Source organism: Lepisma saccharinum, chromosome 4 (genome assembly GCF_977018435.1).
Source record: "Lepisma saccharinum chromosome 4, izLepSacc3.1, whole genome shotgun sequence".
NCBI lineage: Eukaryota > Metazoa > Arthropoda > Insecta > Zygentoma > Lepismatidae > Lepisma > Lepisma saccharinum.
In genome coordinates this window covers 70,599,521-70,671,609 of record NC_139232.1, presented here as the reverse complement: position 1 = coordinate 70,671,609, position 72,089 = coordinate 70,599,521, and the positions used below count along the sequence as shown (strand labels likewise).

Here is a 72,089-nt window from a genome sequence, read left to right as displayed (position 1 = left end):
TACATATTTAATTAATATCTTAATTTAATTAAATATAATTAATCTAATTATTATTGTTATTATTGCGACACTTGGTTGGACCCCCCGAAATGTATTTCTAGATACGTGCCTGCCCACAAGAGATGCAAGCGGAACGGTTGACCCCTCATCCCCATCTACAATACAAGCATCACTCAGACACTGGCACACACAGCTTTGCGAAGATGTATCAACAGCTAATCAACTAATGCCACTCCTGATGTTGTCCCTGTCGCGTGGGAACTCATTTCTTTTACAATGTTGCTAATTGGTGTGAAGGTGGTTTTCCCAATATTCGCAACAAGAATAAATTCCAGTTTTTTTGGAATGTCCTTACCACACTTTGGGGATGTAGGTTACTTCTGACACAAAGTACATAAGAAACACAAGAGGCAAACTTGAAAAGCACCATTGCATTAAAATTATTTCTAATATATGCAATTATGTGCGTGTTAAGCTCAAATATGCCTGAACGTCACAAATATGCATTTACGAGTATTACAATATAAAATTTCACCAGAGTCAGGGGTTTCTATAAAATTCTCCAAATTGGGAGAATCGTTTTAGGCAGTGCTAGAAGTAGGATGGATTATATGAACAGGTAAAAGGATGACATACAAATGGCGATATACTATTTTCATTATCCAGCTTACGTCTAATTACTATCACGAAAATTTGTTTAAACAGCTGTCCTTCCAAAAAAATATTAATGCCAAATATTTTCAAATGGATTATTTATTGAATACCAACAACGATTGTTAGGTCTAGCTGAGGAAAAGTCAAGTATTTAATCAATATCTTACGCTCTTATTATTATTATTAGTAGTAGTAGTCATACACCTAAATGTTCGCAGGCACTGTCAACGCAAAGCTGTATAATCACACACTAGTCATTTTCTTTATGTAAGTTCTGCGAAAATAAATCAACTTCATATTATACAACAGTAAACAATAATTTTGCTTATTTAATTTTGGAATTTTCAGTCTTTCGGCGGGGTCAAGACTCTCTGGAACCCCTCTAAATACGTCCTTGCGCGGTGGGTATTTCAAGTGAAACTTTTGCGGCTGCGTTGCGACCGGTGCTTGTTACATGTCTCATCACACGCTGTACGGGAGATCGAACGATGTACGATCCTGATCCGGCTCTGAAAAGTGTGGTTCCATCTTATATGTTCTGAGCTATTTAGTGAAGGTTCGTTGCGTAAAAGGACATTGTTATCCAGAACAGCAACATTCGCTGGACGGAATCCTAAAGCGCTTGTCTTGATCCTGTCCCTTCTATTCCGTAGCAAGGTTGTGGTATTCGACGAATTTCCGTTGACAGATTTGCAAGTGTTGTGCTGCGTGAAAGGCAAAAAGTCACTCTGTAAAACATCAGCGTCGTTACACCAATGACACACTTAGGAAATACGAACAATAGAAATGCAAAAAACCAGCCTCCGTGGCAGAGTTGTCAACGTATGACGCGCTGTGTTTTGTACTTGCGTTTTTGTTACTTAACGTCGCTTTTTTGCCACTTTTGGCTAATCAAGGCGACGAGGGTGAGTGATGATTAGCTGAAACTGATGAACGAAGAGATACAAGGAACACGCCAGGAATCGAACCTGGACATTTCGGAAGTGAGATCGAGAGTCGACCATGTAAAGCTCGGCTGGACATTGGCAGACGACAGGGCAGCTATTTTTGAAATTTCCATCCACTCTTTTCGAAATTCCAAAATCTGAAAAGTTACATATTCTTAGAATTCCTTGTAGAGCATTCACGTGAACCTTCATGTGGTTTGCTTTGACTGTTGTCTTGATATTATCAATAAAGGTTCACGTAGCCTCGTAACTATTGAGTCGTGCAGCCTTCCAGATAAAAATCTCATTTTTCAAATTTTGAAAACTCATCGAAGTATTTATTCCTTTCATGCATTTTACGGTAAATGTTTCCATCTTCTAATTCTTATTTTTTCGTCGGCTAATGGAGTACAAATTAGCTGAAATCAAGCTTTTTGCTTTTCTTCTAATTTGAAGTGGGCGATTGCAATTTCTGACCGGGTCGTCTCCGAGATGACCATGTATATGCATCAATATTAGTAGTGCCGTACAGGATTACTTTCATATCTTGATAACAGTACGTTTCCTCATTGCGTTATATGTATAACCTTCTAGCTTAAGTTCGTCATTCTGATGGTAAGCAGATTCATGCTGTCTCCAGGTTCTTCTACGCCTAGCATCCTTCGGGTTGCTCTCTTCTGGGTCTGGCGCGAGACACACTCAGCTTGCAATAAACGCCAAAATTAATGCTAAGAACTCTAAACCTGGCTTTCCTAACCTAACCGCATATGCATTATTAGACATGCCAACAACAGGAATTGTTGTTGTTGACTTCGCTTTTCTGCCAATTTTGGCTAATCGGGAAGATGAGGATGAATGGTTATAAAATAAAAGATGTGAAGGGACAATCACAAGCACGCATGGACAACACAGAACAAAGCCACATAACTGATTATGCTGCCCATTGGGTGCAGGCGCCAGAGCCTCGTTAGTCCAAGGTGCACTGCGCGGAAGTGAGGTTGCATTTGGGTGTCTTCGAAGAACTCACTAATCAGTCCCTTTTTTCTTCTTTTACTTTCAAAATGTGTCTTGAATTCTATCGTCGGGACACCTTAACGAAAAACGTATTTTACGGAACGTAAAGTAACCTTTTTTCTTAATTCCTATTCCTTTTTAGAACATAGAACTCAATACAATCTTATTTTTTATTGTATGTGAAAGTAATTTTGGCGGAAATTTCGGACTTCGAAATTTCATAAACTTCAAAATAACCGTACGACATTTTGGACATTGTCGTTTTTGAGGGGATAATACCCTCCTTTAGGAGAATTGTACTAGAAGTTCCTAATGAATATGCTAACGACACACACGCACACATACGAATTGGAGAATCGTGTGTACTTTCAGCAATATGTTTCTTGTTGAAGACGCGAAGGAGTGACGTCAAGGGATCTGGAATTCTAATTGCATACTTTCATTTCCCCGAAAACATTTTCGTCATCAAGTATTCATGCTATGTAACCTTATCAAGATACACAGTCTAAAGGATTAGAGAAACATCTGCATTTTGGATGCATTCCGGAGCACCAGACGGGAACAGAGGTGGGTAAATGTCCACCGCTTCCTGCAGAGACCCAACAGTCCTAAGCGTTTGCACGTCCTTGAACCTTGGTGTGTATAACATTGATGTTAATGAGGCAATGTGGTCAGGAAAGTCACAAGCGTCGGACATGCCAGTTCTTCTACTTTGTCAGTATTTTATTTTCCCAACTTTTTCTATACTCAATGTTTGTTCATTAGAATATCAGAGACAGCTTGAAGATAGAATGAATGCACCACAACAGTGACATACCTAATTTCAGTATTCTGTAGTGTAGAGTGAGATCAGTTATGTGGGGTTTAACTCCTATCAACTCTTGCTCTGAAAAAGCCGCCATTTGACCTTTGTGAAAGCGATTTTGTCCACTCCAGTCACCTACGTCCATCCTTTTTAGACAACTTAACGGAAAATATGCCTGTGGAATCCTACTTCTCAAATTACTGTCATCAAATTTCTACGTATGATTTACGTTTACAGCATGAAATTTATGTCCTGCAAGATCTCCACATGTGTACCGCAGTGTTTTCAGACATAAAAATAACATCTATCATCCGTAGCAATGGACAAGTTTAAATCATGGACAGACAATGATTCATGTTTGCTCTTCCATTTACTTTCAATTCATTATCTCCTTGATAGGGATATTCTGTCAGTGATATTGTGCTATCTTTACTACTATACTCAAATAATTATCTACCTGGTTCTGTGTCTGAGATTGCATGTAATTTTATGACACAATAACGGCATATTTACAAAATGATAAGCGGTTAAAAGAGGAGAGTTGCAACTTCACGCTTCTTTGGAATCGTTGCATTTCCTGCAATTACTCAATATCCGTTGTGAAAAGAACTAATAGACGTTTTAGTAGTTTAGCAAGATATATAATTTTCATACGTTTCACAAATTCCATCATTAGCAAAAATATAATCGATGCTTTGGTTGCTTTACTAAAGACGCACTATAATAATAACTGTACATGAGGCTATTTGCCTGTTTATTGTTTTTCTGTGGACTTGGATGTCAATAACAGTATTTATGAACATGATATGCTTTAAATTGCTCAGTTCTCATTACACGTGTATGCTTCCGTAATGACCGACTTTCTAAGTTCATGAAGTTACAAAGTCTACAATCATCGTATCACTATGTAATTCTTGCACGTGCACTGCAATTACTGTAATCCAATAAATTGGTTGATAATGCTAAAACCATCCGTTCATTTTATATACCTAACCGTATGTACATATTTTTCATTAGTTTTTTTTGCTTTAAAGCCAGTTATCTGAAGCTGTCAATTTCTGAAAAAAAATCAGAAATAAAGAGAAATACGTGTCCACTGGTGCATAATGGATTCAACATTTACTGAAAAATATCAAATCAATATCTGTTATTGACATTTTATGCTCATATTTACTCATGAGCTGCCTCCCCGATGGCGCAGTGGTAGCGTCGTTGCCTTGTAATCAAGGGGTCCCGGGTTCGTTACCCGGTGGAGGCACATAGTGGTTCGGATCCCACTTTAAACTGTAGGTCCAGTCCCGATTAGCCTTACTGTGCATAAAGTGGACTTAAAACACCAAATCAAACCAAACCAAAACTCATGAGCTATATTGAAGTCGCATTTTATGTAATATTTATAAGAATTTAAACACACATTATATCAATTAAATATAATTTAAATTAAATAAAAATTAGTAGGTATACGTACTCCAATAGTATCAGGGCCTCCACTATGAGGTAGTGGCAGTAGGCTATCTCTATTTTCTATTTCTGAGAAAGTGCTCTCTATTACTCACATTGAAATTAGAGTACATGCTCACACAGCAATGTTTGGAAGTAGTGTACTAGTTAGAAGTAACTAAGTTACAAGTAACAGTTATTTTTTGAGAAAATGTAACTGTAACTAGTTACTTTTAAAAGTGAGTAACTGTAACTGTAACTGAGTTACTTTTTTACGATAGAAGTAACGTTTTAACAGTTACTTTGCGACACTTAAATTGCTTTGAATGTGTCATAAATTATTGACGATTTAGGACTCAAAGCGAGCTGGAATTTAGTTTCTGCTGTGATATAAAAGCCCATCCTTTGATACATTAATTCTTGCAAAGAATAGATGAAGAGGAAAATAGAAAGTAGTTGTACTAAATTTGTCTCCTCGCGGTGGTCAGTCGGTAGGCTCCAGCCAGGTGCCAGGAATTTCAAGGTTTATCGTACGAGGTTTCATCTTTCGTTTGGTAGACCTGAATTCCAAAGCGATATACACACCTCCGAAGAGGGGTGGATTTCCCAGAAGCGGGAAGATAAGCTTCTACTCCTTCCTATTGCTGACAGTTTGCCATTGTCAGTTGTGTGCTGTGAAGTGTCTCTTGTTTCTGTAGTTTGTTCCTCAGTGACCTTATAACTTCTTCCTTCTGTAAGCAGCATTCGATAGTTTCTTCCTTTGTTATAATATCGGATTAAGCTGAAAAGGGACGTACTGCAATATTTCAGTGTTTTCATTAAATAATTCAACAATACTGGTAGTATGAACGAAACTGAAGAAGACAAGAGCTAGCAATTGCGCATATGAATGGAAAACAATCCAATTGTTTCCACGTGATTTCATTCAACTCAGTTCCTGATAATTTAAAAATTAAAGTGAAAATATTTTAAGTTAGAATTCACTTATTTACGATTATTCAGAATTTCTGGACATTTTGAAAAAACTAATATATTTTGATAAGTGCTATTCGTTTAAGATTTGTTCGATCCCTGGTGGAGGCGCATAGTTGTTCGTATCCCACTTTAAACTGTAGGTCCAGTCCCGATTAGCCTTCCTCTGCATAAAGTGGACTTAAAACACCAACTCAATCAATCAATCGTTTAAGATTTAAATGAGAACCCATTTTCTTGAAATAACAGATACGACAGATCTCACCATTAATTGATACAACAGTGAATTACAACACTCAAGTGGCAAACTAAGGAATCAGGAAGACCCTAGCCATCATTCTTCCTTGTTTATGTAATCCTCTCAGAGAGAACTGAAGAGGTAAGTTTAAAATGCCATTTTCACCTTGATTGATAGCGCACAATTAAAGGCTACTACATTATAATTTTTATCATTTTCTGGTAAATAAACACTTGACACACCCTTTACGCGAAACAGACCTCCCTTCTTAGAATATATTCTACGTGATTGATATCTCGCTCTCTCTTTCTATACAGTTTATAGAATCCCCCCACTCCAATGGACATTCCTTAACATCAACAATGATAATAAATACAAATGTTTAAGTCGCAGTAGCTCAGGTCAACCTCCGTGGCGGAGTGGTTAGCACAACGCACTATATGCCAGGGGTTCCGGATTGTAGTTCGTTTCGGACATGGATGCTTGTGTTTGTTCCAATGAGAAAACAGAAAATTGACATACGTAAAAATTGAGAAGACGTGAATAACAGGGGATACTACCGCCTAGGGTAATTCTTACAAAAAAAATTCGTTTGGGTGCCTGACTACCATGCGAGAGACCCCTGGTTCGATCCTTGGTGGGGGAGAATCAAGATATTTTCCACCTGTTGAAGCGGCTCCAGCGCCCACCCAGCGTCGTATAAAGTGGGTATCTGGAGGAAATTCTGGAAGGGGGGGGGGTGTTAAAGGATGCCAGGGACATGGTGCTGATCACATCAGCCCCACCTTCGACCATGATCAAAAAGGTGTGGTGCTCTAACTCGACACCTCATTATGCCTTCATGGCGTCGGGCAAAGCACACTTAATTTTGTAATAAATATAAATATACGAAGACTTATATTATGTACCAGTAACATAAGTAAAAGGCATGTTAGTCTTCACAAAATATGTTATTACAATTAATGATCGATTTGTGTAATTTGGTTGCAAGAAAACTTTCAGCAGAAAGTAACTGTAAAAGTAACTTACAGTTACTTTTGAAGTACATGTAACTGTAACTGAGTTACTTTTTAAAATGAGTAACTGTAACTGTTACTTTTTTAAGCAAGTAACTGTAACTAGTTACCTTTTTAAAAGTAACTTTCCGAATACTGTCACAGTTATATATGCGAAATGAAACATGTGCCCCATAAATTTTCAGAAATTTTCTCTTTCCCTTATCACTCACAGAATTGATGTAAATCTGGATGGATTTTTTTTCTAAGAACAGGGCACAATTATGATTTATGATTTTTTATGCCATTGTAAGGCCAGTACTTGAGTGCATATTGCCTGCGTCTGCTGATAAAGTTCCGGACGGCTATTGTTGCTTCCAAGAAGCCACCAAAATGTCTTTTTCTATATACTTAGCGCAATAAGTCCATTTTCTGCGGACAACAGACCAATGACGTTGCCAAAATTCCTCGTGGCTACACTATCTCTAGGAGAAGCTACAATACAAGGGAAGCGGATTGGCTGTCGTAGCCACGTGACTATCCCCTGTGTACGCGCATACGAATTGGTCGCCCATCGTATATGACGAGCTGTATAGGGTTGCGCGACTTTTGAAACACCCTGTATTATCTACGAAAACAGTGGTTCGCTGCGTTTTGAAAACAGTTGATCTGCATTTATCAGATAAATGCATGCATATTAGAATATTGAAGAATATTTCAGCTTTGCATGTAGTTTAAATATCAAGGACGCTCTTGTACGAGTAACGCGTATTAACGACAACAAGGCCTTCATTACAACACCCGTTGCTTTTCGATTCTCACCGTGTGAGCGGCCACCTCTGTTCTTCTTCGTAGCTCTTGGTAGTGTTTCAATCCGCTAGATGGCCTGAAGACGACGAAGACAGCGATAGAAGCGATATCCTTAAGAAATACCACCAGCTCTTCTTACTGTGCCTACGGAAAGAAGCCTTGTCTATCCTCATTTGTTTGAGTTTACTTTTTAAGCCCACTCTGTGCACAGAAACGCTAATCGGGAGTGAGCCTACAGTTTAAAGTAGGACCGAACTATCTGACTCCACCGTGTATCAAACCCGGAACCCTTTGATTACAAGGCGGCGATGTTACCACTACTCCACCGTACAGACCCTTGTCTATCCGAAACGTTTCATTGTAGCATGAAGTGAGGGACCTTCCGTCGCTTTTCTACTTATGTAGGTTAATCGCGACGATGTGGACGAATGTTGATTTTATGAACTAGATGAAGGAACCCAGATACAGGAACTACGGCCATCCATAATAGTGTTCCAAGTAACGCTGTCGCTTTGTAATCAAGGTATCCCGGGTTCGAATCCCGATGGAGGCACATTGTGCAGTGATTCAGTTCCACTGTTAATTGTAGGTCAGGTCTGGATAACATTCCGTTTAAAAAAAAGGCTTTAGAAGTTAGGGCCAAATTTTACTCATAAAGTTTATATATTCTGTGACCTCTCACAAAGAAAACTATAAATTTTGAGAGCTGTGGATCCATTTATCCTTTATATTAAATGGTAGAATTAAAAAATATAACCTGGTACTCAGGATTTTATTTTCGAAGTGTGTGAAAGCCAGTTCTAACATCCAATCTTCTTCGTTGCGTAGGAGGAACGAGATATCTGCCAAAGTAATCGGCAAGCCGAATAGCTCATTTGCAATCAGATCTTGCCTGATCGTAACGCGCCAGACGATGCACATGTTTTTATAAAAGTCGCAGAGGAATTCGGAGAAAGCGAACATAAGATTTGGCCGCTTAGTAGGCCGGCCCATCAATTTTGAAAGAGGGACAGTTTTACTTATTTCCAATATATGGGGACGGGGAAGGTGTCTGTGACGCGCACACATCGTACCTTATGTTGAATCTCGCAAGTAATGTTCTAGGTTCGAGTCCGGGCTTAGGAACGAGTGTTCCTTTGTGTATGTGTGTGTTCCATCATAATTGTATTCAGTCATCCTCGTCTCCAAAATTTGCCTAAGAAGCAGAAAAGAGCCAAATAACATGCATAGGCACGTAGCCAGGGGGCCCGAAATCCTACAATATCTAATTTAAATAGTGTTAGTGGTAATTAATTTTACTTCCTTAGCAGGATTATACATATTGTATAATAAGTTGTAATGTACTGAGATATTCATCTTCATAGCTTCTATCCCCCGAACTTTCTCGGCTTTAGATGGCGGCTGCTGATAAGGGATGAGTCCGTCCCGAAATAAAATTCTGGATACTGGCCTGCACATGCAATATAATAGATAATTAAGGGAAAACATTACATTGAAGTGAAAAATTAACACACTAGCAGTACAAAGGTAAAGGCAGCAATAACACATGCTTTAAGAAACAATTTCGCTTTGTTGATTCATTTCTTGAGATGAAATTGTCTGCCTCCTGCTGTATTTTTATTCTGATCAATTTCCTATTCTATTGCTAGAAATATAACCCCATTGAGCGTATCTAATAAACGAATAGGTTTCTCTCGATGAATTTAAATACAAAGTTGGACACCCACTGGGCAGAAGCTAAGCGGTAGATGTAGCGGAAGTATCAGTGACAAAAATGCACGTAGTCAAGTGCAAATTAGTACACTCTTTCTCTTCACCGCGCATCTGCCCAAGTACGCAAGCTTGCACTTGATTATATGCATTTTTCTCAATGACGCTTCCACTGCGTCTACTACTTCGCATCGCTTCCGCTTCAGCGGGCGCCCTGCTGAAATTATTACCTGAAAGCGCATATTCTGGGGGGGGGGGGGGGGGGAGATGGTACTTTCTTCTCTTGTGGAATTTCGGAGATTAAAAAGTGCCTTTCTCACAAGCTGACGCCTTCGAATAGGAGTTCCAATGTGAAGGAGAAATTTGACATTTTTTATCATCCAGTAATTTTTTTTTCTTTCAGAAAAGCTGAACCAGAGGCAAATAGCGCCCGACAGCACGCCTTTGGCACAGCGCTCATGTTTCTCAACAGGTATCAAAGTTAACACTATATTATTGAAATAAACTCCGCATAAACTTGTACCTCACTGCACATTGAAAGCTTGTATGCACGTATTAGATAATGTAATAAGAATAGCACATATTTGATTTGGAAGATGTACTCAATTTAATATAAATTTCCGGAACAGCGCAAGCACACATTCATAGTGTCAGTTAAGAATTTGAATAGCTTAGTAGCATTCCTATTGTAAAATAGCAAGGTGGCATAATTTCTTGCATAGGCCCAGTTTGCTATTCATGTAATCTTGTAGATTTGTCAGGTAAGCATCTTTCAAATACCCGGAAACTTTCTATCAGTTGGGAAGAATGCTTGAAATAAAAACTATCTTCACTTTCTACCTTTTCGTTGACAACAATTTATTCTTTGGGAAATAAATGGGCAATATTAGTAGAATATATGTTTGCATTTTTCTTCTTTAGTTGTTTATTTTATTTATTTAGCACAGTTACAAAAAGAGTACAAAAAGAGTACTTGACCATTTGATATTGCATTGTAATAAAACAATTTACTCTTTGGGAAATAAATGGGCAATATTAGTAGAATATATGTTTGCATTTTTCTTCTTTAGTTGTTTATCTTATTTATTTAGCACAGTTACAAAAACAGTACTTGACCATTTCATATTGCATTGTAATAATAGGAAATAACACAAAACAACATAAATTATGTACGAAAAGTGTAAAATGTCCATATTGCCTCGAAGATAGTTCAACTTCAATTTGAAGAACAGGGGATGTTGGATGAGGGGAATAATCTGGATTTCGGATAGGTATCTATGCGAAACGTTGAGTACTTCGGATAGTTCAGAACAGCTACTCGAAAGTGGATTTCATTAAGTATAGGAGCTCCTTGAAGAGAAATATGAAACCTGCAAGTTTGTGTTTTTACTCTAGAGTTTGAATGTTTGCATTTTCATAAGTAGGCTATGATAATGCTAAACAAACACGCTTTGCCTCCCCATTCTTTCTTTTCTATGGCTCTTTTAGCATCTCCAGTCATTATACTGAATTGTCAGAGCTTTACATATACACTCTGAAGTCAGACGTTTTAAGTTTGATTTCATTATGAGTAGGCCTACAATGCGGAAGTTTCTGACATAGTGTGTTATTTGAAAAATTCAGTGCGGGGGGGGGGGGGGGGGCTATTCCAGTAACTAAGTTTGAAGCACCATGATATTATATAGTTATAATATTCGTGACCAAATGCAAAAAATTAGCAACCAGGTTGGACACAGTAACCAGAGAGAGGATTTTCCCTCACTCCCCTTCAAATACAACCCTGTTTCTACTTATTCGTTTCTTGTGCATTGTGTGGAAGGCAGTGGCAAACAGCCACTGGTTCACCAGTGTCTGGCTACCTACCACTCTGCCGAATGTTAAATAAACGAAGAAGGCCGAACACAAATATTCACCCCTTGGGATTCAAACCCAGACCCGCTACAAAGCCATGAGCTTTGGTATCGAATCCCAGGCAAGGCACTGTTATTTTTTTGAGTCCCTCCATCATATCATTAAGCACTCATCCAGATCGCCACGATTAACCCAGGGTTGAAAAACAACGTTAAGTAACCAAAAAAATCAATTAAAAACAGTCAGCCCCTGAGGTGGCTTAATGTCCTGGCGACCGGAGCACCTCCCTTGAGAAGCGCCAAAACCTTATTTTTGATTACATAAGCTTGGCTATTTGTTTATAAAAGAGGTGAATTTTTGTAGATTAGAAGTTACTATTGCATATCATGACAAGTAGTATTGCAATATCATAGCAATATTTTAAGCTAAGTTACTACGTTATTTTGCTATAATTATGTAGATATTAAATAAACCCTACAATAAACGAGTTCTACAACAGTAACATTTAAGTATTTTAAAAATTAGGCTATTATTTTTCGTAATTAAAGCCGTAAATATATAACATGGTCATATTATTATTTGATGAAGGTGGAAAGTATCGGGGAGCAGGATAGAAAGTTCGGGGGGCAGAGTGGACAGTAGGGGATGTGCCAAAAATCCATCTTGCCCGGGTGAAAATATTATCTTGAGCCGGTCCTGATCAGTCCTCCCATTTCTGTGTGAAGATAAGTCGAAATCGTAGATCAATTCTAGCCCCAAATTCCTATGACGCAGCACGCATCTGAGCGCCTCTGACCTGGTGAAGTAGATGAAACATCGGTGTTTGACACAGGATTGGAACTAAGAACCTCTAGCCTCGTAGGCGTACCACTTGGATCCAAGTGGAAAATTGAGCAAAATAAGTTGTACGTACATCTATAGGCAGTATGTGCGTGGGGTGGGTTCCTTCGTAGGACGTTAACCTTGGAACGTAAACAAATTATCAACTTGCAGGAAGGAAGTAAGAAGATCCGTTTCAACTTAATCTGCGAGATATCTCCAAACTGTGTGAAGAAAATGGACGTATGCTTTATGCTTTACGACAAAAAAATTAGAATAAAGACTGAAATGATATAACCAAGTTGATAACGCCAAAGTGACCACGATGATGGGAATGCATGTATAATGAAGTTGGCAATAGAAGTCATACATCTATGTACCCTGTCTTTCACTGGTTCCTACGTTCATTGGCGGAAATATTGGGGACACAGGGGCATGTGCCCCACCAAAATCGATGACTTAAGTTTATGAAAAGGTGTGATACTGTTATATCCCAAGGAACGTAAAAACTTCGAGAAGCATTAAATAGAATCTTTCGATAATATTCTTTCCCAGACTGCTAAAGATTCCAAAGGAAAAGTTTAGCGCAGATAGGCAGATCCATTTGAAAATCGAATCTGGGTTCCATTGATTACTAGGAGACAGGGTTGGCAGTAGGCCATCGGGAAAGCCCGAAATTCATGTTCTCTACACCCTGTGAAAGTGTATCGTAATGAATGGCATCGACATCCGTGGCGAAGTGGTTAGCACAGCGCTACGACGCCAAGAGTCCCGGGTACGAACTCTGGCCTGACCATGTGTGTTCTCCGTGAGTGTGCCTTCATCAGTTTCATCACATCATCACTCATCCAATCGCCTCTCTCCCACTAGTAAAACATTGTTAGTGTCCACTCTTTTGTTTCAATCGTTCCTTCTCAGTCCAGTTTTCGAAGTGAGGAGGATACTATCCCCCAGCAGTGGCGGCGCCAGGATTATTCATTATGGGGTCTGAGGGGGTGCGTAAAGAAATTTAGGGGGTGCGATTCTGAAAATAAGGAAGACATGAAAAACGGATGCAACCTTTCAAAACTGGGGAGGGGGGCAAGGATAGTTTACTTTCCCTTGGTAGATAAGGTTTAGCATAGTGTTGGGCAAAAATAGAAAAAGCGGTGGGCAAATGCATCCCTAATCGCCGCCACTGATTGGCATAAATTACTGACTGAAATTAAAATATATGTGTGAAATATATAACTTTAGATTGACATTCATTTTCCAGGGACGCTGTACTCGCCCCCCCCCATCTTGCCCTCCCCCTGGACTTCCATGATGATATGTATTAGGCTAAGCCTTATACGAGTACTCCAAGAAAGTTGTCATACAGTGTAAACATTCAGATACACGTTGCAGTATTATTGAACTATGTAGTGAAATACAAAATAAAATAATCCTGCCCTTAAAAATACAATTTTTGAACCTTTTCAATTTAACCAATGGAGGTACAAAATACATAGTACATTATACCTTCCGTCTGCCACAAGACAAAACGCGAAGAGCACAGCAACTGTGTCATCTTTAAAATCTCTTCTGCCGCACTATCGCCAACAACGAACTTTAAAATTTCTTCGTGAACATTGGGCCTCTTCCTAACAGTTTTTGAAAAAGCTTGAAATAGTACTTTTCTAGACGTTACGTGGAACAAACACATACAACGTAGCATTAACAAGAAAACTACCCTTCATGTTACAACTTTCAATAAATAATTTCCCGAGTACGATCTGGTGATACCTTGAAAGCAGCTGAAATTCTTGCTCCAGTGCGAGGAAGAACAAGCAGGCGGAAAATAAACCGTTTATTAACAATGCAAAAACAAAAAAAAAACATAACCCACATGAAGCTGTAGGCAATTATCAACAATCACGGACAGATCACTTTAAGAAACAAGAGAAGAAAAAATCATAACAACAATGCTGAGGTAAGGAAAAAAAACGGTCACTGATCTTTATAGAGGTTACCGCCAGTGCAGAAAAGTATCTTCACCTTTTTCAGTGCTTGCCTGTTGCATGCAGTAATAACGGTCTTACTTGAGTACCTAACATTCGGCGCTCAATATGACGACATGACATAATATTACATATTTGTTAGTGTTTTCATTTGAAAGTAGGAGATTGCACACCCTCGCGCCGCCTCTGTCCCCCAGATAGCAAAATTTTCACAAAGCATCCCCCAGCTGCCTCATTGTTCACCATATAGACCCCCCCCCCTTTCCCAGTTCACATTTTCCATGTCAAGCGTTGTCTAAGTCTTCTATCAGGTACAGATACGCAAATCACAACTGAACCAAGAATTTATCCGATCCACTGAGTGTTTTCCTCCCAGTAGAAGATTTTTGTTTCTAAGAGAGAAATTAGATTCATTTGAAATCTAAATCAATTTATCTCTGACACAGTTATCTTCTTCACCTTATAAATTGGAAGAATTCCACTCTGAATATTCCAAATTTGTCATATTATCACTCTTCATTTTTCAAAATACAATTTTGTATGCCTTTCTCTCCAACCCGGGACAGGAAAGATCGATCATCCCAGCGTTCTCCTGAAAAAAATCCGGAATAGAAGACTGAAGTAAGGAGTTCGTAACCATCCTAGCTGGCAGAAAGATTTTTCATTGGATTAGTTTATAACCCACTCCATATTTTTTTTTTATTGAATTTGAACAATCGCATGTCTGATCCTAGTTTTCTGTAGAACTTTGAGGAATCAAGAGATCCTGACGAGTTCGTACGTTGTGGCAGAAAACATTGGTTTAGATCCCACTTTAAACTGCAGATCCAGTCCCAATTAGCCTTTCTGTGCATAAAGTGAACTAAAGAAGCTCGCAGAGTTCTTCAGAAGCATATCCCTTGTTTATCATGTGATTAATTTCTGTGCTTTTTTATAAGTTTGTTAATTGTTGGGAGTTTATTCAGAACGTTTTATCTGCGGGGGTACAAGTTCATTTTTAGGAGGTCAATTGGCAAATTTTAACCAAAAGTACCCTAGACGGCCCTGTGCGAAAATAAATTAGAAGTGATTTTAAAAAATGTGTCGATTCATTGATTGATTAGTGTTTTTTCCTGTCACTTTAGCTAATCGTGTGGGAAACATTGTGGGGAAGGTGTTAGGGGTAATTAGGTTTGATTATTTTGAGTTCCTTCAGAGTCGGGTATAAGATATAATCTTGACAATATGTAGGTGTGCGGCGCAAGTTATCAGAGAGCGCATAAATGTCATTTATTTATAAAATTACTCTTACTATATTGTAAGCTTCAGGGTTTTAGCAACTTGTCTAGATGTTAGGATGGCACACTACTTTTCCCCAGTGTCTAAAGCAAATTCTAAAGCATTTGGGATGTAAATATTTACTTTCAGTTTTTTTTTTATGTATGCTGGAGACTTGACAACTTGCGCCATCTGTTGATGACGAAACAATCCTGCGGCCAGGTTTGCAGACGTAGTGACTGCTGCTACCTCAAAACACTACGGAATGCATGTTCATCGAATGAACTAGCGTAACTTCTAATGAGTGGATTATTTGAAGCCCAAGTATTGCAAATACTGTCAATGAAGATATTTCGACGAAGTGAGGAGCGTGATATTATTTTAAGTGTTTGCTCTGTGAGGGACCAGGACGTAGTTCACTCATCCCCCACCCACCAAGTCAGCCATATTGGTAGTCGGAATTGTGGAGATAGCATAAATGCGTGTGAATTGTGTGTAGTGTTCTGGTAGACAGAAACCATTCTCTTTAATCATGTCCTGAGTTGCAATGCAGAACGCATCAATGTAAATATACATCCATTGTCGGGAAATTTACGGTGAAAATGTAAGTATTGTGTATTTTATCAATGTTTTCAATACAAACTAATTTGGTTCTTTGGTACTCCTTCCCCTACATTATCGGTCATCATTTAGCTGTGAAAAAGGAGGACAACGTATATAACAAAACAAGTATGTACACAGAAGTGAATAATTAAGCATGGAAAAGGAATTAACTGTTTGACGTTGGAAGAAAATCTAGACCGCTAGTTGGAATGGGTCGGTAGCCCACCGTGAACTGTTTTTTCCTGTAGGTGGCTTTAAGCTACCAATTAACAACAGAATTAACTGGTCTCAGGTTATATATAAACGTAAAAGTCTTTTGTATTTTTTTAAAAATTGTGTGAAGAGAAAGATTCAACGCTGTCTGATTCCAGTTTACGTTGAACGATATATTGTTTCTACTCGTGGAGAACAAATAACCAGGCCATGTAAATAATGTCTATTATTTACATGGCCTGTTTACTTGTAATATTATTCATATTTCCTTTTTCTGGTGTTTAATAGTTACATTCCTATCTGATTTTGGTACAAGTGATTGTGGTGAAAATGCTTATTGGGATGGAAAGTAGGTAACACTGCAGTTAAGAGTTAAGTGATGGATGCTGGAATTCGTGGAGGAATATTGAAAATTGTATGAGAATTTGCTCTGCATTACTTTCCGAAATACGGTCATTCAGTTTGGAATTAAGTGACACGTTGAGGTTTGACCCATAAACTTCTGCTTTCATTTTTATTGATTGTGCATTTTTTTAAATTAAAATCTTAGGTAACAGTATGGTATAGTGAAAACACATTTCGGCTCGGGTACCCTTTTCTACACCCTCAATTTTTCGCACATTTCAAATATTCTCGTTACAAAAATTAGTTCTTCATAATAAACGATGTTTCTAAATAGCGCGGAAAGTAATTTTTTAGATCTACGTGCTACGAAACTTTTTATGAAATTAAAATTCCTTGCGTAACGTCAAAAAGGTTTTTCACAACTTTATGATGGCGAATGATGCATTCATGTCACAGGCGCAAGTTTGAAGATTTCGGATCATCGATTTATGTCACAGGCGCACGTCTGATTTTTTTATTTTTCTTCTTATGATTGACTTGTGCAATAGGAACATTTGCGATTGCAATATGTTCTCTGTGCGATATATTGGTAGATTGGACATTTCAGACATTCGATTTCATTTATGCGACTTCAGAAATTGGAAATAATAATTTTTTTTTCGCAACTGCATGCCGTAAAGGGGAGGGTTGTTTTTTCTAAATGACTTGTGGGATGGGATAATTTGCGACTTCTAGTTTTTATGATGGGAAGTGAGTGGAGGTTGGTATTCTGTGGAAAAGGCCAACAAGGACTTTCAACGTAGGTGTTACTTCATTTTTGGACTTACAAATTGAAATTCGACCCACAATTCAATACCTGGCCTTGGTAAAAAGAGGTAAGTTACCTTTTTTGGTTTAATTTTAGCCTTCATTACAGGGAGATGGTCTGCTGCCCCACGAACCATTGGCGCTAGCCCCACGAACCATTGGCGCTAGCCCCATGAACCATTGGCGCTAGCCTCACGAACCATTGGCGCTAGCCCCACAAACCATTGGCGCTAGCCCCACGAACCATTGACGCTAGCCCCACGAACCATTGACGCTAGCCCCACGAACCATTGGCGCTAGCCCCACGAACCATTGACGCTAGCCCCACGAACCATTGGCGCTAGCCCCACGAACCATTGGCGCTAGCCCCACGAACCATTGGCGCGTGGATAGGTTAGTTCAGTTAGGTTGAGATCGATAGTTAAAATTTGGTGTCGTGTTAGTATCACGATCTAGAAATTGGAAATAATTGCGAACCATTTCAAACGACAAAATTTCAACTTTAAACGGCTGTACAGTCGTAAATACTTCTTTCCACGCTCCAATTTTTTTTATTCACAAATAGGATCAAATAATGTTCATAATGAAAAAAAAAATAATTCAAAATTCGAGGGTGTAGAATAGGGTACCCGACCCCACATTTCACTCGTATATTTCTTAATTATCACATTTGTACTCGCCTGTTGTGCATAGGGGAACATTTTTGAACGTGGGATTACGCTTTTTCTGGTGGGAAAAGCGTAATTTTTCACATTACAAGTATGTTTGCATAATGGAAAAATCTAGCATAATTTGCTAACTTGCTCCTTGGGGAGGGAGAAATTCGTTTCAAAGAACGATATTTTGAGAAATTAAAAATAAAATGACATGCCTTTCCAACCACACCCTCTCCATCGTTTCGTTATTCTCCTGTTTACCTTGCAAGGAACATTTCGGGGCAAGAATTGGTAGATAGTTGTGGGGCACAAAAAAAAAAAGAAAAAAAAAGTAAGAATAATCTCAATGTTGAACTCATCTTGGAAAATAGATGCATAACTTAAAATTACAATCATCCTAAAAATAATCATAATAATAAATTACTGTTACTAATTATCAACAATAATAATTATTGTTATTATTTCGATCCTAGCACAGTTTATCAGCATTTAGCATCATTTCACAGACTAAACCGCTTTTTCTTTTCGGGAGGTTGACAACACAGGGCGAGCCATCAGGCTTTCGTGCATTTCCTCCAAAGTCATGGCTAGAACACCCGATTGTGTTAATGCATGTGAAAATGTGCTGTCGCTGAAACTATCCCTACATAAGAACGGTACATGTGCAAACATGCTTACTGCTTGTTTCCTTGACACTGGGTGTTCACTTCTATGTAATTCTGTACTTTTTGTGTAGCTACAATGCATAGTTTTTGAGATATAATTTTTTAATCTGAATTTTTGCTGCTATTTTCCAAGATGGCGGATTTTCAATGTATTATTCGCTATACCATTCCGGACAATCTGGCACAAAAAAACATTTGTGTTGCATTCTGGGTTATGCCACTTTTTCCCATTAGTTTCCTCTGCTATGTAGGTCCATTCCTGATTAGCCTTCCAGTGCATAAAGTGGATTTAAAACAACATACAAAAATCATTTGTTGAAGTACAAGATGAAATATTCACTAAAAATGTGCTGCATCTTGGAAAGACTAAAACTTTTATTTTATCACAGGTAGTATCTACAGTACTGTAGTAGTAGTGGCCGCGGTGGCTCAGTCGGTAATGCATCTGACTACCATGCTAAAGGTCCCGGGTTCGATCCTCAGCCGGTTCAAATCCGGGAACTTTTCTAACATTGGAAGTGGTCCTGGCGCCCACCCAGCATCGAATAACATGGGTACCTGGGGAAAACCCTGGGGGGTAAAGGTGGTCAGGGGCGTGATGCTGATCACATCACCCCCACTCATGACCGGATCAAGAAAGTGTGGGGCGTTACCCCCACACCCCCTATATGCCTTCATGGTGTGGTGCTAAGCACAGGGGAGCACTTTAGAATCTACACAGGGCGATATCAACTAGACGTTATATCATCACGGCCAGCGATATATATCATCATGATATTTTGGTGATGTATATTGTGTTGGCAATGTGTATTGTCTCCACGATGTATATCGCATCGGCGATATATGGGTATTCACACCCAATTGAAAGATAAAATGTTGCTCCATAGTCATGGATTTGCTTCATATTTTTTTTTACTGGTAGATACAAATATTTTGAAAGTTACGAATTTTTGAAAATGTGAAGGTTTTCAGAATTTGGGTGGACCAACGAATGCACCATGTGACACAGAACATGTAATTTGATTTTTTTGATTTGATTTAGTTTATTTTACTTCGCGTTTTGTGCCTCTTGGCTAATTTGCGAAGATGGGGATGATTGATGAAATGATGAAATTGATGAATGGACATTCACAAACAACCAAGCCCGACCAGGATTCGAACCCGGGACCCTTGGTGTCGCAGCGCGATGTGCTAACCACTTGGCCACAGGGTCGGGCACAGAACATGTAATATCTCGGAAACTATGTGGAGTATTTTGATGACTAGGTATTGTTGGAGAGGAGAGGAGATGGACAGTCCTAACAGAAAATGACTATATTACCACTCTATACTACGCAGAAAGAAGAAAAATATTTAAATAAAGTAATATGTTGTAATGAAAGAAACACTCCTCTTCAGGGAAATGTTTGATAGGGAGTCCCAGGTTTTACCGCAATGAAAATTGTTACACAGCATAATCAATACATGCCAAACATAATATTATAAGAATCAGAAAATATAAGAGCCATGTTGTTGTTTTTTAGATTGAACGTATGCATCCAAGTTTTGGCAGAAAATATTTGAGCTCTACTACTGGTTTCTCCTTCAAGGTCTTTGAAAATGCTTGATTTTCTAAAAAAAATTTCAGCCCCTATATCTCTGATGGAGAAACAAAAAAAAATTGATATTTGCAGCGTAAAGTCTACTCTTGAGAAGTAACTGTAAAAAAATCGAGATTGATGTTCATTGGAAAACAACAGGGGGAAATTCATCAAACTCCATCAGATTTATGTTATTAGTAACAAAGAAATATTTACTTATCAGTAATTATAATTACTGTATTTATTAATTACATAATGGGAATAGCATTGTAAGTCTGTTAGTAGCTATTATGAATGAAAGATTTGTAAGGCATAGGTTTGTCTGAAGAGGTTAGGACATGCAAACAGAGACCATTAGTGGAAAGCTGCAACTTCTCCAGTAGCCAGTCTTAATCCATTGATTGATCTGAATTGTTCCAAGTGCAGTGAATTTCCAAATTAATGTTTTTGGCAGGACTGGCAAAAAAAAAAAAAAAAAAAAATAGGATTTCATGAAAACATAAAATCTAATATCTGACTTTTCACAAGATATCTTTGTGATTGTGTGAACACACATATCCTTAGAAAATAAAAAGAACATTTAATGTCAAGAGAATTAAACCCCTTTATGTCATTATCCGAAGTCCAAATATAATTCTTTAGCATACCACTTGATTTACATCATAATTCAAAATGTTGATGCCATGCAGCTTGGGAAATAAGCAACACACCCACATCTGTGTAGTATTTCTATTTGTAAAAGAAAGGAATTCTTTCTTCAATTGTAAGAACTGCTTGTTTTAATACTTAATGGCATCATTTTATAAGGCAAAAAAAATTAATAATCAAATTTCATTTTTCTTTAAATGTAACTTTTTTAATGTAAGAAGGTAAATATTTATAAGAGAGAGAGGATGTTAGCACAAGAGGGAGGGAATGAAGCACTAATGGTATTACGCATGCAAGTCAATTTGTTCAGACAAACCTCTGCCTAACACATCTTTCCATTCATAATAGCTAATAATGGACTTATTATGCCATTTGCATGATGTGATTAATAAATACAATAATTTTCATGGCATGATAGTTCATTAAAGGCAAATATTTATGTGTAACCAATAACATAAATTTACCTTTTTTGCTCAATTTCCACATTATCCATGGAATATCAATTTTGATTTTTTTTTACAGGTAAGGTAAAGGCACCAATTCTCGTCATGTTAAGGTAGATATTGCATAAAAATAAATCTGTTCATGAAGATGTTGCAAAGATCAAGTTTCTTTTTTTGTTTTTTGAAATGTCAATGCTCAAGGAATAACATGATGGCATTAATTTGTTTCGGTAACACTTCCGTATAGTGGAGACAGATTTCTTACTTTTTTGCAGACGAAAGTACTAACAAAAATCATTTTCTGTAGCGTTGTTGAGGTTCGGGAATGTAGTTTTTATCCTTTTCAATGCCAATTCATGTTTTCTTATGGGAAAATATCTCTCAGACACGGAATTGCTGTTGCTGCCATTTGCTTTCTGCACGTGAACATGATGTTCACGTGTTGTACATGATGCAACCCCCAATAAGTGTTGCAAACCACGCCGTGTTTTCGCAAGATGATGATGTGTCTAGGATGCGTCGTGAAGTTTTTTAACTGTTTGCCTAACCTAAACTTACCAGAAATGGTTTGTGGGGCTAACAAGGTATTGGCATAATTTCCAATCCTGCCACGAAATTAGGCATTTTTCGGTGAATAAGGTTGAAACACTGCATTCACACTCCAAATCGACAAACACTGCCTCATCGTGCAATGAACAAGTACGCTATCGCCATAATGTGTGTTACAGAATTGAAATAACGAGTAACAGTAAGTACTCATAAATGTAAGATATAGACATTATTTCCGTTAGAAATTCATTATTACACCTAAAGGAATCTTCTGCAATGCAGAATTGTACGTTAGCAATGTAAATAAGTGCGAAATAAATGATTTCTAGGTGTCTCCACTATACGGAAGTAGTACCTTTGTTTCAATGTTCGAATTATGATGAAAAAAAATACAAATAAGAACAACCCTTAGTTTGCCCCATAAGTCGTCACCGAAATTTTGACGTGTCTTCAAAGTTGCCACTTGAATGTACCTATGTAACTGCTGGAATATTTCTTCATAACAACATATAACTTATTTCCTTAGCTTTCTTGATTTAATTTTATTGAGAATCTTTTATGTCATTCATGTAAAATGCCATCTGACTTTGTAATCTAAGCCAAGCGTCAAGTCAACTTTGCAGCAGGTTTTCGCATACGTAGATCCAAACGTACACGCAGAATATAGTTCCACTAAGACTGATTCTATTCTGACACAACTGCATACTTGCAAGAAAACAGTTATTTAATTTGTAAAATACAGACAAAATAATACATCCATTAGCAGGTATGTACTTGATTGGTTGAAATCACTGTGCAGACAAACTAGGATTCTCAGGTTCGCCAACTGGAGTTTGTATTGTGCTGAAGAATCACTGAAGATGAAGAGCAAGTCGAGCAAGACTGAATACGTTGCAGAGCGCGTGGGATCCGTGATACCAGTGTTGCACATCCCACTATTTTAACCCTATGTTTATTGTGATGTGATTTATTAATAATGGTGCTATACAGCGGCGAGAATAGCTGAATCGTCTCGTGTTTGGCACGATTTTACCCAAATGTTATTTTGGGCTTCATCCGAAGGGAAAGCTTTTCAAATCAAGCAAGTTGTTTTAAATGCATAATCCTCCTTACGACAACATGATCAAAGTAAAACAGGGCGTGAGGTGATTTGCCGTCAATGTGTGCACAAACTATATCACGGGTGCTGAATGATTTGCGGTTTAAGTTTAGGAAGAGGACACGATTGTTTGTTGTTTGACGACAAAAGAATCTCCATGGTATTATCGCCGTGATAAGAAACATGTATATTATTTGGACGAGAGGTGCTTTAACTCCGAGGGGGTGTGGGGCATACATCGAATCAAATATTGAAGGTCACCACCGTACAAAACCACCATCAGGGCTGAAGAAACCGACTAGAAAAGAAGAGGGGAACGGGGAGGCTTATTGTTTCACCCACTGGCGGCAATGAAGTCGTTGTTGAAGGCGCATATTTACTGTTCCGTGCAAAGTAGGGGTGATTATCAGCAAGAAATGGACAGACCTGGTTTAGTGAAGTGATTCCTAAATTGAAACCAGAGTAATAACAGCAGACAATGCACCTGATTGTCACCAATAACAAATCATGCTCTTTTTTTTTTGCTGGTATAACTTGAAGTGCGTGTGTCTTACAGCAACGGATGTATTGCGAACGAAGCATACAAGTTTTTCATAAATGTATTTCTTTCTAAACCAAAAACAATAATTTGTCATTAAATTCAAGAGGGGCCTATCGTTGTTTCCTTATTGAAAATCTCAATCCACTACTCAAAAACGTCAGCGGCACCACTGAAAACATACTGATCAACACTGTCCCCTTTTATTTTAGGGCTTGGTAAAATTCCCTTGATTTGTGACATATTCACATAAAACACTTTACCACCAACAGGAACAAAAATTTTCTTAGTCCCATCACACGATTTCATTTTTAAAACACGCACATTATTTTCCTCTAGTGATTTCTGCAAGAGCAAAGGAGCGAGGCTTACAATTATCTTCAATAATTTCTTCAAGTTCGACATCATTTTGATCACTTAATTCAAGGTCAGAAGAATCAGCTGGTATGAAGACATCATCTTCATCTGTTGATGATGAGCTTTTAGACAATATTCTTGTTTTCTTCGAGCATATGCCAGCGGACTTTTCCTTCTCTGCTTTTATTTTCATTCTCAAGGCTGCTCTTTCTTGTCTTGTAGTGCCAACTTGAGCTTGTCTTTACATGAAAAATATTCTTGACAGTCCTTTGAGCTAGCCACTGAAGGTACTCTTTCCTTTGGTACCCTCTTGCTAATCTTCGCTGGACGTGGGCCTGGCCAAAACAAAGCATGCTTGAAAGGGGAGGGAACACTCAGGTGATTCTATTCTTTCGTCACCGTTTTCTGAAAAATCACGAAATTGACTTATAGTAGAGCTAGTAGGAATTTGTTTCCAGGACTTAAGTCTTCACATGTTGGCTCAGTGAGCTGCTGCGGAGAACTTTTGTCTCAGAGGCCGATATCTCTGATTGTTTCAAATGTTTCCAGAACCCGAACAATGATGAATCTTTTTCATCTCCAAGCCATGCATCTCCAGCTTCATTTCCAATAAATTTCTCAAGTGTTAACAAAGCAGCACATCTATTCTTGGAACAGCTATGGATGTGGTTTGGGGATGGAGTAGGAGGAGCTGTGGAAGGCGTAGAAACGATATTCTGAAATTCTACTTCCAAGGGAAAATGCCACTCTTTTTAAATGCATGCCTCAAAATATCTTCATTATTATTAACGCTTCGACTAAGAGCAAGGTTCAGCAGCATAGCAAAGTCTTTTTTGGTGATGTTTGGACTTTTCTTCTCGGATACTTGTTTAATACGCCATTCATGTACATGCATTTTTTAGTGGTTAAACACACCTACATCCATAGGCTGTAAGATGTGAGTAGAGTTTGGAAGGAGAGCCGTGATCTTCACAGAAACTACTAGAGTGCATTGTCAAAGTCATCCACCAATTTGACGATTTGCCAATACCCCAGCCAGGAGGAACTCTGTTGATACATCCTGTGGAAGACGCTCGTATTTAAAACAAATCAACGGAAGACATAATTTTCCAGCAGCATTTCCTGTTATCAACATAGTCAAACATTCCTTTTCATCAGATCCTACCTGTTGATAAATATTTTTTGCTCCTTTTGGAGCCAACACTTCGTTACTTTTCGGGTTGAGAAAGAACACAGTTTCATCTGCGTTAAAAATGTGTGATGGATCTTGAAGAATTGTATCTAAGTTGTTATCTTTCAGGTAAGTAAAAACCTCCGCAAACCAATGCTTGATGTGCTCTTCGGAGACAGCAGCTCGACTTGCTGTCAAATTTTGAGGCGTCCTTAATGTCAATTCAGGGTTTCGCTTGAGAAATGAGTCTACCCATTTTCTTCCTGGTCTACCATCTTTGAATGGAAAATCTCTCTTCAGTTCCCTTGAGACTAGTTGAACACTTTTTTTCAAAACGTCTTTTGTTAGAGGAAATCCTGCTTTACCAACTGACACTACCCAATCCGCTAGCAATTTTTCTCCTTCTGTTATATAAGAGCATGGGCCCATTTTTCTTTTATTTGGCATCTTTCCTTTCCATTTATCGCTAAGACTTGTTCGAGGCACAGAAAATTTCTCTGCAGTCTTTTTAACACTCACACCACCTTCCACTTCTTTTAGCGCAGCTTCCATCTGGCTCTCCTCATATTGAAGAAGTTTACCTCTTGACAAGAAAAAAAATATTGTAATTCAACAGTCCTGAACATTTAAATTATCTACATGAAAGTTTGGTGAATATTGTATTTATCTCTTGCCCTATGTATCTAAAGAAAAGAAGAAAAATATGAGTTTATTCTCCAGCATCTACTGCATACCGGCAGTAATTTATTTCCAATTCAGCCACTGTATAAATGTATGATCAGTGTGAAATTCACCTTCATTAACAGCAAATAAATATTCAATACACAAAATCCTGTATATTTGTCGTCCTAAATCAAAGGGCATCCAAGATTAATCTAAATAATTTGTTCAGACAATTTTTAAAAAGCCTTTTGAACATAACATGATTTGATTTCTCACCCTAGTACCAATAAATCATCCTTTTGAAGGCAGAGACATCCCAGAGAAACTGAAAATTGTAATGGCGAGAAAAGCAATTTAAATAAGAACATGAGTTGGTTTTTAATTTGCAATAGTTAAACAATGGTAAATCAAATAAATATGGAGCATAATGTAAATATGTATTTATGCAATTTGTGTTCTATCCAAAAGACAATTTTTGACCAAATCGACGAAGAATTACATAATTATTATAGTAACTCCATGCCTCCATTGCATTTTTCCACTCTGAAGCTGATACGTCAGAAACCGCTGTTCGGAATGCATCAACAGCTGCTTCAGGCGACACAAATTGCTCACCATGCATCTTATTCTTTATGTGTGGGAACAAAAAGAAGTCATTAGGTGATAAATCAGGTGAGTACGGACAATGAGTCATTAATTCGATGTTTTTACTGGACAAAAAATCAACAGTTTGGTGTGCTGAATGGGAACTGGCATTGTCGTGGTGCAGAATAATGTGGCAATTTGGGTTTGTTTTACGCAATTCATTGATGACCTCTGGCAAACAAATTGTTGTATAGCACTCAGCATTTACAGACCTTCGATCTTCTAAAGCTTTTGTTGCCACATGTCCGGTATAACCAAAGAAACAAGCAATCATTTGCTTTGCAGCACTCCTCGAATGAACAACTTTTGTTGGTTTCGGCTCACTTTGAAATACCCAAACAGTGGATTTCTGTTTAGTTTCGGTTACGTATGAATAGATGCAAGTTTCGTCCCCTGTAACGATGTAGTACACCAAATTTGACTTGCCTCGGTTGAATTTTTTGAGCATTTCTTTACACCAATTTACACCAGCCTGTTTTCGAGCTTCGATCAAGTTGTGTGGGATCCAACGGCTTGAAAGTTTTCGTACCTTCAGATGACCATGCAAAATGGCATGTATTGCTTTCATGTCAATGTTCAAGGATGCCTGAATCTCACGGTATGTCACATGCCGATCTCTCTCAATCAATTCACACACAGCTTCAACATTACTGGCAACAACAGACATGGATGGATGAACTTCACGAAATTCATCACTGAGAAATGTGCGATCACGCTGGAATTCGGAAAACCAATTTTATTGGATGGTGCTTCATCCCCAAAAGCCAAATGAAGTCGCTCGATGCTTTGTTTCGGTGTTAAACTACATTGGAAATCATAGAAAATCATTGCCCGAAAGTGTTCACGGGAAATTTCCATTTCTCACACGAAACTACTACTTCAAACTGCTGTTTATTTTACACAAACAAACAATCAGAGATAATTTAAACATGAGAAAAAGGTATATTCTTCCTATTTTTATAATAGTGGAACACTGACGCCACTGTTCATCCCCAAAACCCAAATGAAGTCGCTCGATGCATTGTTTCGGTGTTAAACTACATTTGAAATCATAAAAAATCATTACCCGAAAGTGTTCACGAGAAATTTCCATTTCTCACATGAAACTACTTCTTCAAACTGCTGTTTATTTTACACAAACAAACAAAAAAAAAACACTAAGTTGCTGACCAAGGCAGTTTATTAAGATAAAAATCACTTAACGGTAAGATTTCAACCCTGTATGTTTAAATTATCGCTGATTGTTTGTTTGTAATATAATTAAGCCTTGCTTCTATATTAAAAACACTTAAGTTGCTGACCAAGGCAGTTTATTAAGATAAAAAACACTTAACGGGTAATGTTTCAACCCTGTATCAGGGTCTTCCTCAGACGAAGAACTCTTGGTAATGCAACTTAGTGTTTTTAATATGGAAGCAAGGCTTAATTATATTACAAACAAACAAACAGAGATAATTTAAACATAAAAAAAAGGTATATTCTTCCTATTTTTATAATAGTGGAACACTAGCGCCACTGTTGGTGGTAGTTTGGTCAACGTTACCTTTGGTTAGAGTCAGTGCTTGAATTTCACCAATTTCGTTAATCACTAAGTGCAACTTGAAGCCAAAAAACCAACCAGCAACCCTCGTATCAATGGGAAAAGGACACTTTGAAGGGACACTTGATTAGCCGTAACTTGAAGTTAAGTTGTTCTTTTTTTCTTGCATAAGGAATACATGGAATTCTGTAAATTCTTATACATCATATTTTTGAAACATCGTGGCTAGCTTAATAATCAACTTGAAAAACTGTTTCCACTTGCCACATTGGGAGAGATTCATGCTCTCTGGCATAAGAGAAGCTTTTTTAATAGCAGTGCCCATTCTGACGATATTGAAATAAATGCACAACTGGTGCGTAATTGTCCCTCATCGCCTTAAATGTGCTGAAACTATTTCTCCCCAGCATTTCCACTTTATTTATATTTATCAAAGAAATAGGATTTTCTTTTTATTTCCCAGTAAAAACATGATGATTACATTACACTTTGCGACCAATGTCTGAGCTACACTTTGGACTCCTTTGCTTGCTTGTGTGTAAATATGAAATGTGATTGTGGTACTTATCTGATCTTAGTAACACTTTTCTTGTAAACAGCTTTATCTTGCAGAGATAACATACACTTTTTAATTACGTCATGATATATTTAATTATTGCAAGATAACATTCCTAGCTGGAAACTTGTCCTATAGTTTTTTTCTGCAAGATATTCAGATGTGAAATGATATAATTATCAGAAATTATTAGTGTTGTTGTGCCACAGTTTCCATATTGTTACATGATCTTTTTTGTGTAGATGCCTCTGAATACTTACATTCTGTGATTTGTTTAATTGGGTAGGATATGAACTATTCTTCACTTTTCACTAATGTTACATATTATGGATAATTTCATAATTACATAGACATGTTGTTATAACGGAGTGGTGAGTGATTGAACTTTGGTTGCTTAAGTATTTCAATTTTTTCTCTTCCTATGATGTGTGCACTCTTAAATTCTCCTTTATTTTGCATTTGTTTATTGCACTTACATCTTCAGATTAACAAAGATGTCAAATTACATTCAACAATCTCTGCAGTTCTGGGTTTTGTGACTTCGGTGCAGTCATACGGTACTTTTTAGTACATCAGTGCTTGCACATTTCGGAGTCATGTGACTCCCATACTCTCTATATTTGTGCGTCAGATCAAATTTTTGGAGTCAGAATTTTTGTATTTTTTGAAATCTCACTTTGTTCCCAAATTCAAACTTTCTCCACCGGTTATCTCCTACCATTTCCACTGTTTTCCTGCAGTTTTTCATTTCTATTTATTTAAAACTTGCTTCTCATGAAATAAAAAGATGTATTTGTACGTGCTTGTGTTCCTGCAGTCAACATCAAATGAAACTTAAAGTGACACTTCTAAGAATCCAATGCTTCTTTAACTGCTGTCCCACTCACTCCCGTGTAAAATGTCTATAACATATTCCTTGTACTCAGTTGACCAACTTATTTGTTTTCAAAATATAAGTGTCAAATCACCAATTAAAATCTCCAAGCCTAGATCGCTTTCATATGCATTCCTTTTCTACTGACAGAGTAATCAACCCCCTTTCATATGCATTCCTTTTCTACTTACAGAGTAATCAACCCTGAGTAAACCCACAGCAAGAGGGCTAGGAACGGTATAGTGTTAGTTCACAACAAAAATGAAATAATTTTGATGCAAGAGCAATTCATTTTGGGACCAATTAGTGATTTCTGAAAATTAAACCTGAGTTTGTGTTTTTTTTGTTTTTTGTTTAATGAAGGAGAAGTTTGGTAGTATGGGGGAGAGCCCCCCACTAAACTGGGCATGGCACTGTTTTTGTATATGTACATGGAATATTAGAATTGCAATTTATGAAACACTGTCATTCCTAGAAGCTTGCCAACATATGAAAGTTAACCATGGTGGTCCAGTCAGCAGAACAGAACATCTGGGTGCTACGTGGAGACCCAAGTTTGATACTCAGGGTGGTGATTTCAGGTGGGAACCTTCCCCGCAATGCCCTTGCATTGAACGGCTCTGGGGTTCACCCAGCTTCTAATAAAGAGTATATGGTGGCAAGGTAAAGGCAGCTGGAGCATGGTGCTGATCACTTCACCTTCACAAGTGGCCAAGATTGTGAATGTGTGTGTCCTTAGCTCTACATCTTTCCCCACATGCCTTCATAGTATGTTGCAGTGTATGCAGGGGAAGGGGGTAGCTTTACCTTCAGCTATATATGAAATGCGATATTAAATTATGTGACTGTGTAAAGAGAAGCTAGGTGTAGAAGTTTGTGATGTAATGGGATCTGATCCAAGTGCCTCTTGTCCGTATAAGAATCTTTGTTACAAAACCTGAATTGAAATTGCAATTGGCAGGTACTTTCCTCTGAGATTATTGCTTAATAAATTTTATTAGGCCTAGCATTTGAGTTAAAAGAGTCCGTTGTACCAGTGTTTCACATGACCAATGAGAATTTGTGGCTAGACTGTTATCAAACTACAGGTGAAGTTTCTGTATCCTTAGAAGGTAGAATCAGTTCAGAAGACGACTCTAGACAGGGTGGAGTCAGTCGTTGTGAAAGTTTGTCAGTGCGGCTACTTGATATGGAAGAGTCTTGGGTGTGTGGAAAAGATAGTGGGAGGAACTGGTTTGTCATTGTTTTGACCAAGACTTCTAGCAGAGGAGATTCTGCAGCTTGCTTACAAGTTTTTTTATTCAAGGTGAAAGATTTCACTTGTGTTCATTATTATTATTATTATTAGTTAATGAGGAATTCTATTTGTACAAATAATGCAAAATATATTAAAATTTACCAATTTTTTTCTTTAATGGCAACAGAGCTGCATTAATGTAACTTGTATTAAGTTCTTGACATTGTGAGTTAGATGTCAAAGATTTCTGGATTAGATGCTTGGGATGGGGGCCACAAACTTCTGTAATTTGAATCCCATGTAACTGTATTAATAACCCTCCGTGTGTGATTTGTTAGTTTGTACTGTGTGAGGTACAGATTGGGGGTCACATTTTCCAGATCCAAAGTTTTGGGTTCACTGCTCAAGTACAACATGGGTATTTGTGACAATCATTTTAGCAACTTCCACATGCAATTGTACAATCCTACTATACATCACCATTATTGATATTTTCACTTCATCCAAACATAATCAATATTCAAATAGATTCAGAATATATATATATATATGTATGATTTCCAGTTTCTTTTATAATTTATATCCTCTTTAGAGATTAACTGAGAACCAGGGTCCCTTTGTCACAACATTTTAAGTGCACTGCCTCACAAATACAGACATAATTTTTTTCATGGGCTGACTGCAGCTGTGTATTTTTAATAAATTGGTTAAATGTTGATACTTTGCGACATATTATGAAACATATTTGTCAAATAATAAATCAATTTTTCACTTAATTGATTTTCTTACATGTATTTGTTTCATACACATTGTCTTGATTGTTCTGATTAGGACTAGAACAGTTGAAATATTGTGTGTTAAACATATGCGTGCCTGCAAAATCAATCAAACAAAGTAAGTGAAAATTCATTTATAAAATAAAATATGTTGGCACAATACATAGTCCTGCTGTAACATATTTGCCAGTTTTGATTATATGTTTTTCTTTCCTTGTTTTCAGAGAAAAGGGTAGGCCTAATTAGGCCAATATGCCTTTTCCACCGCCTCCCCCTCCTGGGCCACCCCCGCCTCCTACTTTTAGTTTGGCTGTAACAGAGTCACCTCAGTTGTCGAAGTCTGAGGTTCAAGGCCGGGATCTCCTGCTGCAATCCATTCGGCAGGGAGCAAGGCTGAAGAAAACTGTCACTAATGATAGGAGTTCCCCATTGGTGAATGGTAAGTTGTTTTGGACAAATAAGGAATTTGCAGCTAGGAGACAATAAGTTATTGTTTCCACCAGCAGTGGCATATTCTGAAAATTTGACCTGATCAACCTCAACAATTTTTAATTATTGTATATATTTATTATATATTAATTAGATATAATAGAAATAAAATACCAGTGTAGGCATGCAGTTAAGCCAGTGCAAGTCAAACAAAAACAGAAGTCCGACAACTTCAAATTTTCTGGCAATTTATGTATGCATGGTAGGTCTGGATCTTTTTTATGTATACTCCTGTTCACATAAAGTGGCCCATTTTTTAATGTTGGACTGTTGAAGTATGTGCCATTTTTGCTGAACAAGCGTGTACATACCGCATTTTCATTCCAACTAAACTTTTTTGAGCATTAATTAATAATTTTTCACCATATAAATGTTGCCAAATGTCAGTTATTCTGTTGCATTTAATTGGCGTTCCTTCATATTTTAAAATACATAGTCAAAGTGAAATTTTATCTAATATGTGATATTTTGATGTTGATGCCTGTGCATGAGAAACTCATTAGGTTAATACCAAGAGAAGTGAAGCCAAGAATTGTGACGGGAGTTACAATCCATAAAAATAAATGTGTGTTTAATAGTCATGCTCTCCCCCACTAACACTAACTATAACGGCAGACAAAAAAGAGTGGAATGTGCATATTTTTAGTGAAAAATCTATTGGGTTGGCCCATAAGTTCTGGTGTTTTTTTTTTTAAGTGAAAATTTTGCGTGAAAAATAAAATATGTTGGCAATGCATTTTATGTTATTCGATAGAGAATTATGTGCTCTACAAAATAGTGTGTTTAGTTTTTTATGCTGATATACTTTTTGTTCTTTTCAGGTCATTAAAATTGAGTGTCAATTTGACAAAAAAGAGCATTTTCGACACCTTCTGCTTTTTGCATTTAATCGAGGTGCCAAAGCTGCTCGAGAGATTTGTGAAGTGTAGGCGAAGAAGCGATGCCTCGCCGGTAACAATTCGGTAGAGGAATCGCTGCTTGTGCCCATGAGTTGACCGATAACAAGCAAGCAAACCGGCAGAGATCGTGGCTCGTTAATTTTTAATGTTGTTGTTCAAAGCATGCAGAACCCATGCGCCCAACTTTTGAACCTCTCCCATCGAGTGAAGGTGACGCTCTATGGTACTGTGGGAGCATTCCATTATCTCTGCCAATTCCCTCGTTGTTTGGCGTGGATCTTCGTGAATAAGCTGATTCAGTTGCTTCTCATCAAACTGAACAGAGCGTCCGGTGCGATGCATGTCTTTGAGGTCGAAATTGCCATCTTTGAATCGCTTAAACCAATTTTGAGCCATCCTAAGAGGCATCACTTCTTCGCCATACACTTCACAAATCTCTCGAGCAGTTTATGTGGCTTTGGCACCTCGATTAAACGCAAAAAACAGAAGGCGTCGAAAATGCTGTTTTTTGTCGACTTGACACTTCATTTTAATGACCTGAAAAGAACAAAAAGTATATCAGCATAAAAAAACTAAACACACTATTTTGTAGAGCACATAATTCTCTATCGAATAACATAAAACGCATTGCCAACACATTTTATTTTTCATGCAAAATTTTCACTTAAAAAAGAATGCCAGAACTTATGGGCCAACCCAATAGTCCAATTCAATCATGAACATGGAACCTGTATTTATATTTATTTGTACTTCAAGTAGCTGCTTTATGGATTTAAAAGTCCCATACAAAGATTCTGCATTTCATTTTACTTCTCTGATTATATCATGTTCAAGGGATTTAAGATATTCTAAATTTGGTTGGAAGTGCTTAATTTATTCTGAATCGGTAGCATTCTGTTGTTGTTTGTTATTGGCTCACACCACTTATACTTTATGGTTTCTAGCCATCGTTACTGTTGCTTTAGATCTTAGTTCCTCACTTGTGCAATGCACTTTCACTCATAATTTGCACTGTGGGAGTTTTATCGTAGTGGGTATGTTACAATTGTTTGCTCCATCTTTGTGTTTGTTGGAGCGAATCTGTATAGTGTCCAGATGATGGATGTTCAGAGATTGCTTATCAGGGTTGTGATCGGTTTTGTAGTATGATCCCGGATGGTCTTGTTGTAAGGGGCATTTGTGTTTTCATTGCTATGGTTAATCAATAATACTCTGAAACAATGTAAAACATTAGAAGTGCATATAAAATAAGAATTTAGTGATCGTAGTAACAGAAAATGAAAAGTTGAATAGAATGGAGTATAAATGTGTTAGGTGTTGTCATAAGTACAAAATTAAAACTAACTTGGACACTTTGGGTACTAGTCATCAGTTAAACTAACACTAATTCCAAATGTACAGTCAGAATAAAATTGCAATTGGTAGGGAATTATTGGAAACCACATAGAAATTCCTAGAGCTTGCACCCTATGTTGAAATACATACTTGACCCATTTATTACATCTTGGCCTTGGTAGTTTTCATCTGACTCTGCAAGAATCTCTTAAGTACAGTTATATTGTAAAACTAAATATCTGAATTTGTCCCAGACACTGGAACAACTTCAGACACAAACAATCCATATCACCATATATTGCAAACTAATCAACTATTGTAAATCAAAATGAAATAAAACAAATAAAGAATACAAGAAAAACGGGGCCCATGGACGTCTGGAATAGGAAGGGGGGGGGGGGCATGGCCTTGATGCCTACATCCTCAGAATTGTGGTGGCCCGTTTTTCTTGTGTTTTTTATTTAATTTATGCTCCCGCCTCTAGAAAATGAATGTCCACAAAAAAGTATATATTTTACACATTTCATTTCAATCTTAGTAATTTATGTTCATTATTATAAGGGCATTGAAGAAACGTGGTAATTTCAGGCTGAAGCAATGTTTTTTTTTGAGGGGCATCATTATTATGGGAGAAAATATGCCTCCTTAGCCTCCCCTGGGAAAAAAAAAACACCTTGCTTGCCCCTCACTGGAAGAAATCCTGCAAACGTCCATGACCAGGGCAATAACCATACCCCTGAATGTATGCGGGTGGAGGTTGGTAATCTTTCGGGGGTTACCCCCTTTTTAATTTTAAAATGTACAAGAATCAAATCAGGATATTTCATTTGTTTCATTATATTTCTAATTTTAACAAAGTTTGTAAGATAGGACCCATCCACTTTGCTCTTCATAGGTCTTTATATTTGAATGTCAAACACTAGTATATGTGCTTAGATTTCATGATTGTTAGCAAAGTATTTCTTTAGTATGACTTTGCTAGTGCCCAAAATTACAATCTGATGCAGTGTTTTAATTCAGCATGGTCTGGTTCATCTAATTATTATTACGATTTTAAAATTAGGTGTGTGTGTCCCTTTTCTTGAATATCCTTTCACAAGAAATCCTAGTAGTATTGCCTTATCTTATAATGTTTCATTAATTGTAGATATATATATTTTTTTTATTTTGTGTTACAGGAAGGGCGGAGAACCAGTCCAGCTCTGCTGGAAGAAATGTTGGTGGGGACAATTCAGAAATCCGCAGCAATGGAGCACCACCTGGCCTCGGTGAGCTTCTTGCTGGTGGGATACCGAGATTAAAACCAACTGGAAGAGGAATAGGTAGGTTGGAGCCTCATGCTTTGTAATATTTAATTCCCCCAATACTTTTAATTTCTAGCACTTTAGATGTCAATAATTCATCTTGCCAGTAGTTTGATAGGTATTTATGCTATAAATTATTCTTAAAGTAGGTTTTGAAGAATCACGTGCAGAGTTGCACTTTTACTTGTAATTGGAATACAAGTTTCTGATGGTACATCACTTCCCTCATTCTTGTATTACATTGTAGCTGTATCTTGTTCCATATTATTTCAGTGTTCTGTTAAATTTTGCAGTGAAAGGTAAAATATTAAGTAATAGAACCAATATATGTGAATGTTAATGTTGCTTTAGTTGATTCTTTCTGGCATGAAGCTGTTTGAAATATCATAGGATTGGTCATGACTGTAAAGTGAGATTGGTTGTTGATATGGACTTCAGTTGGCAGGATACAAAACAGCTGTGCACATTGCAGTGAAATCTGATATGAAGGTCAGTGGGTGTGTGATGGGTCAAAAGTAATGGATAATGCTTCCATTTATTTCTGTGCATGTGCAAGAATTCTCCAAGCAAACTGAAACTCAAGTACATTTGCAATTTATTCATGTAAGTAGTGAATGTTAACATTGCAGGTCTTGCCAGTTAGGTTTGCCAAAAATAATAAAATTCTTGGTGCATAATCATGTAAAACGATGACAGATAACATAATGCAATGCACATGTTTGCTGCGAATAAACTGTGGTTACATTCTTATTAATTATCCTAGTTTTCAGGGTTATGTACAACTACAAAGCATACGTATTGAATTAATAGTAGAAATAGTAGACACCAGTGTGAATTTCCAGAAAAAAAATACCAATGTCACCTCATATCAAAAAAAAAAAAAAATGTGGTGAATATACAATAGGTGCAGCAGGCAACAATCAGAATTCATGGAAATGGATTTGTTTCTGTTATAATTTGTGATGTCGTTTGTAATTACTTTGTGCATTGTAATTACTTTGTGCATTGGTAAAAATAATTACAATTTTTTTTATCTTTTCAGGAAATGCTTCCCATCTTCATGGTGCAAGGATTACAAGCTTAAATCAAATACAATCTGTAAGTATCAAGTTCTGGAATTTGTTCATTTCATACCTTGTTTTATACCAATCAAAATCTTCCAGTGACATTTTCAAATTCCTTCTTCAGTTTCTTTATTCATGTTGAGCATTGATTTTTCTGTCACACTACTTCTAGCTCCATTTATAACCATTAATATCAATTAGACACACCTTCAGCAAAGACGGTCATATTTTGTATATATTTTCATTTGCTTTTTCCTTATTGTGGATTCAATTTGCTAAATAATGTACTAGGTGGTATCCAGAATTTTCGGGACTTGTTCTGCCAACTGGACAACATGTGTAGTAGCATTATGGTAGATGGCAGTACTAGCATATCTTGGACTCCATGTAGAAAATTTCATGCAGAATGTTGTTCTTTTTATTAGGAATTGAGCATGTGGTGTGTGGCGGTTTTGTGATTGATTCAAGAATCATTTTTTTTTTAAATCCCTGGAAAAGTGTGACTGAGACCCTGGCAATGGTTACACAAGTGTTTGGGGTTAGAAAGCATGAGCTGCACATGGGTGTTTCAATGACATCCTTGGTTCAGGGCCAGGTTAACATCAACTGAGGATGATGAACACACAAGGAGGCCCCTCATCACTTTATGCAACATCAAGGGTATTATGCACAAGGAATTAATCCCAAACAGTCAATTCCATCTACTACTGTGACTTGTGCAACTGTTACATGATATTGCATGCAGTTGTTGCCCCAAACTGTGGCAATATAAGAACTGGCTGTTGCATCTCAACAATGCACAGTCCCAACAATGCACAGTCCCATGCTTCCTTGTTCCCCAGGGACATTTTGACCTAGAATATCTGTCCCCTTCCCCCAACTTGCTTGACTTGGCCCCCTGTCGCTCTTTTTCTGTTTCCTGGACTGAAGATCAATGTGTAAGGCCACTGATCTGACACAATTGAGATGATCTAAGCATGAAAAAAAATGGCAGAATTACTGGGACTACTTCAAGGGTGTAGCTACCAATAGGCCCAATGTCAGTTTTTAGTCAGATGGTAGCACCAGTCCCCAAAATTTTGGATTCCACGTCGCATGTTATGTAATGGTAGGGTTCTTGTATTATTTCTTTGATAACAGTGTTTCTCCAGGAGAGTTTTATTATTACCAATCATGTCACAGTATCCAGTAAACCTACTGGAATTACTATTCTTGTGCATTTTAAGTATGGTAAGGTAAATTTTATGAGTTGTGCCATTTATTTTGCTTATTACATTGCTGTCAGCTAATAGTCTGTATTCAACAGGGTGATCCTGGGAGACGGCATGTGCCAGGAGACACGAGGAACAGAGGTCCTCCTCCGCAGCCCCCTCCTGCAAATCAGAAGCCTAGTTTGTCTATGGTAATCTCAGTTTTACTGGATTTATATTGTGTAATTCATCAGAAGCAGAAAAATGATCATCTTGTAATGATTAGTTGATTCTTAATTTATTGTTTCATTCATCAAATAGGCTAGATTGATTATTCTTGAATTTATTCTATTGTGTCACCTAGGGGTGTGCATATGTCCATACACACACAAATTTGTTCAACTGTCTTAATTGTTATTGCTATTTAAAACAATGCTTACTTTTGATTTTTTCTGCATCTGCCAACATTTTCACCCCAGTTAGTTTATTTAGAGAATAGGACAGACAAGAATTATGTTTTGATAGTAAAACAAGTGAAAGTTCACCTTGCTAAATAGCTTGCCAGTGTTTAACCAAAGTAGCAATATCAACAAAAATTGCAATTTTATAATGTCCATTTTGGGGAGATGTGGGTTGTGGAAATTGTATATAGGTGTGTGCGTTTTGTTTTTGGGATGAGGGGGTGTATAGATTGGCTTGCTACCTTAGTAGTAGAACTGCAGCATTGAATGGCAAAGACCCACGTTCAATCTCTGGTTCACATAACTTTTCAATAAGTTATAAATTCTAAAACTGTTACTAGTATTTGCAATCATTGACAGTTCAGGGTTGCAATGACACTATTGATTTTCAGTGGTGCCATCGCAACTCAGATGCATTCCATTACTCTACGTTAAGTGGGAATATATATGTACATATGAGCAAAGCAAGCATAATATTTATTGGACTGTAGTTTACTGAATTTCAAGTTCTTCCACAACATGAATGAGGTTCCAATACAATATTCACATCTATCCAAGATTGTCCAGAAAATCTCTGCCAATAGAATTATTAAAATATCATCTATTATAAGTGTTTCAAGCTTCGTAATTGGTCTTTTCCCCCACACATGGGATTCCATTAAATAAAATGAAACAGACCAATTTAATATAGTCATTTACAGTAATATACTTTTTTGTAGGGTTGCAGTTCTTTTGAGCTACGTATCTTCACTAGGTTAGCACTGGCCTTTCGTGGTGGGATGGTCAGTTATATGCCTCAAAACCAGAGGTCCCAGGTTAAAGGCATGGATGTATCATTGTGTTGGTTCCATCATCCATTTTGTCAGTTCATCAGTTTTTGTCAGGATTAAAAGAGAAAGGTGACATAAAATATCTGAAAATAGAAAGGAATACAAAGTTATCTTGAGAAAGTTCCCAGCATCTGCAGGATATATCCAAAGTTGCCCACTAGGTAGTGTGTCTTATTATCTAGTCTGTTTTTAGATGGTTTATGGCAAAAAGGCCATCAGTTGGGTTTTTATGAAAAAATGTTGGGGATAGTGGGGAAAATTTGAGAGGTGTTTGGGTAAATCACTGGTTTAAAATACAGAGCAGATTATGAAATCTGTGCTGATTGCAGAGTAATAAATTCTTGTTCTAATATTAATGTGCTTTTAATTTCAGACACATTAAATGTCGTTCTAATGTACTTTTAATTTTGGAAGTGATAAATTGTCGTTCTAATGTACTTTTAATTTTAGAGTAATGAATTGTCGTTCTATTGTACTTTTAATTTGACAGTAATGAATTGTTGTTCTAATTTTTTCCCCCAAGAATAGTGAATTGTCATTCCAAAATATTTTTCATTTAAGAGTAATTATTGTCATTCTAATATAATTTTAATTTGAGAGTAATGAATTGCCATTTAATTCAAGAGTAATGAATTATTGTTCTAATATATTTTTAATCTGAGACTAATGAATTGTCATTCTAATATACTTTTTATCTTTCAGAGTACGTCAGATTCAAATCTTACAACTAGTCCTGGAAAAGCCAATAGAAGAGGAAACCCTCCTGTACCCAACAAACCACCAGTTGGAGGTTATGGGAAGCCCAATGTTGCCCCGAAGCCCCCTATTGGAGGTGCAGGAAGGTTAACACCAACAGCAAAGCCTTCCCCTCCCCCTAAATCACCATTAGTGCAAGCTGTTAACGGTCCGCTGTCGGGATCACAGACTTCTCTGAACCCCCCTTTGCTACCTTCACGTCCTCCTAGTGTAACACGAACACAAAGTATGAGGATATCAAGTAGTTCAACGTGCTCAAATAATAGTGACTTGGGGGACTATAGAGGGAGCAGATTTCAATCGCAGGACAGCCTTCATCACGTGAATGGTGGAGTGCATCAGTCAAGTCAGTCGTCGACACTTCCGCATAAAGTGAATCATGTTGGAGGCTACGGGAAGAGTGCGGCCCCGCCACCTCCTCCGAGCAACCCGCCGGCCAGCCATCGGATGGCACCGGCACCTCCAGGCTATGCAAAACCAGCACCAATCAGGCCTCCTCAAACCAAGCCTCCTCCACCGCCATCACGGAGTGGTGTCATGGCTCCCATGTTTCCGCCACCGCCGCCGCCTACATCTGCACCACCACCTCCCCCACACAGAACTTCACCAGCACCACCTCCGCCACCATCAGCGCAGCAAATAAGACTTACTGTTCAAGTGAGTATTTGCATTTTATATTGTGCATTTCCAGTGGAACCTCGATTTTACATGTTTTGGGGGACCAAGCTGATAAAACTTAAGATGTGGGAACATTTTATATCATTAAATTATATTATTTTGTGACTATGACAGTTGAATGTATAATGTAAAATACAAGAGCATAAAATCTGGGTTCCACTATATTGACGTCACAGGGGCTACTCCCCAGGAATTCTGAGAATTCTGAAAGAATTATTGGCTCTGGAAATTATATGTGAATTCTGCATGAATTTTTCTCCATAGACATGAAAAATTGCAACTTTTATGAATCCAAATCACATTGAATTTAAACATATTAGTCATACATTTTTGAGGCAAGGTTTTCACAGTTTAGCTTTTATTTTTATGGAGGAAAGAAAAGAAAGTTGCATGGAAAAAAAATATTCTCTCAATCCATTTACTTGTGTTAGTGTCCTTTGCAGAACAATCTATCTGAAAGATGGAATATTATTGCAAGATAAGAAATTTTGAAGCTTATTAGGTAAATTTGAGTTTGAAATTCTTATAGAATTTACATTTTTTTTAGATTAGTATATCCCGTAATATTTGTAACTTGTGTTTGTAGGTGTATTTCGAGTCTGAGTATGTAAAGTGCCAAATGTAAACTCTGCACCGTAAATTAAATATTTTAAATATACGTATATTAGTTTAATTGAATTAAATTAGAATTTCTGGATGCATTGGAATCGCACAGATCCTTTATATTGTTAATATATGAGGTGTGATACAAAAAAAGACAAAATGTACTGGACTCATAAGTTCTGGTACTTATCGCATTAGTGCCTGTTGTGGCAATCACCTTCGAAGTAGTTCCCTTCGGCATTCACACACTTCTGAATTCACTGCTGCCACTGTTGGTAACAATACTGGAAGTTATTTTCTGTTAGTTCACGTAGGAGGTCTGTTGATTTCCGACATCACTTCTTCAACTCAGTCAAACGTGTTCCCTCGAGGTCAGACTTTAGTTTCAGGAAAAGAAAAATAAGTCGCATATTGCCAAATGTGGCGAGTAGGGTGGGAGATGTTCCATGACAGTAATATTTTTACTCACCAAAAATTGCTTGACGGACAGAGCCTTATGGGCCGGTGCGTTGTCCTGGTGCAAAATCCATCCATTTTTCTCTCTCTCCTCACTTTTTCGCGAAGTCTGGTCAAAACCTCAATGTAGTAGTGCTGATTGACTGTATTCCCAGTAGGAACCCACTCAAACATTACAATTCCATGAATGTCAAAGAATTGCCTTAAATTTTGAGCGTAACATGCGTGCTTTTTTTGGTCTTAGGGAACCAGGACACTTCCACTGCATGGATTGCTGCTTAGTTTCCGGGTTGTAAGTAAAAATCCATGTTTCACGGTGATTACAAAGTCCCAAGAAGTCTGGTTGATTTTCGGTGCATTGTAACTTGTCCGCACACAATTCTTGACAACACTCTTTTTGTTCCTGCGACAGACTAGCCAGTTTCCACCACAGCACGGTTACACATGTTCGTGGAATGACTTCTCACTTGGAACTGCTAAGGTCGGGTGAGTCCACACTTCATGCAGATGGAGAGGAGGTATGGTGGTGGTGATGCATCTGTCATTTTGGATGAGTTCCTCAATGACTGATGCGTTTGCATCGGTTGACAGTTACCTGACCGTGGCTGGTCCTGGATGCTGCTATCACCATGCTGAAACCTCTGAAGCCATCGACACACATTACTTCGATTCATTGTGTTGTCCCCATAGACTGGCAACAGCTTATTGTGAATCGATGTTGCTGAGTTATCCCTGGATTTGTAGCGGAACTCGATCACTGCACGTTGACGTAGTATGGTGGCTTATGTGCAACAACAGGAAATAAAAGTTAGGTGTTGGCTAGGTGGTAAAGGACCAATGTTTTACCTACAAAATTTCATTTCCAAAGTCCTTACCATTCCCAAGCTACAGTGGATTGTGCGTTACTTTTTGATCGACCTTTGTACATGTTTGCAACCTTTTTCATAACAAGATAGTCTTGAAAAGGGATGCAAGGGACCTACTTCACAGACACATGTTCCATACTGGAGCAAATCATTATAGAAACTCCGAATGTTTGGAATACACCCCATTCACTTTCAATTTTCACCTTCTCCCTCATTCATAGGTGGAAGCAGTTTCATGTGAGGGTAAATGTTTATCTCTTGCGGGCTTCTTTCTCTCCACACCAATTTGTTATGACTTGAAAGTGTGTGCTATTTTGAGTGTTCGGACACACTTACGATATTTGTGATCTAAGTGTCACAGTAAGATAAGGGTTTCTGTGCATGTTGAACTGTGCCGTGGAGGCACATATAAAGGGAAATGTGGAGGTATGGGCCCACATATTCTCTATAGCAGAATTTTTTGGTGGTGATGCAATCAGCACCATGTTTCAGCTGCCTTTGTCCTCGGGGTTGCTCCCAGGTACACATTTATTTGAGGCTGGGAGCCATTTAATTCAGGGACAAGGCTGGAAATATTTTGACCAATGTCTTCCATGTGACACCACCGTAGTTCCTACGTATCACAGTAAGCTTAAATCCATGCATTGCACATGAAAATGATCCAAAAAGCAGCAATGAGACTATACTCCAGTTACAAAGATAAGAAGAATGGAGAGGTTAGATCTTGATGGTAACCAATATGGAGGGTGGAAATAGAAGATAATGGTAACCAGTGACATATACTGGGTTCAAAACTTGGGCTATCTCACCATATCATAGTGTTCAAAGGGATAAAAATTTACTGGGTTTAAAGTGATGTGACATTGTGCTTAAAAATACATATTTCACTAATAATTATGAAAATTTATTATTAAAAGAACAGTAAGGAAATAATTTCAAGTATTTTATGCTTATTTATAAAGAAATAATGGCCACCTATGTTGTCAAATATTTATGTGGGTCCACATGTGCGTGTAAAATATAACATTTTAAAAACTTATTACCTTGAATACTTTGAACTGGAACATCATTCTTCTCTCCCTTTGGTAACTTTCATGGTCAGCTATTCATAAAATGTTTTCTGACCACACTTCAATTTCAAAACAGCACGTGTGTGGAAAATGTTAATGTAGAAAATATTATATTCTCCCTCCCCAAAAACACTGCCCTTGCTTAACCCCCACTTAGTGAGAAAATGGTTTGCAAGTGTAGGACATGTATTCTATATAGGGTATCTATGATCAAATAGTATTTACTTAGCATACTGCTAAAGTAATTATTGGCAACAAATTCAGTTTGTTGTAGGGCTGGGGTCCCATAGAACCTCTCCCAATGGAAATTTTTTTTGTAAAATTTAAATTTTCCTCTAGTAGTATTTAGTGGAAAGTAAATGCCAAACTCTCCCTTCTTAATTAGTTATCCTGAGAGGTTTACAGGAAATGATTTCTTTCAGAAATTTAGTCCTTGGACATTATTAATTTATATTGAGATTCTGTTAAAGTTTTGTAAATGAACTTGTACTAGTAATGTAATTTTATTTCATATGCATTAATTGCATACTTATGGAAGTATTTATCTGTAGGTCATTGATAAGTTTGTACATTGAGGATTTCTATTGGAATATCTAAACCAAATTGTTTTGTAGCAACCACAGATTTCTTCTGGGATCGGGGTCCCACCACCACCTCCAGTTCGGAATTCGTCGATGAGGAATGGAATAACATCTGGATACTCTCCATCACAAAATTTTGGTAATATATTTATCTTCACGCTTAATAAGAATAATTATGTACTAGTAATTTGTAGTAATATTCTTTGTTTGTAAACCATTGTTGTATATTACAAAATCATACAACAAAGTTAGTAGTAGTACTAAGAACTTGTGGAAATCTAGAAGAATGTCAGAATGTTTATCATATTTTGTAGTTATGTACAATATCATGCTATTGTTCATATTATAGAATGCATATGTATATGTAAATATACACTAGTGTCCAAAATGAAAGCAACAAACAGAAATCCTTTCCTCGTGTGATTTTTTTTTTTTATAAATTTGCCAAGTTTAACCTGTTGCTATTGTGATTTTTTTGTTGATAAATCCTGGCACATTAAGGTTAGTTTATTTTATATCTTAAATCAGTTGTCTATGACATAAATATTACTATCACCTGATCGTATTATGTGGTCAAATGGACACACGGGAAAGAATTTCCGTTTGTTGCTTTAATTTTGGACATTAGTATACATTAATTTGCTTGTCTTTTTTACACTGTATTTTTGCTGCCTAGGTATCAGTATCATGTTTCCAATTTTGCAATTTTATGTAAGCATTGAATATTTCAATGAAGAGTGAAATAATACAGTTATGTTACCTTCACTTATCATTTGTACCCAAACCACTTTCATTCGCTTTCCTCTTAATACAGCAGAATCAAGTGCATAATAAAATAAAATATTTTACTTCTTTTTCAGGGGACTTTGAGTCTCGATTTGCTGATCGTTTTCATAGTGTCAATGAATTCCCACTTCCAGATCGGTTTAGGAATATCATGAAAACATACAATAGTAAAAATGGTAAGTGTTTTAAACCTTGAAAAATACTTATATATATGGAAAGGTAGGATAGGTTAAGCCATGATCCAGGTATTTAATATTTTCAAGCAGCATGACTGTTCATTAGGGGTGATAGAATGATAGGCTGTGGTGTACATTCAGAAAGGCATTTCTTCCATGGTCATGCAACAAAGGCTCATATTGCAAATTTCTAATCAATGTCTTTTCACCACTAAAATTGGCAAAACTGTAGATATTAAGTTCCTTGCTGATAAATATGAGACAAGAGAGAGAATATGTTTTACAAACAACAATACCATTTTATATGTGTGCAATCTGATTTTGCAATGAAAATATATTCATGAAGAAACTTGTTAAATATGACAATATAACTATTTGCATCAATTTATTTGAGAAGAGTATTTTTAATTGAGTTAATTTTATATTCATTTACATACTAATACTGCATAACTTATAATGTGTAAAACTTCTTGAAGACTCAGGCTCAATAATAAATAACGAGCCATGCTTATATGTAGTACAATTGGGGTGTAAGGGGTGACCTTCCATTTAGTGTGCCCAATTGTCAACCTCACTTCCACGTAGTACACCCGGGACTGTATTTTGCAGACAAACGAGGCTCTGGCGACTGGCACTATGGCCAGTATAATTCTGTGTTGTCCTGTGTTTTGTCCTTACGTGTGCTGAGTGCCCGTTTACAGCCTCAGCTTTTATCCTAAGTCAGAATATTTTAAGCTTTTAGTTATGCAACGTTAGAGTTGTTATTTGTAATGGTAAGGGGCTGGACCCTGTATAATGTGACGGGTGCAAAATGGCCTAAGTGCTGACGTATCCAAAATTTTAAATTCAATGTAGTACAATTGTTGAACCCGTTCCTTTGCTGCTGGTAAGTTCATTAACAGTTTACATAATTAATGTTGTAATATATTATTATTGATACCTTCAACTGTGTCAGTAGAGGCCAACCATACACAACACACAAAAAATAAATTTAAAAAATGAAACCACCAGAATTGTGAGGAATAATGCAGAATCTTGGTTTATTCTTCAGTTTCATACAACAAACTCAATAATCACCTGGCTACGCTTCGTACATTATGAGAGTTATCTTCTTGCCCCTTCCCACGTGTATTTAGTTTCCATTCCTCTGAGTTTTATCTTTCCAGTGACTACAAAGCTTGTGAAATGCAAGTGTTAATATTTTGTTGTCTTATGGTGGCTTGTACTAACACAAGTCAAGACATGTTCTATTCCGTATGTGGTGTGTACTAATGTTTCAAGTGTAGATTTATATAAATGTAACTATAATAAGAGAATGACCATGAGGAAATAGGAAATGCTCTCTATACAATAAAAAAAAAGAAATAGTATTTTGAACTACCTGCTCAAGGCCAGTGTAAGAGCTGCAAGGTTTTCAGGTCAGAGCAATGTGGCCGTTAACCAGAATTCTCACTGGGTGAATATTAGTTTTATTTCCTGGCAACCCTGCTACTCACACTGGCACACATCTACACATCTTTTGTTCTCTGTTGACATTGCAGTTAATGTTGCAAAATGTTCTTATTGCCTGGTGAGTATTTCCTATTTCTTTCTTATTTTATACAACATATAAATGGAAAAAAATTAATATTTTCTATATTATACAGGAATAGTTATTAATATATGCTTAAAATGATATTCATAATTTTCAGGTCAGGGTTTTACTGAAGATTATGCCATCCAAAAAACTACAGTGCATCTGTCTGCTTCAGTTATTTACAACCTAAAGCAATAATGTCATTATTGCGAGTGAGTTAATCTGTGATTCAAACTTTAGCTGGGTTGAGGTTGTAGATTACTGAAACAGGTGTGGTTCTCAGTATTGTAACTATGGATCTAAAAAGATACAATAATAGATCTGTGTGTGTATATATTTATACTTTGAATGCAGTTATCGCTTTTGCTTTACGTATATTTCCACTGTAAATGGCTTTTTCTTTTGGTGGTGGTTGGAGTTAGGATTTGAAATTGAAACATTGTAGTTGCAATACCACACTGCAATGAAACCACCGCTAGTGCATTGCTAGTGCATTGTGGTAAGGAAAGAATTAGAATTATGCTACAGTGCTTATATTTTTAGTGTAAATAAAATTTTCTACATTTTGAAGTGTACATCTAAGTTAATTTGTGTGATTAAAGCAACACAGTCTTAAGATATTGTCAAATTGTGTTCACTTTATTATTAATATAATACATATGCTCTCTCATCCAGTGATGAAGCTGAGATCCAATGTAAGAGTATCGATCAAAGTTGCTTAAAATTCTGTTAGTTAAACCAATTCCGATATGGAATTCCTTGGTTTCAAAATTTTGAACACACAGGATAAAATGATATAGTTTTTGCAAGTTTAGTGCAGTATAGTGTTGTACTGTAAGGAAAACTAAAATGTGTGTGTTTAAATTTTAGTTTTTGTGTGGTTTCGAATGCCAGAACTTAATTCCTTCTCACAACCATGTGCAAACTATTTCTATGCCAGTGTAAAATATCTAAGGATATTTACAATACACAAACAGAATTTTTAGGTTTGCCATGCTGAAAATGACATTGTATTTCTGTTATGTATATAGGAAATGGTTAAATTTTTGCATTGAAATCACCTTGCATGGCAAGTTCATCATTTTTATCTGCATTCCCTCTTGCCATTAAGCATCGAGTTCTATCATCTATTTCTCATACACTTTTCAGTCCAAGATGAGGTCTCAGATTTCCAGCATTGTTTTCCCTTTTGTTTCTTCCTTCCTTCCAAACCTTTCTACATATATTCTTCCCACTGAATATGTGGTTGTCTTCTTCCATTCTAGCCATTCAATCTGGCCTCAAAGACCTGTTTAGGCTCGTGATGTTCTCTCATTGTAGCAACATGTCTAAACCATTGGAGATGTCTCAACCAATGGTGCATGAATATTGCTTCAACAATGATTTTTGTTTAAAAGAAAAATTATATTATTCAGTTATCTGGCTTCAAATCCAGAAAAGGTCCAAAATATTATGTTTCTTTCTCAATAATGTCTCACTGAAATGGTTAGGGACTTTCTATATGAGCAGTCCTAATAAAACACAGGATCTTTTAGGATTGAAAATTTAGTTGATTGGAAGACCGGCAATGAGTATAGTATCTTACAAAGCATTCAGTCGTTTCATTGTAGTAAAGATCTTGCCATAAAATGCCATGATTGCAAATGGATGCATGGGGGGAGTTTATAGTCGTCTACTTCAGAAGAGAAGAGAGATGTTTTTTACCGACTGAAAACTGGGGAACCCTTATTTTGTATTGATTTGAAATGCAAATTTCTTCCATTCCTTATCTAATTTAGACTGTTTGCTTTTTTCCAGCTAAACAACAAGCTCCATTACCTCCAGGGTCGCAAGGTTCACATCCTCCTGTCGTGCAGTTGGGGAGCAAGATGTATGCCAGCAATACATCTGTTTGTTAACCTACATTGCATCTAGGTTAGATCGATGCAGCCTGAGTCTTCCTTTGGCATTAACCAATGAAGTACAGGACAAAAGCAGTCTGTATGTAGGGAGCATGCGAGAAATAAGCATAGATTCTTGCTAGTTTAGGAAGCGAGCAATCGGAAATACTTGGAGCTTAATAAAAAAAGGTCAAAGTATTGTTGCGATTTCCTCTCCTCTTTTTGTAAATGAAGTCATTATTTGGCTGTGATGATTGAGTTGATTTAAGAGATAAAATTTACTACATGGGATAATAAAAGGTGTATATGTGAGTGTAGGTTCGGTCCAGCCACAGTTGAGCCCCTCTCCCTCCTTATTTAACCAGGTAAGATGTCATGCAACGGAAAAATGCCCCGCCTTCTTTTTTGGATTAATTAAATGCCTCCGGTGAGGGGGAATGTCTTATTCATCTAACTTAATGCCAAATGTTTATTGATTTAACTAAGAACATTGTAACTCTTGGGTGGAAGTTCTGCTCAGTTTTTTTTATATACTTACATTGAAAAGTATTCTGCAGTGCCACGTCTGGAAGGTGCAAGGTGCATATGGGCAGGAACAATTGAGTGCAGTGAAAAATCTTGTAGGTGGTGCTATGTTGGATTTAGAAAAAGATCCAATGTTACCAAGTGTGATAACTTACATTTGCCGGAGTTTGTAAACAAGAAGCACAAAATGTTCAGTGTGAGATTTTAATTTTAAATCCTCGTAATCATTTGGTCGTTTGGTAAGCGTGAACTCTAGAGGAGAGTGCTCAGCTAAGGAGGAATAAGTATTTAAAGACTGAGTGTTTTTTTTTTTAATTACCTGTGTTAGAGGTGTCAAACTTCACTTGTTTTCAGTTATTACACTTGTGAATTGTTGTTATAATGAATTTGGCTTTTTTGCCTTGTACATAAAGTGTCATATGGCCAAAGTGTAAGAAATGAAATAATTCAAAAGTCAAATGTAAGCACAAGGTGGTGGACTGGCACAGTGATGCCTCTAGATAAAATCAGATCGAGAAGAAAATTACTTTCACAGTTAATAACTAATGAAAGTCTGTCAGCATTTTTAAAAGTATTATGAGTAATAAAGCAAGCTCAACAGCAGAAAAATATGTATTGCAATAATAGTATTTGATCCCCCTGCCCTATCCCAGATGATTTAGGGTTCTATCTTTTGTTAATTTTTCCTAAAGTATTCATTTTATGCATAATAGAGTGGGTGTTTTCTGGTGATGCGCACACATTGTTTACTATTCCTTTTGACAGTACATGGTAGTTTTAATTTGGTAATACTTAACGTATACATACTTGTAAATATGCATATTATCATGCCTTTTAAGCCTTGTGTGTTCAGAATCCCTAGTCAGCTGTTCCAAAAGATTGAGGCATAAGGTATGGTTTTGATGAGAAGTTTGAATCCATCTTCTGTGGCTAGCGACTGTGTCAGCTCCCTAGTGCCTATTAATCACCAAGGGATTGTAAATATGTACAACATATGCAAATAAATTGTATAAGAGAATATAAAAATATCTAATGTACATGCAACCTTGTAACTATTTTTATTCTGTAGTTAAAAATATTAAAATAATGTTACCTTTCAAACTGTTGTTATTTATCAGTAATTTGGTAATTTAAATTTTTACAGGATGATATGTTTCCCATTTATTATTTACTTGTATTGATTTTGGGTAAAGGGTGAAGCAAAATATACAATCTAGAACTGCAAAGAGCTCTTGGGAGAAGTATGCCATGAGGCAAAAATTAACAATTGGGTACTACTCATATGTATAGTAGGGATGGAACAGATAAATCGGTACTCTATCAGTATCGGCTAATATAGGCATATTTGTGTATCGGTAAAATTGCTGGTTATTTTACCGATCAGATATATCTATAAATACCTTATAATTAGTGCAAAATTCTACCATTTTGTCATAATTTTTATGGATAACTCCCATGCCATACTTAAAAAAAAAGTAAATATGAAACTTATTTTGCACTGCACCTCAAAACCCACATTTGTTAAGGTCAATAAACCTTTCAGACCTTAAAGGAACATTTGGAATTTTATATCTGAGTGGTAGAATATCTGTTATCGGTATTAGTAAATTTAATATCTGTAACAGCCAAAATTTCATATCGGTCCATCTAATGGATGTAAAAAGTTGTCAGGTTTGGAGGAATGTTTATCTTTCTCATATACGATCGTGACTTTGTCCCACTGTAGTATTCAGAGGCTATATGAAATTGCGTTCCTTAAATTAGTGCATGTGCAATGAGCTTGATGTAAGTACGCAATGACACTGGCATGCCCACACAGCGTGTGTGGAGAGTTATAAGGCCAAACATTCCCTTAAAAAAATGCAATATCAAACAGAAAGAGATTGCTAAATATAGAACCGACGACTAAAAACAGAAGACATAAATGCCCCTTACAAAAATCCTATGAACATCACTGATAATTAAATCAATCTAACAAGTGTGACTGTCAGCTCCCCAGTGTTTGAGTAGTAGCTTGAAGTTTATTTCAAACCAGTACCAAATTTATATTTGTTAATATATTATGGGTTCAGAATTATTGTAGAAAGTTTGAATAAGTACAATAACTTCAAAGTGGAATTTCTCAATCAGAAATGCAAACATCAAAACCCTCATGCCTTACATGTGATATACAGAATGTTGCCATTCATCACCGGGCACCCCATACCAGTACGTTAATCCGGTCGCAGCACCACATCAGTATCGTGTAGGACCACCTTTCGTTGCAATGACGTCCGCAACCCTTCGAGGAAGACTCCACCAATTTGTGATACGTGTTGACTGGAATCTTGCCCCATTCTTCCTGCAAAGCGGCAAACAGCTCTGGTGTTTTTTGGGTGGCATGGCTTGGCTCTCAAGCAGCGCTCCAACTCATCCCAAAGGTGTTCAATGGGGTTGATATCTGGACTTTGGGCTAGCTAATCAAGTTTTTGCACACCCATGTCCTCGAACCACGTGTTGATAATGCCTGCCATATGACATGGAGCATTGTCGTGCTGAAACAGGTATGGGCAAATACCGAATTGTTCCCACAATGTCGGTAGCACAGAATTGTCCGGAACTTTTTGGTATGCATCGGCATTCATGTTTTCCTGACCAAGACCATACCACGAAAAGCAGGACCACACCATGATGCCACCTCTGCCGAATTTTACTGTGGGTACGATACAGTCCTGTAAACAGCGTTCACCGGGCATATGCCACACCCACACACATCCATCGGTGTGCAATTCATCACTCCATAGGATGGATTTCCATTGTTCGAGAGTCCAATGGCGGCATTCCTTGCACAACTGTAACCGACGGGTCGCATTGCGGGCTGTGATGTGCGGCTTGTGAACTGCTGCGCGACCATGAAAACCAAGTGCGACGATCTCCCGGCAGACAGTACGATCAATTGCAGCACTACTGGAAGCCAATCGAAACTCCTGTGCCACCATCTGTAACGACGCCTTCCGGTTTGACTTCACCACATGTTTCAAGCATCGACAGTCACGATCTGTTAATATTTTCAGTTTACTGGGTCTGAGTCGGCATGTCATGACTAAAGCCTGGATTTTTATGTAATATCAACCCCTAAAATATGTAATAAAAATGTCTGAAATATAAATTCATAATGAAATATGTACTATAAATATTTATTCCAAACGTTACTTCCTATTTTTGTTACATTTTTTCCTCACAAAGGGATATGTTTATTTCAAAGTATTTTTTATGTTCTTATAGAGCAAAAATATTAACCACAATTTGAATATATTTAATATACAATGTCACCAGGTACCATTCAAAATGTTCAGTAGTAAATTTTCGTTGCTCAAATTTTTCACTCAAAAAGCACTTACAAAAATTCAGGTTACCTTTGATCTTGGGGAGGCACTGTATTTAATTATTTAACTTACAATATGTTACCAGGTACATTTTCAAATGTTCAGAAGTAAATGTTTGTCGCCGATCAGATAATATGTTCTTGTACGCAGAGAAACTTCTCTCCACATCACAAGAAGTAACCGGAGCGTACTTCAGGAGGTGAATGTGGTCGGGAGAAATATCATTGGGAGGGTTAACTGTTTCACCATTGAGAATGCGGCTCACTGTAAATAAGCTGACGTAACCTGGGTTTTTTTCAGTCACTGCGTCAAATTTTCTTCGAGCTTTCTCTCCCACATCTCCTCCAACAGCAGACAGTTTCTTTCTTGCATCATCATATATATCCATGGCTTCCAGGAGAGGAAGCCCAACAGTTTCAAGTTTTTTTATGCTTGTATCAATCCAACCAAAACTGCTGTTTATGTATGCCATATCGCAAGCAAGTTTGGTGTCCTTGAAGAGATTTTGAGCAGTGTGTACCGATACAGCTGAGTCCGCCGAAAATGAGTCAAGCACAGATTTCACTTCTTCAACTCAGTCAAACGTGTTCCCTCGAGGTCAGACTTTAGTTTCAGGAAAAGAAAAATAAGTCGCATATTGCCAAATGTGGCGAGTAGGGTGGGAGATGTTCCATGACAGTAATATTTTTACTCACCAAAAATTGCTTGACGGACAGAGCCTTATGGGCCGGTGCGTTGTCCTGGTGCAAAATCCATCCATTTTTCTCTCTCTCCTCACTTTTTCGCGAAGTCTGGTCAAAACCTCAATGTAGTAGTGCTGATTGACTGTATTCCCAGTAGGAACCCACTCAAACATTACAATTCCATGAATGTCAAAGAATTGCCTTAAATTTTGAGCGTAACATGCGTGCTTTTTTTGGTCTTAGGGAACCAGGACACTTCCACTGCATGGATTGCTGCTTAGTTTCCGGGTTGTAAGTAAAAATCCATGTTTCACGGTGATTACAAAGTCCCAAGAAGTCTGGTTGATTTTCGGTGCATTGTAACTTGTCCGCACACAATTCTTGACAACACTCTTTTTGTTCCTGCGACAGACTAGCCAGTTTCCACCACAGCACGGTTACACATGTTCGTGGAATGACTTCTCACTTGGAACTGCTAAGGTCGGGTGAGTCCACACTTCATGCAGATGGAGAGGAGGTATGGTGGTGGTGATGCATCTGTCATTTTGGATGAGTTCCTCAATGACTGATGCGTTTGCATCGGTTGACAGTTACCTGACCGTGGCTGGTCCTGGATGCTGCTATCACCATGCTGAAACCTCTGAAGCCATCGACACACATTACTTCGATTCATTGTGTTGTCCCCATAGACTGGCAACAGCTTATTGTGAATCGATGTTGCTGAGTTATCCCTGGATTTGTAGCGGAACTCGATCACTGCACGTTGACGTAGTATGGTGGCTTATGTGCAACAACAGGAAATAAAAGTTAGGTGTTGGCTAGGTGGTAAAGGACCAATGTTTTACCTACAAAATTTCATTTCCAAAGTCCTTACCATTCCCAAGCTACAGTGGATTGTGCGTTACTTTTTGATCGACCTTTGTACATGTTTGCAACCTTTTTCATAACAAGATAGTCTTGAAAAGGGATGCAAGGGACCTACTTCACAGACACATGTTCCATACTGGAGCAAATCATTATAGAAACTCCGAATGTTTGGAATACACCCCATTCACTTTCAATTTTCACCTTCTCCCTCATTCATAGGTGGAAGCAGTTTCATGTGAGGGTAAATGTTTATCTCTTGCGGGCTTCTTTCTCTCCACACCAATTTGTTATGACTTGAAAGTGTGTGCTATTTTGAGTGTTCGGACACACTTACGATATTTGTGATCTAAGTGTCACAGTAAGATAAGGGTTTCTGTGCATGTTGAACTGTGCCGTGGAGGCACATATAAAGGGAAATGTGGAGGTATGGGCCCACATATTCTCTATAGCAGAATTTTTTGGTGGTGATGCAATCAGCACCATGTTTCAGCTGCCTTTGTCCTCGGGGTTGCTCCCAGGTACACATTTATTTGAGGCTGGGAGCCATTTAATTCAGGGACAAGGCTGGAAATATTTTGACCAATGTCTTCCATGTGACACCACCGTAGTTCCTACGTATCACAGTAAGCTTAAATCCATGCATTGCACATGAAAATGATCCAAAAAGCAGCAATGAGACTATACTCCAGTTACAAAGATAAGAAGAATGGAGAGGTTAGATCTTGATGGTAACCAATATGGAGGGTGGAAATAGAAGATAATGGTAACCAGTGACATATACTGGGTTCAAAACTTGGGCTATCTCACCATATCATAGTGTTCAAAGGGATAAAAATTTACTGGGTTTAAAGTGATGTGACATTGTGCTTAAAAATACATATTTCACTAATAATTATGAAAATTTATTATTAAAAGAACAGTAAGGAAATAATTTCAAGTATTTTATGCTTATTTATAAAGAAATAATGGCCACCTATGTTGTCAAATATTTATGTGGGTCCACATGTGCGTGTAAAATATAACATTTTAAAAACTTATTACCTTGAATACTTTGAACTGGAACATCATTCTTCTCTCCCTTTGGTAACTTTCATGGTCAGCTATTCATAAAATGTTTTCTGACCACACTTCAATTTCAAAACAGCACGTGTGTGGAAAATGTTAATGTAGAAAATATTATATTCTCCCTCCCCAAAAACACTGCCCTTGCTTAACCCCCACTTAGTGAGAAAATGGTTTGCAAGTGTAGGACATGTATTCTATATAGGGTATCTATGATCAAATAGTATTTACTTAGCATACTGCTAAAGTAATTATTGGCAACAAATTCAGTTTGTTGTAGGGCTGGGGTCCCATAGAACCTCTCCCAATGGAAATTTTTTTTGTAAAATTTAAATTTTCCTCTAGTAGTATTTAGTGGAAAGTAAATGCCAAACTCTCCCTTCTTAATTAGTTATCCTGAGAGGTTTACAGGAAATGATTTCTTTCAGAAATTTAGTCCTTGGACATTATTAATTTATATTGAGATTCTGTTAAAGTTTTGTAAATGAACTTGTACTAGTAATGTAATTTTATTTCATATGCATTAATTGCATACTTATGGAAGTATTTATCTGTAGGTCATTGATAAGTTTGTACATTGAGGATTTCTATTGGAATATCTAAACCAAATTGTTTTGTAGCAACCACAGATTTCTTCTGGGATCGGGGTCCCACCACCACCTCCAGTTCGGAATTCGTCGATGAGGAATGGAATAACATCTGGATACTCTCCATCACAAAATTTTGGTAATATATTTATCTTCACGCTTAATAAGAATAATTATGTACTAGTAATTTGTAGTAATATTCTTTGTTTGTAAACCATTGTTGTATATTACAAAATCATACAACAAAGTTAGTAGTAGTACTAAGAACTTGTGGAAATCTAGAAGAATGTCAGAATGTTTATCATATTTTGTAGTTATGTACAATATCATGCTATTGTTCATATTATAGAATGCATATGTATATGTAAATATACACTAGTGTCCAAAATGAAAGCAACAAACAGAAATCCTTTCCTCGTGTGATTTTTTTTTTTTATAAATTTGCCAAGTTTAACCTGTTGCTATTGTGATTTTTTTGTTGATAAATCCTGGCACATTAAGGTTAGTTTATTTTATATCTTAAATCAGTTGTCTATGACATAAATATTACTATCACCTGATCGTATTATGTGGTCAAATGGACACACGGGAAAGAATTTCCGTTTGTTGCTTTAATTTTGGACATTAGTATACATTAATTTGCTTGTCTTTTTTACACTGTATTTTTGCTGCCTAGGTATCAGTATCATGTTTCCAATTTTGCAATTTTATGTAAGCATTGAATATTTCAATGAAGAGTGAAATAATACAGTTATGTTACCTTCACTTATCATTTGTACCCAAACCACTTTCATTCGCTTTCCTCTTAATACAGCAGAATCAAGTGCATAATAAAATAAAATATTTTACTTCTTTTTCAGGGGACTTTGAGTCTCGATTTGCTGATCGTTTTCATAGTGTCAATGAATTCCCACTTCCAGATCGGTTTAGGAATATCATGAAAACATACAATAGTAAAAATGGTAAGTGTTTTAAACCTTGAAAAATACTTATATATATGGAAAGGTAGGATAGGTTAAGCCATGATCCAGGTATTTAATATTTTCAAGCAGCATGACTGTTCATTAGGGGTGATAGAATGATAGGCTGTGGTGTACATTCAGAAAGGCATTTCTTCCATGGTCATGCAACAAAGGCTCATATTGCAAATTTCTAATCAATGTCTTTTCACCACTAAAATTGGCAAAACTGTAGATATTAAGTTCCTTGCTGATAAATATGAGACAAGAGAGAGAATATGTTTTACAAACAACAATACCATTTTATATGTGTGCAATCTGATTTTGCAATGAAAATATATTCATGAAGAAACTTGTTAAATATGACAATATAACTATTTGCATCAATTTATTTGAGAAGAGTATTTTTAATTGAGTTAATTTTATATTCATTTACATACTAATACTGCATAACTTATAATGTGTAAAACTTCTTGAAGACTCAGGCTCAATAATAAATAACGAGCCATGCTTATATGTAGTACAATTGGGGTGTAAGGGGTGACCTTCCATTTAGTGTGCCCAATTGTCAACCTCACTTCCACGTAGTACACCCGGGACTGTATTTTGCAGACAAACGAGGCTCTGGCGACTGGCACTATGGCCAGTATAATTCTGTGTTGTCCTGTGTTTTGTCCTTACGTGTGCTGAGTGCCCGTTTACAGCCTCAGCTTTTATCCTAAGTCAGAATATTTTAAGCTTTTAGTTATGCAACGTTAGAGTTGTTATTTGTAATGGTAAGGGGCTGGACCCCGTATAATGTGACGGGTGCAAAATGGCCTAAGTGCTGACGTATCCAAAATTTTAAATTCAATGTAGTACAATTGTTGAACCCGTTCCTTTGCTGCTGGTAAGTTCATTAACAGTTTACATAATTAATGTTGTAATATATTATTATTGATACCTTCAACTGTGTCAGTAGAGGCCAACCATACACAACACACAAAAAATAAATTTAAAAAATGAAACCACCAGAATTGTGAGGAATAATGCAGAATCTTGGTTTATTCTTCAGTTTCATACAACAAACTCAATAATCACCTGGCTACGCTTCGTACATTATGAGAGTTATCTTCTTGCCCCTTCCCACGTGTATTTAGTTTCCATTCCTCTGAGTTTTATCTTTCCAGTGACTACAAAGCTTGTGAAATGCAAGTGTTAATATTTTGTTGTCTTATGGTGGCTTGTACTAACACAAGTCAAGACATGTTCTATTCCGTATGTGGTGTGTACTAATGTTTCAAGTGTAGATTTATATAAATGTAACTATAATAAGAGAATGACCATGAGGAAATAGGAAATGCTCTCTATACAATAAAAAAAAAGAAATAGTATTTTGAACTACCTGCTCAAGGCCAGTGTAAGAGCTGCAAGGTTTTCAGGTCAGAGCAATGTGGCCGTTAACCAGAATTCTCACTGGGTGAATATTAGTTTTATTTCCTGGCAACCCTGCTACTCACACTGGCACACATCTACACATCTTTTGTTCTCTGTTGACATTGCAGTTAATGTTGCAAAATGTTCTTATTGCCTGGTGAGTATTTCCTATTTCTTTCTTATTTTATACAACATATAAATGGAAAAAAATTAATATTTTCTATATTATACAGGAATAGTTATTAATATATGCTTAAAATGATATTCATAATTTTCAGGTCAGGGTTTTACTGAAGATTATGCCATCCAAAAAACTACAGTGCATCTGTCTGCTTCAGTTATTTACAACCTAAAGCAATAATGTCATTATTGCGAGTGAGTTAATCTGTGATTCAAACTTTAGCTGGGTTGAGGTTGTAGATTACTGAAACAGGTGTGGTTCTCAGTATTGTAACTATGGATCTAAAAAGATACAATAATAGATCTGTGTGTGTATATATTTATACTTTGAATGCAGTTATCGCTTTTGCTTTACGTATATTTCCACTGTAAATGGCTTTTTCTTTTGGTGGTGGTTGGAGTTAGGATTTGAAATTGAAACATTGTAGTTGCAATACCACACTGCAATGAAACCACCGCTAGTGCATTGCTAGTGCATTGTGGTAAGGAAAGAATTAGAATTATGCTACAGTGCTTATATTTTTAGTGTAAATAAAATTTTCTACATTTTGAAGTGTACATCTAAGTTAATTTGTGTGATTAAAGCAACACAGTCTTAAGATATTGTCAAATTGTGTTCACTTTATTATTAATATAATACATATGCTCTCTCATCCAGTGATGAAGCTGAGATCCAATGTAAGAGTATCGATCAAAGTTGCTTAAAATTCTGTTAGTTAAACCAATTCCGATATGGAATTCCTTGGTTTCAAAATTTTGAACACACAGGATAAAATGATATAGTTTTTGCAAGTTTAGTGCAGTATAGTGTTGTACTGTAAGGAAAACTAAAATGTGTGTGTTTAAATTTTAGTTTTTGTGTGGTTTCGAATGCCAGAACTTAATTCCTTCTCACAACCATGTGCAAACTATTTCTATGCCAGTGTAAAATATCTAAGGATATTTACAATACACAAACAGAATTTTTAGGTTTGCCATGCTGAAAATGACATTGTATTTCTGTTATGTATATAGGAAATGGTTAAATTTTTGCATTGAAATCACCTTGCATGGCAAGTTCATCATTTTTATCTGCATTCCCTCTTGCCATTAAGCATCGAGTTCTATCATCTATTTCTCATACACTTTTCAGTCCAAGATGAGGTCTCAGATTTCCAGCATTGTTTTCCCTTTTGTTTCTTCCTTCCTTCCAAACCTTTCTACATATATTCTTCCCACTGAATATGTGGTTGTCTTCTTCCATTCTAGCCATTCAATCTGGCCTCAAAGACCTGTTTAGGCTCGTGATGTTCTCTCATTGTAGCAACATGTCTAAACCATTGGAGATGTCTCAACCAATGGTGCATGAATATTGCTTCAACAATGATTTTTGTTTAAAAGAAAAATTATATTATTCAGTTATCTGGCTTCAAATCCAGAAAAGGTCCAAAATATTATGTTTCTTTCTCAATAATGTCTCACTGAAATGGTTAGGGACTTTCTATATGAGCAGTCCTAATAAAACACAGGATCTTTTAGGATTGAAAATTTAGTTGATTGGAAGACCGGCAATGAGTATAGTATCTTACAAAGCATTCAGTCGTTTCATTGTAGTAAAGATCTTGCCATAAAATGCCATGATTGCAAATGGATGCATGGGGGGAGTTTATAGTCGTCTACTTCAGAAGAGAAGAGAGATGTTTTTTACCGACTGAAAACTGGGGAACCCTTATTTTGTATTGATTTGAAATGCAAATTTCTTCCATTCCTTATCTAATTTAGACTGTTTGCTTTTTTCCAGCTAAACAACAAGCTCCATTACCTCCAGGGTCGCAAGGTTCACATCCTCCTGTCGTGCAGTTGGGGAGCAAGATGTATGCCAGCAATACATCTGTTTGTTAACCTACATTGCATCTAGGTTAGATCGATGCAGCCTGAGTCTTCCTTTGGCATTAACCAATGAAGTACAGGACAAAAGCAGTCTGTATGTAGGGAGCATGCGAGAAATAAGCATAGATTCTTGCTAGTTTAGGAAGCGAGCAATCGGAAATACTTGGAGCTTAATAAAAAAAGGTCAAAGTATTGTTGCGATTTCCTCTCCTCTTTTTGTAAATGAAGTCATTATTTGGCTGTGATGATTGAGTTGATTTAAGAGATAAAATTTACTACATGGGATAATAAAAGGTGTATATGTGAGTGTAGGTTCGGTCCAGCCACAGTTGAGCCCCTCTCCCTCCTTATTTAACCAGGTAAGATGTCATGCAACGGAAAAATGCCCCGCCTTCTTTTTTGGATTAATTAAATGCCTCCGGTGAGGGGGAATGTCTTATTCATCTAACTTAATGCCAAATGTTTATTGATTTAACTAAGAACATTGTAACTCTTGGGTGGAAGTTCTGCTCAGTTTTTTTTATATACTTACATTGAAAAGTATTCTGCAGTGCCACGTCTGGAAGGTGCAAGGTGCATATGGGCAGGAACAATTGAGTGCAGTGAAAAATCTTGTAGGTGGTGCTATGTTGGATTTAGAAAAAGATCCAATGTTACCAAGTGTGATAACTTACATTTGCCGGAGTTTGTAAACAAGAAGCACAAAATGTTCAGTGTGAGATTTTAATTTTAAATCCTCGTAATCATTTGGTCGTTTGGTAAGCGTGAACTCTAGAGGAGAGTGCTCAGCTAAGGAGGAATAAGTATTTAAAGACTGAGTGTTTTTTTTTTTAATTACCTGTGTTAGAGGTGTCAAACTTCACTTGTTTTCAGTTATTACACTTGTGAATTGTTGTTATAATGAATTTGGCTTTTTTGCCTTGTACATAAAGTGTCATATGGCCAAAGTGTAAGAAATGAAATAATTCAAAAGTCAAATGTAAGCACAAGGTGGTGGACTGGCACAGTGATGCCTCTAGATAAAATCAGATCGAGAAGAAAATTACTTTCACAGTTAATAACTAATGAAAGTCTGTCAGCATTTTTAAAAGTATTATGAGTAATAAAGCAAGCTCAACAGCAGAAAAATATGTATTGCAATAATAGTATTTGATCCCCCTGCCCTATCCCAGATGATTTAGGGTTCTATCTTTTGTTAATTTTTCCTAAAGTATTCATTTTATGCATAATAGAGTGGGTGTTTTCTGGTGATGCGCACACATTGTTTACTATTCCTTTTGACAGTACATGGTAGTTTTAATTTGGTAATACTTAACGTATACATACTTGTAAATATGCATATTATCATGCCTTTTAAGCCTTGTGTGTTCAGAATCCCTAGTCAGCTGTTCCAAAAGATTGAGGCATAAGGTATGGTTTTGATGAGAAGTTTGAATCCATCTTCTGTGGCTAGCGACTGTGTCAGCTCCCTAGTGCCTATTAATCACCAAGGGATTGTAAATATGTACAACATATGCAAATAAATTGTATAAGAGAATATAAAAATATCTAATGTACATGCAACCTTGTAACTATTTTTATTCTGTAGTTAAAAATATTAAAATAATGTTACCTTTCAAACTGTTGTTATTTATCAGTAATTTGGTAATTTAAATTTTTACAGGATGATATGTTTCCCATTTATTATTTACTTGTATTGATTTTGGGTAAAGGGTGAAGCAAAATATACAATCTAGAACTGCAAAGAGCTCTTGGGAGAAGTATGCCATGAGGCAAAAATTAACAATTGGGTACTACTCATATGTATAGTAGGGATGGAACAGATAAATCGGTACTCTATCAGTATCGGCTAATATAGGCATATTTGTGTATCGGTAAAATTGCTGGTTATTTTACCGATCAGATATATCTATAAATACCTTATAATTAGTGCAAAATTCTACCATTTTGTCATAATTTTTATGGATAACTCCCATGCCATACTTAAAAAAAAAGTAAATATGAAACTTATTTTGCACTGCACCTCAAAACCCACATTTGTTAAGGTCAATAAACCTTTCAGACCTTAAAGGAACATTTGGAATTTTATATCTGAGTGGTAGAATATCTGTTATCGGTATTAGTAAATTTAATATCTGTAACAGCCAAAATTTCATATCGGTCCATCTAATGGATGTAAAAAGTTGTCAGGTTTGGAGGAATGTTTATCTTTCTCATATACGATCGTGACTTTGTCCCACTGTAGTATTCAGAGGCTATATGAAATTGCGTTCCTTAAATTAGTGCATGTGCAATGAGCTTGATGTAAGTACGCAATGACACTGGCATGCCCACACAGCGTGTGTGGAGAGTTATAAGGCCAAACATTCCCTTAAAAAAATGCAATATCAAACAGAAAGAGATTGCTAAATATAGAACCGACGACTAAAAACAGAAGACATAAATGCCCCTTACAAAAATCCTATGAACATCACTGATAATTAAATCAATCTAACAAGTGTGACTGTCAGCTCCCCAGTGTTTGAGTAGTAGCTTGAAGTTTATTTCAAACCAGTACCAAATTTATATTTGTTAATATATTATGGGTTCAGAATTATTGTAGAAAGTTTGAATAAGTACAATAACTTCAAAGTGGAATTTCTCAATCAGAAATGCAAACATCAAAACCCTCATGCCTTACATGTGATATACAGAATGTTGCCATTCATCACCGGGCACCCCATACCAGTACGTTAATCCGGTCGCAGCACCACATCAGTATCGTGTAGGACCACCTTTCGTTGCAATGACGTCCGCAACCCTTCGAGGAAGACTCCACCAATTTGTGATACGTGTTGACTGGAATCTTGCCCCATTCTTCCTGCAAAGCGGCAAACAGCTCTGGTGTTTTTTGGGTGGCATGGCTTGGCTCTCAAGCAGCGCTCCAACTCATCCCAAAGGTGTTCAGTGGGGTTGATATCTGGACTTTGGGCTAGCTAATCAAGTTTTTGCACACCCATGTCCTCGAACCACGTGTTGATAATGCCTGCCATATGACATGGAGCATTGTCGTGCTGAAACAGGTATGGGCAAATACCGAATTGTTCCCACAATGTCGGTAGCACAGAATTGTCCGGAACTTTTTGGTATGCATCGGCATTCATGTTTTCCTGACCAAGACCATACCACGAAAAGCAGGACCACACCATGATGCCACCTCTGCCGAATTTTACTGTGGGTACGATACAGTCCTGTAAACAGCGTTCACCGGGCATATGCCACACCCACACACATCCATCGGTGTGCAATTCATCACTCCATAGGATGGATTTCCATTGTTCGAGAGTCCAATGGCGGCATTCCTTGCACAACTGTAACCGACGGGTCGCATTGCGGGCTGTGATGTGCGGCTTGTGAACTGCTGCGCGACCATGAAAACCAAGTGCGACGATCTCCCGGCAGACAGTACGATCAATTGCAGCACTACTGGAAGCCAATCGAAACTCCTGTGCCACCATCTGTAACGACGCCTTCCGGTTTGACTTCACCACATGTTTCAAGCATCGACAGTCACGATCTGTTAATATTTTCAGTTTACTGGGTCTGAGTCGGCATGTCATGACTAAAGCCTGGATTTTTATGTAATATCAACCCCTAAAATATGTAATAAAAATGTCTGAAATATAAATTCATAATGAAATATGTACTATAAATATTTATTCCAAACGTTACTTCCTATTTTTGTTACATTTTTTCCTCACAAAGGGATATGTTTATTTCAAAGTATTTTTTATGTTCTTATAGAGCAAAAATATTAACCACAATTTGAATATATTTAATATACAATGTCACCAGGTACCATTCAAAATGTTCAGTAGTAAATTTTCGTTGCTCAAATTTTTCACTCAAAAAGCACTTACAAAAATTCAGGTTACCTTTGATCTTGGGGAGGCACTGTATTTAATTATTTAACTTACAATATGTTACCAGGTACATTTTCAAATGTTCAGAAGTAAATGTTTGTCGCCGATCAGATAATATGTTCTTGTACGCAGAGAAACTTCTCTCCACATCACAAGAAGTAACCGGAGCGTACTTCAGGAGGTGAATGTGGTCGGGAGAAATATCATTGGGAGGGTTAACTGTTTCACCATTGAGAATGCGGCTCACTGTAAATAAGCTGACGTAACCTGGGTTTTTTTCAGTCACTGCGTCAAATTTTCTTCGAGCTTTCTCTCCCACATCTCCTCCAACAGCAGACAGTTTCTTTCTTGCATCATCATATATATCCATGGCTTCCAGGAGAGGAAGCCCAACAGTTTCAAGTTTTTTTATGCTTGTATCAATCCAACCAAAACTGCTGTTTATGTATGCCATATCGCAAGCAAGTTTGGTGTCCTTGAAGAGATTTTGAGCAGTGTGTACCGATACAGCTGAGTCCGCCGAAAATGAGTCAAGCACAGATTTCACTTCTTCAACTCAGTCAAACGTGTTCCCTCGAGGTCAGACTTTAGTTTCAGGAAAAGAAAAATAAGTCGCATATTGCCAAATGTGGCGAGTAGGGTGGGAGATGTTCCATGACAGTAATATTTTTACTCACCAAAAATTGCTTGACGGACAGAGCCTTATGGGCCGGTGCGTTGTCCTGGTGCAAAATCCATCCATTTTTCTCTCTCTCCTCACTTTTTCGCGAAGTCTGGTCAAAACCTCAATGTAGTAGTGCTGATTGACTGTATTCCCAGTAGGAACCCACTCAAACATTACAATTCCATGAATGTCAAAGAATTGCCTTAAATTTTGAGCGTAACATGCGTGCTTTTTTTGGTCTTAGGGAACCAGGACACTTCCACTGCATGGATTGCTGCTTAGTTTCCGGGTTGTAAGTAAAAATCCATGTTTCACGGTGATTACAAAGTCCCAAGAAGTCTGGTTGATTTTCGGTGCATTGTAACTTGTCCGCACACAATTCTTGACAACACTCTTTTTGTTCCTGCGACAGACTAGCCAGTTTCCACCACAGCACGGTTACACATGTTCGTGGAATGACTTCTCACTTGGAACTGCTAAGGTCGGGTGAGTCCACACTTCATGCAGATGGAGAGGAGGTATGGTGGTGGTGATGCATCTGTCATTTTGGATGAGTTCCTCAATGACTGATGCGTTTGCATCGGTTGACAGTTACCTGACCGTGGCTGGTCCTGGATGCTGCTATCACCATGCTGAAACCTCTGAAGCCATCGACACACATTACTTCGATTCATTGTGTTGTCCCCATAGACTGGCAACAGCTTATTGTGAATCGATGTTGCTGAGTTATCCCTGGATTTGTAGCGGAACTCGATCACTGCACGTTGACGTAGTATGGTGGCTTATGTGCAACAACAGGAAATAAAAGTTAGGTGTTGGCTAGGTGGTAAAGGACCAATGTTTTACCTACAAAATTTCATTTCCAAAGTCCTTACCATTCCCAAGCTACAGTGGATTGTGCGTTACTTTTTGATCGACCTTTGTACATGTTTGCAACCTTTTTCATAACAAGATAGTCTTGAAAAGGGATGCAAGGGACCTACTTCACAGACACATGTTCCATACTGGAGCAAATCATTATAGAAACTCCGAATGTTTGGAATACACCCCATTCACTTTCAATTTTCACCTTCTCCCTCATTCATAGGTGGAAGCAGTTTCATGTGAGGGTAAATGTTTATCTCTTGCGGGCTTCTTTCTCTCCACACCAATTTGTTATGACTTGAAAGTGTGTGCTATTTTGAGTGTTCGGACACACTTACGATATTTGTGATCTAAGTGTCACAGTAAGATAAGGGTTTCTGTGCATGTTGAACTGTGCCGTGGAGGCACATATAAAGGGAAATGTGGAGGTATGGGCCCACATATTCTCTATAGCAGAATTTTTTGGTGGTGATGCAATCAGCACCATGTTTCAGCTGCCTTTGTCCTCGGGGTTGCTCCCAGGTACACATTTATTTGAGGCTGGGAGCCATTTAATTCAGGGACAAGGCTGGAAATATTTTGACCAATGTCTTCCATGTGACACCACCGTAGTTCCTACGTATCACAGTAAGCTTAAATCCATGCATTGCACATGAAAATGATCCAAAAAGCAGCAATGAGACTATACTCCAGTTACAAAGATAAGAAGAATGGAGAGGTTAGATCTTGATGGTAACCAATATGGAGGGTGGAAATAGAAGATAATGGTAACCAGTGACATATACTGGGTTCAAAACTTGGGCTATCTCACCATATCATAGTGTTCAAAGGGATAAAAATTTACTGGGTTTAAAGTGATGTGACATTGTGCTTAAAAATACATATTTCACTAATAATTATGAAAATTTATTATTAAAAGAACAGTAAGGAAATAATTTCAAGTATTTTATGCTTATTTATAAAGAAATAATGGCCACCTATGTTGTCAAATATTTATGTGGGTCCACATGTGCGTGTAAAATATAACATTTTAAAAACTTATTACCTTGAATACTTTGAACTGGAACATCATTCTTCTCTCCCTTTGGTAACTTTCATGGTCAGCTATTCATAAAATGTTTTCTGACCACACTTCAATTTCAAAACAGCACGTGTGTGGAAAATGTTAATGTAGAAAATATTATATTCTCCCTCCCCAAAAACACTGCCCTTGCTTAACCCCCACTTAGTGAGAAAATGGTTTGCAAGTGTAGGACATGTATTCTATATAGGGTATCTATGATCAAATAGTATTTACTTAGCATACTGCTAAAGTAATTATTGGCAACAAATTCAGTTTGTTGTAGGGCTGGGGTCCCATAGAACCTCTCCCAATGGAAATTTTTTTTGTAAAATTTAAATTTTCCTCTAGTAGTATTTAGTGGAAAGTAAATGCCAAACTCTCCCTTCTTAATTAGTTATCCTGAGAGGTTTACAGGAAATGATTTCTTTCAGAAATTTAGTCCTTGGACATTATTAATTTATATTGAGATTCTGTTAAAGTTTTGTAAATGAACTTGTACTAGTAATGTAATTTTATTTCATATGCATTAATTGCATACTTATGGAAGTATTTATCTGTAGGTCATTGATAAGTTTGTACATTGAGGATTTCTATTGGAATATCTAAACCAAATTGTTTTGTAGCAACCACAGATTTCTTCTGGGATCGGGGTCCCACCACCACCTCCAGTTCGGAATTCGTCGATGAGGAATGGAATAACATCTGGATACTCTCCATCACAAAATTTTGGTAATATATTTATCTTCACGCTTAATAAGAATAATTATGTACTAGTAATTTGTAGTAATATTCTTTGTTTGTAAACCATTGTTGTATATTACAAAATCATACAACAAAGTTAGTAGTAGTACTAAGAACTTGTGGAAATCTAGAAGAATGTCAGAATGTTTATCATATTTTGTAGTTATGTACAATATCATGCTATTGTTCATATTATAGAATGCATATGTATATGTAAATATACACTAGTGTCCAAAATGAAAGCAACAAACAGAAATCCTTTCCTCGTGTGATTTTTTTTTTTTATAAATTTGCCAAGTTTAACCTGTTGCTATTGTGATTTTTTTGTTGATAAATCCTGGCACATTAAGGTTAGTTTATTTTATATCTTAAATCAGTTGTCTATGACATAAATATTACTATCACCTGATCGTATTATGTGGTCAAATGGACACACGGGAAAGAATTTCCGTTTGTTGCTTTAATTTTGGACATTAGTATACATTAATTTGCTTGTCTTTTTTACACTGTATTTTTGCTGCCTAGGTATCAGTATCATGTTTCCAATTTTGCAATTTTATGTAAGCATTGAATATTTCAATGAAGAGTGAAATAATACAGTTATGTTACCTTCACTTATCATTTGTACCCAAACCACTTTCATTCGCTTTCCTCTTAATACAGCAGAATCAAGTGCATAATAAAATAAAATATTTTACTTCTTTTTCAGGGGACTTTGAGTCTCGATTTGCTGATCGTTTTCATAGTGTCAATGAATTCCCACTTCCAGATCGGTTTAGGAATATCATGAAAACATACAATAGTAAAAATGGTAAGTGTTTTAAACCTTGAAAAATACTTATATATATGGAAAGGTAGGATAGGTTAAGCCATGATCCAGGTATTTAATATTTTCAAGCAGCATGACTGTTCATTAGGGGTGATAGAATGATAGGCTGTGGTGTACATTCAGAAAGGCATTTCTTCCATGGTCATGCAACAAAGGCTCATATTGCAAATTTCTAATCAATGTCTTTTCACCACTAAAATTGGCAAAACTGTAGATATTAAGTTCCTTGCTGATAAATATGAGACAAGAGAGAGAATATGTTTTACAAACAACAATACCATTTTATATGTGTGCAATCTGATTTTGCAATGAAAATATATTCATGAAGAAACTTGTTAAATATGACAATATAACTATTTGCATCAATTTATTTGAGAAGAGTATTTTTAATTGAGTTAATTTTATATTCATTTACATACTAATACTGCATAACTTATAATGTGTAAAACTTCTTGAAGACTCAGGCTCAATAATAAATAACGAGCCATGCTTATATGTAGTACAATTGGGGTGTAAGGGGTGACCTTCCATTTAGTGTGCCCAATTGTCAACCTCACTTCCACGTAGTACACCCGGGACTGTATTTTGCAGACAAACGAGGCTCTGGCGACTGGCACTATGGCCAGTATAATTCTGTGTTGTCCTGTGTTTTGTCCTTACGTGTGCTGAGTGCCCGTTTACAGCCTCAGCTTTTATCCTAAGTCAGAATATTTTAAGCTTTTAGTTATGCAACGTTAGAGTTGTTATTTGTAATGGTAAGGGGCTGGACCCCGTATAATGTGACGGGTGCAAAATGGCCTAAGTGCTGACGTATCCAAAATTTTAAATTCAATGTAGTACAATTGTTGAACCCGTTCCTTTGCTGCTGGTAAGTTCATTAACAGTTTACATAATTAATGTTGTAATATATTATTATTGATACCTTCAACTGTGTCAGTAGAGGCCAACCATACACAACACACAAAAAATAAATTTAAAAAATGAAACCACCAGAATTGTGAGGAATAATGCAGAATCTTGGTTTATTCTTCAGTTTCATACAACAAACTCAATAATCACCTGGCTACGCTTCGTACATTATGAGAGTTATCTTCTTGCCCCTTCCCACGTGTATTTAGTTTCCATTCCTCTGAGTTTTATCTTTCCAGTGACTACAAAGCTTGTGAAATGCAAGTGTTAATATTTTGTTGTCTTATGGTGGCTTGTACTAACACAAGTCAAGACATGTTCTATTCCGTATGTGGTGTGTACTAATGTTTCAAGTGTAGATTTATATAAATGTAACTATAATAAGAGAATGACCATGAGGAAATAGGAAATGCTCTCTATACAATAAAAAAAAAGAAATAGTATTTTGAACTACCTGCTCAAGGCCAGTGTAAGAGCTGCAAGGTTTTCAGGTCAGAGCAATGTGGCCGTTAACCAGAATTCTCACTGGGTGAATATTAGTTTTATTTCCTGGCAACCCTGCTACTCACACTGGCACACATCTACACATCTTTTGTTCTCTGTTGACATTGCAGTTAATGTTGCAAAATGTTCTTATTGCCTGGTGAGTATTTCCTATTTCTTTCTTATTTTATACAACATATAAATGGAAAAAAATTAATATTTTCTATATTATACAGGAATAGTTATTAATATATGCTTAAAATGATATTCATAATTTTCAGGTCAGGGTTTTACTGAAGATTATGCCATCCAAAAAACTACAGTGCATCTGTCTGCTTCAGTTATTTACAACCTAAAGCAATAATGTCATTATTGCGAGTGAGTTAATCTGTGATTCAAACTTTAGCTGGGTTGAGGTTGTAGATTACTGAAACAGGTGTGGTTCTCAGTATTGTAACTATGGATCTAAAAAGATACAATAATAGATCTGTGTGTGTATATATTTATACTTTGAATGCAGTTATCGCTTTTGCTTTACGTATATTTCCACTGTAAATGGCTTTTTCTTTTGGTGGTGGTTGGAGTTAGGATTTGAAATTGAAACATTGTAGTTGCAATACCACACTGCAATGAAACCACCGCTAGTGCATTGCTAGTGCATTGTGGTAAGGAAAGAATTAGAATTATGCTACAGTGCTTATATTTTTAGTGTAAATAAAATTTTCTACATTTTGAAGTGTACATCTAAGTTAATTTGTGTGATTAAAGCAACACAGTCTTAAGATATTGTCAAATTGTGTTCACTTTATTATTAATATAATACATATGCTCTCTCATCCAGTGATGAAGCTGAGATCCAATGTAAGAGTATCGATCAAAGTTGCTTAAAATTCTGTTAGTTAAACCAATTCCGATATGGAATTCCTTGGTTTCAAAATTTTGAACACACAGGATAAAATGATATAGTTTTTGCAAGTTTAGTGCAGTATAGTGTTGTACTGTAAGGAAAACTAAAATGTGTGTGTTTAAATTTTAGTTTTTGTGTGGTTTCGAATGCCAGAACTTAATTCCTTCTCACAACCATGTGCAAACTATTTCTATGCCAGTGTAAAATATCTAAGGATATTTACAATACACAAACAGAATTTTTAGGTTTGCCATGCTGAAAATGACATTGTATTTCTGTTATGTATATAGGAAATGGTTAAATTTTTGCATTGAAATCACCTTGCATGGCAAGTTCATCATTTTTATCTGCATTCCCTCTTGCCATTAAGCATCGAGTTCTATCATCTATTTCTCATACACTTTTCAGTCCAAGATGAGGTCTCAGATTTCCAGCATTGTTTTCCCTTTTGTTTCTTCCTTCCTTCCAAACCTTTCTACATATATTCTTCCCACTGAATATGTGGTTGTCTTCTTCCGTTCTAGCCATTCAATCTGGCCTCAAAGACCTGTTTAGGCTCGTGATGTTCTCTCATTGTAGCAACATGTCTAAACCATTGGAGATGTCTCAACCAATGGTGCATGAATATTGCTTCAACAATGATTTTTGTTTAAAAGAAAAATTATATTATTCAGTTATCTGGCTTCAAATCCAGAAAAGGTCCAAAATATTATGTTTCTTTCTCAATAATGTCTCACTGAAATGGTTAGGGACTTTCTATATGAGCAGTCCTAATAAAACACAGGATCTTTTAGGATTGAAAATTTAGTTGATTGGAAGACCGGCAATGAGTATAGTATCTTACAAAGCATTCAGTCGTTTCATTGTAGTAAAGATCTTGCCATAAAATGCCATGATTGCAAATGGATGCATGGGGGGAGTTTATAGTCGTCTACTTCAGAAGAGAAGAGAGATGTTTTTTACCGACTGAAAACTGGGGAACCCTTATTTTGTATTGATTTGAAATGCAAATTTCTTCCATTCCTTATCTAATTTAGACTGTTTGCTTTTTTCCAGCTAAACAACAAGCTCCATTACCTCCAGGGTCGCAAGGTTCACATCCTCCTGTCGTGCAGTTGGGGAGCAAGATGTATGCCAGCAATACATCTGTTTGTTAACCTACATTGCATCTAGGTTAGATCGATGCAGCCTGAGTCTTCCTTTGGCATTAACCAATGAAGGACAGGACAAAAGCAGTCTGTATGTAGGGAGCATGCGAGAAATAAGCATAGATTCTTGCTAGTTTAGGAAGCGAGCAATCGGAAATACTTGGAGCTTAATAAAAAAAGGTCAAAGTATTGTTGCGATTTCCTCTCCTCTTTTTGTAAATGAAGTCATTATTTGGCTGTGATGATTGAGTTGATTTAAGAGATAAAATTTACTACATGGGATAATAAAAGGTGTATATGTGAGTGTAGGTTCGGTCCAGCCACAGTTGAGCCCCTCTCCCTCCTTATTTAACCAGGTAAGATGTCATGCAACGGAAAAATGCCCCGCCTTCTTTTTTGGATTAATTAAATGCCTCCGGTGAGGGGGAATGTCTTATTCATCTAACTTAATGCCAAATGTTTATTGATTTAACTAAGAACATTGTAACTCTTGGGTGGAAGTTCTGCTCAGTTTTTTTTATATACTTACATTGAAAAGTATTCTGCAGTGCCACGTCTGGAAGGTGCAAGGTGCATATGGGCAGGAACAATTGAGTGCAGTGAAAAATCTTGTAGGTGGTGCTATGTTGGA

At 37.0% G+C, this 72,089-nt stretch overlaps 3 protein-coding genes across 6 annotated transcripts; all 3 read left to right on the top strand.

The window, feature by feature from the left end:
* The first annotated feature begins 15,678 nt into the window (after nt 1–15,678).
* LOC145986569 (uncharacterized) lies at nt 15,679–50,075 on the top strand. Of its 2 annotated transcripts, XM_083120729.1 has the most exons (10): nt 15,679–16,074; nt 31,660–31,874; nt 35,337–35,480; nt 36,505–36,560; nt 37,833–37,928; nt 39,710–40,420; nt 44,051–44,156; nt 44,878–44,979; nt 46,671–46,767; nt 48,353–48,439. In XM_083120729.1, the coding sequence occupies exons 2-9, from the start codon at nt 31,688–31,690 to the stop codon at nt 46,751–46,753; spliced, it is 1,485 nt and encodes a 494-aa protein (XP_082976855.1). In that variant the 5' UTR covers nt 15,679–16,074; nt 31,660–31,687; the 3' UTR covers nt 46,754–46,767; nt 48,353–48,439. The 2 variants fall into 2 exon arrangements, with proteins under 2 accessions (XP_082976855.1, XP_082976854.1); XM_083120728.1 differs by lacking the exon at nt 46,671–46,767 and having other exon boundaries at nt 48,353–50,075.
* Nucleotides 50,076–55,438: 5,363 nt separating this feature from the next.
* On the top strand, nt 55,439–61,585 carry LOC145986567 (WAS/WASL-interacting protein family member 2-like). Of its 2 annotated transcripts, XM_083120727.1 has the most exons (4): nt 55,439–55,663; nt 56,385–56,486; nt 58,178–58,274; nt 59,860–61,585. In XM_083120727.1, the coding sequence occupies exons 1-3, from the start codon at nt 55,618–55,620 to the stop codon at nt 58,258–58,260; spliced, it is 231 nt and encodes a 76-aa protein (XP_082976853.1). In that variant the 5' UTR covers nt 55,439–55,617; the 3' UTR covers nt 58,261–58,274; nt 59,860–61,585. The 2 variants fall into 2 exon arrangements, with proteins under 2 accessions (XP_082976853.1, XP_082976852.1); XM_083120726.1 differs by lacking the exon at nt 58,178–58,274 and having other exon boundaries at nt 55,539–55,663.
* Nucleotides 61,586–66,939: 5,354 nt separating this feature from the next.
* On the top strand, nt 66,940–71,524 carry LOC145986566 (WAS/WASL-interacting protein family member 2-like). 2 transcript variants are annotated; one of them, XM_083120725.1, is made up of 4 exons: nt 66,940–67,170; nt 67,892–67,993; nt 69,685–69,781; nt 71,367–71,524. In XM_083120725.1, exons 1-3 carry the CDS (start codon nt 67,125–67,127, stop codon nt 69,765–69,767), a joined length of 231 nt encoding a protein of 76 aa, XP_082976851.1. In that variant the 5' UTR covers nt 66,940–67,124; the 3' UTR covers nt 69,768–69,781; nt 71,367–71,524. The 2 variants fall into 2 exon arrangements, with proteins under 2 accessions (XP_082976851.1, XP_082976850.1); XM_083120724.1 differs by lacking the exon at nt 69,685–69,781 and having other exon boundaries at nt 66,963–67,170.
* Nucleotides 71,525–72,089: the final 565 nt, after the last annotated feature.

What these genes read in the sequence shown, in the direction of transcription:
- LOC145986566 (XM_083120724.1), top strand. Translation starts at nt 67,125, where the DNA reads ATGAGGAATGGAATAACATCTGGATACTCTCCATCACAAAATTTTG. An exon ending in CTCTCCATCACAAAATTTTG is followed by an intron (nt 67,171 to 67,891) that starts GTAATATATTTA and finishes CTTCTTTTTCAG; the next exon opens with GGGACTTTGAGTCTCGATTT. An exon ending in AACATACAATAGTAAAAATG is followed by an intron (nt 67,994 to 71,366) that starts GTAAGTGTTTTA and finishes GCTTTTTTCCAG; the next exon opens with CTAAACAACAAGCTCCATTA.
- LOC145986569 (XM_083120728.1), top strand. Translation starts at nt 31,688, where the DNA reads ATGCCTTTTCCACCGCCTCCCCCTCCTGGGCCACCCCCGCCTCCTACT. An exon ending in ACCAACTGGAAGAGGAATAG is followed by an intron (nt 35,481 to 36,504) that starts GTAGGTTGGAGC and finishes TTATCTTTTCAG; the next exon opens with GAAATGCTTCCCATCTTCAT. An exon ending in GCTTAAATCAAATACAATCT is followed by an intron (nt 36,561 to 37,832) that starts GTAAGTATCAAG and finishes TGTATTCAACAG; the next exon opens with GGTGATCCTGGGAGACGGCA.
- LOC145986567 (XM_083120726.1), top strand. Translation starts at nt 55,618, where the DNA reads ATGAGGAATGGAATAACATCTGGATACTCTCCATCACAAAATTTTG. An exon ending in CTCTCCATCACAAAATTTTG is followed by an intron (nt 55,664 to 56,384) that starts GTAATATATTTA and finishes CTTCTTTTTCAG; the next exon opens with GGGACTTTGAGTCTCGATTT. An exon ending in AACATACAATAGTAAAAATG is followed by an intron (nt 56,487 to 59,859) that starts GTAAGTGTTTTA and finishes GCTTTTTTCCAG; the next exon opens with CTAAACAACAAGCTCCATTA.